The 72,089-nt window shown below is 41.0% G+C and overlaps 5 protein-coding genes across 5 annotated transcripts; all 5 read left to right on the top strand.

Moving 5' to 3' along the window:
- Nucleotides 1-1,982: 1,982 nt before the first annotated feature.
- On the top strand, nt 1,983-2,933 carry LOC112911266 (olfactory receptor 9S13-like). Its single transcript, XM_025987722.2, has one exon. It carries the CDS (start codon nt 1,983-1,985, stop codon nt 2,931-2,933), a length of 951 nt encoding a protein of 316 aa, XP_025843507.2.
- An 8,732-nt stretch (nt 2,934-11,665) lies between these two features.
- LOC112911265 (olfactory receptor 9S13-like) lies at nt 11,666-12,660 on the top strand. Its single transcript, XM_025987721.2, has one exon. It carries the CDS (start codon nt 11,666-11,668, stop codon nt 12,614-12,616), a length of 951 nt encoding a protein of 316 aa, XP_025843506.2. The 3' UTR covers nt 12,617-12,660.
- A 17,509-nt stretch (nt 12,661-30,169) lies between these two features.
- On the top strand, nt 30,170-31,120 carry LOC112911264 (olfactory receptor 9S13-like). The gene has a single exon (XM_025987720.2). The coding sequence runs from the start codon at nt 30,170-30,172 to the stop codon at nt 31,118-31,120; it is 951 nt and encodes a 316-aa protein (XP_025843505.2).
- An 18,105-nt stretch (nt 31,121-49,225) lies between these two features.
- Nucleotides 49,226-50,176, top strand: LOC112911263 (olfactory receptor 9S13-like). The gene has a single exon (XM_072722415.1). It carries the CDS (start codon nt 49,226-49,228, stop codon nt 50,174-50,176), a length of 951 nt encoding a protein of 316 aa, XP_072578516.1.
- A 14,311-nt stretch (nt 50,177-64,487) lies between these two features.
- Nucleotides 64,488-65,438, top strand: LOC112911222 (olfactory receptor 9S13-like). The gene has a single exon (XM_025987664.2). It carries the CDS (start codon nt 64,488-64,490, stop codon nt 65,436-65,438), a length of 951 nt encoding a protein of 316 aa, XP_025843449.2.
- The last annotated feature ends 6,651 nt before the right edge of the window (nt 65,439-72,089 follow it).

Here is a 72,089-nt window from a genome sequence, read left to right as displayed (position 1 = left end):
GGCAGGCACCCAACCGCTGAGCCACCCAGGCGTCCTGATTTCTGATTTTAGATATTTAAGTCTTCTGGCATTTTTTGTCAATCTAGTTGAAAGTTTCTCAAGTTGATTAAACTTTTCAGAGAACTTTTAGTGTCATTGATTTTCTGCCTTATTTTACTCCTCCAATTCATTTATCTCTTCTCTAACCTTTGTTGTTTCATTAGTTCTCTTTGCTTTGAGCTTAGTTTTGTATTCTTTTTCTGCTTTCTTTCCTAAGCTGGAAAGTTAAATTATTGATTTGAAATCTTTTTTTTTAATGTTGGTGTTCAAGATACAAATTTCTGAGTCCTTCTTTCATTGTATCTCCTAAATCTTGGTGTGTTTGCATTCTGATTTTCATTAATCTCATAATACTTTGTAATTTCCACTGTGATTTCTTCTATGAACCCACGGTAATTTAAAAATGTGTTGTTTAGGGGCAGCCCCAGTGGCCCAGTATTTTAGTGCCGCCTTTGGCCCGGGCTCGATCTTGGAGACCTGGGATCGAGTCCTGTGTCGGGCTCCCTGCATGGAGCCTGCTTCTCTCTCTCTCTCTCTCTCTCTGCTTCTCATGAATAAATAAAATAAAATCCTAAAAAAATGTGTTGTTTAGCTTCCATACGTCTGTAAATTTTCCAAATGGCCTTATGTTGTTGCTTTGTGATTTCATTTCATTTTGTTTGGGGAACATACTTCATGTACTTTAAATCTTCTAACATTTATTGAGACTTGGTTTGTGAACTAGCATACGTCTATCCTGGATAATGTTCCACGTGTACTGGAGATGAGTGTATTCTGCTACTGATGGATACAGTGTGTTCTTCTAAGCCCTCTATGATCATTGGGTTTATAATGTTGTTCAAATCTATTATTTTCTTGCTGATACTTAGATTTGCTGTAGTATCATTATTGAAAGAGAAGTATTGAAGTTTTAAATTATTATTGTTAATTACACTTTGAGTCCTGAAGGATATTTTTGGGTAGATGTAGAATTCTAGTTGGTAATTAAGTTCTTTGAACAAAGGAAAATAAAATTCATTTTAATTTGACTTCCATTATTTTTATTTTTATTCTTATTTTTTTATTTTTTTGGCTTTTTATTTTTTTAATAATAAATTTATTTTTTATTGGTGTTCAATTTGCCAACATACAGAATAACACCCAGTGCTCATCCCGTCAAGTGCCCCCCTCAGGGCCCGTCACCCATTCACCACCACCCCCCACTCTCCTCCCCTTCCATCACCCCTAGTTCGTTTCCCAGAGTTAGGAGTCTTTATGTTATGTTTCCCTTTCTGATATTTCCTACCCATTTCTTCTCCCTTGCCTTCTATTCCCTTTCACTATTATTTATATTCCCCAAATGAATGAGAACATATAATGTTTGTCCTTCTCCGATTGACTTATTTCACTCAGCATAATACCCTCCAATTCTATCCACGTTGAAGCAAATGGTGGGTATTTGTCATTTCTAATGGCTGAGTAATATTCCATTGTATACATAAACCACATCTTCTTTATCCATTCATCTTTCGATGGACACCGAGGCTCCTTCACATTTTAATACACTTACAGTGATAGAAAAGGTCAGAAGCTGAGCTGCATACCAACTCCTGATGTAACTCTTCCCATGGTGCATCCTGTCCGGTCCCTGGTAAACAACCACTGTCAGCATTAGCTCTGAAAGACAGGCAAAACCTCCATGAACAGCCACCTGGCCTCTCAGTTTCCTCTTCAAAATGGGCTTATGTCTCAGGAGAAAAGAGGCTCTCAAATGAAATCCCTGGGCCTCTGTTTTTCTTGAATTTTATTTGTAACTTTTACTAAACCTTAAGTCTCTTATACATTCAATCAGATTTTGTTTTTGCTGTTATTTATCTTGTAAGTAGTCTTCAGCAAGAAGTTTAGCTTGACCAACTTAATCTGCCCACGCTGGAGGTGTAATTCCCTGGTGAGGACTGAAGCTCATGCCACCCAAAAGAAATGGAAACCTCTCCATGGTCTACTTTCAAGACTTTGTGCTGGAGGGATTTGAAGGTGGCCTGGACACCCAGGCCCTGCTCTTTGCTGTGTTCCTGGCCCTGTATATGGTGACTGTCCTGGGCAACCTCCTCATGATCATTGTTATCACCCTGGATGCCCGCCTGCACTCCCCAATGTACTTCTTCCTCAAGAACCTCTCCTTCGTGGACTTGTGCTACTCATCTGTCATTGCCCCGAAAGCACTGGCCAACTTCTTCTCCTCATCCAAGGTCATCACCTTTGCAGGATGTGCCATGCAGTTTTTCTTTTTGTCCTTGCTGGGCACAACTGAAGCTTTCCTCCTGGGTGTCATGGCCTATGACCGCTTCATGGCCATCTGTAACCCCTTGCGTTACCCCATCACCATGTGCCAGTCTGCCTGCACTCGCCTGGTGCTGGGTGCCTACTGTGGAGGCTGCTTCAACTCTATTGTCCAGACCAGCTTCACATTCCACCTCTCATTCTGCAGCTCCAACCGCATCAACCACTTCTTCTGTGATGTGGTCCCCTTGCTCAAACTCTCCTGTGGCAACACGGCCATCAATGAACTTCTCTTGTTTGGCATCTGTGGGCTCATCATTGTGGGTTTGGCATTTATGGTTCTCATATCCTATGGCTATATCATAGTGACCATCCTGAGGATGGGATCAGGAGCTAGGAGACGCAAAGTCTTCTCTACCTGTGGCTCCCACATGACTGCAGTGACTCTCTTTTTTGGGACTGTCTTTGTCATGTATGCCCAGCCAGGAGCAATTGAGTCCATGGAGCAGGGCAAGGTGGTCTCTGTCTTCTACACGCTGGTCATCCCAATGCTCAATCCCCTCATCTACAGTCTGCGAAACAAGGATGTGAAGGAGGCCCTGTGGAGGCTGGGCCAGAAACACATGGCCTTGTGAAGGATGTGCTAAAGGGAGTCAGATGTCCTGCAGGTTAGATGGAGGCATCGTGGTTGCCAGACTTTGAGCAGTGTACTAATTAATTAACAGTCATAAATTTCACTCAAAGAAGAGGTATGGGCTTTAGAGATATACTATATACTGTATGTAAAATAAATAATATATTGTGCCCTTAAAAATGTGTTAAATGACAAATTCAGGGTAACTGCTGTTTCCGAATAAAATTTTAAAAAATCACTCTTCAGTATAGGAACAAAATTATGGTTGTTGTATGGGAGGGGGGTTGGAAATGAGACAATTGGGGGATGGCCATTAAGTTGGGCACATGGTATGTTGAGCAGTGATTGTTATTGCAACTGATGAATCATTGAAAACTACTTTGGAAAAAAGATATAATATATATTGGTTAATTGAATTTAAATTAAAGAAATGTTCAACACTAAATATTCATTCACATAGTTAAATGAGGAAACCCTGGTCCCCCACACAATGGAACACTGGAGACACAGAAGGTGATTGTTGCTATCATAGAAAACTAACCACTGCACTGTATTGGATAAAGCGATTAAAAATACAGATCTATTGTGGCATGTGATCATATTCTTGTAAGAGAAAAAAACAAACTAATTAAAACACATGTACTTGAGGCCACCTTTACTCCAACAGTGGAAGTGGTGGAAACCCCAGACTCTCACAGAGTAGGGGCAGTGTTTGGGATAAGCAGAGAAGCATGAGCATCCTCGTGGCAGGCTAAACACTTTCGACTTGCTTGAGACTTTCAAACACATTTCCGTTTTTTTTTTTTAAAACAACCTCCAACAGATCTTCATCCAGAGACAGAAATGTATTCAGAGTGATCTTTCCCCACTTGTGGATCAGTCTCTGCTGCTCGGAGATGAACGACAAGCAGGGATGGACGCAGAGAAGAGTGTTTCCTGACAATTTGGGTTCACAGAAGAATGGTACACCTAAGGTGATGGGGGGAAGGGCTGATGAAATGACTTTGGGCTCAGGAATTCACACCTGCCACTCCTGGGAGGACAGTACACTCCGGTCATAGGGTCTGCTCTCTGGGTCTATGCTCCTCTTCTGTTCACCCTCTGGGGCCCAGAGAGAATTCTGGGCTTTGTTGTCTGGGCTTGTAGGAGAGGGCGGGTCACACAAGGCTTGGTGACAGGGATACCCAGGAGATCCAGGATTCCCAGTGCACTGCAAAGGCCAGAACACAAACAAGCTCACCTAATTGGCTATTCAAGACTCCAAGTCCCAGCCGTGCAGTAGGAGAGATCTTCCCAGCACAGTGACCCCAAGATGCAGGTCCTTGTTCTGCTGCCTGGATGAAGCAACAACACATGAAGCTGAGGTGAGTCGAGATCATTTCACCCCATCTTCCACTATGATCAAGGAGCTTCCTGTACTCAAACATGGAGCACTCAGGCAAACTCTCCCTGAGACCCTGAGGGTGCTCCCTTTCTCCCTCTCAACTCTCTTCATTATTTGGGAAGCCAGAGCTGGAGGAGGAGGGGCGAGAGTGCTCCATGCTCACCTGTTTCTCAACAGTACAGATGTGGGGCAGACTGGGGAGACCCTGGGAGAGCAGGTGCTGGCTGTGTGATAATGAGCAGTCATGACTCTCACCTGGAAGAGTTGAGGGTCAAGGCAGCCATCCATAGGGGTCCCAGGGTATGAAGGACACCGTGTGTGTAAGGGAGGCATCAGAACTATAGTGGACAGTAAGCACTCAGGGCTTGCCTCAGCAGCTGAAGGGGTGACCCCACTCCTTCCCTGGCCAGCACTGGCTTGGGCTTCAGGGTCATACCATTCAAAAGGACAGGTTTTCATTATAATCAGAGGATCACAACACTGGGCTCCCTCATGACCTGAAGTGCATTTCTCAGGCTCAAATCAGTAGCTCAAAAAGAAAATCAGTAGCTCACCAGAGTAATGAGCACACACTTCTAAGGGACATGGTCCCGAGGAAGGGGATGCAGAAATAGGGGAGACCAAGGCCAGCCCTGGGGAGCTCGTGGTTCTGCAGGAAAGCAGACATGACAACAAACACCTGCAATATGATGGGACACAGGCAGCAAAGGGGTGTGACTAGGCTGCTGATGGCACAAAGGAGGAAACAGTCACATCAGAGAAGTGATGGAGAGCCATGGAGAGACAGGAGAGCTCGTCACACTGACACAGTGGATGGAAGTAGACAGACTTGGAGGCAGAACAGGAGAATCAGAGAATCACCGAGTATATGTGCCCAAATGGAGCCGAGGTGCTCACCAAGACTCTTCTGGGCTCCTCTCCAGGATTCCTCAGCTGGTGGGGAAGCTGTCACTCATTTGCATTAGGGAGCAACATGACCTGAGGGAGGATTTGGTGACTCTGTTCAGGGAGCTCTGTGTGGGACACAAAGCACAGAATGGACAGGCTGGAGCTCATTATGAAAGCATGGTGGCCATTCAGATGGAGATTAGAAAGGTCTGAAGTTGACAAGTGAGAAGGCAGGAGGCAAGGACAGTGAATGCACTTAGAATGTCAGGTGACAGCCCAGGATGGGCAAGGGAGAGCGTGGACAGTGTCCCGGCTGGCTCCTGGTGGTGACCTCCTCCACCTGGAACCGAGCAAACAGATTTGAACAGGATGACTTGGGTCCTTGGGGACCAACTGCCCTAGAAATCCAGGCTCTGAGAGTGAGTGACCTGAGCCTGACCTGTGATGAGCAGCTGTTCTCAGGCTGTGGTCCATGGTCAGCATCATGCTGCTTCCTGTTTACCATTTTCTAGTTCTCTGCCAGACAACATACCACTACTCACTAGTGCAGCCATGGTACTAATGCTGCTGAGAACAGTCTCCCTGCGGTCTCCCTGTGCACCTGTGCCCACTTCCAGAGGGAAAGTGAAGTGTGTGTAAGGGAGGCATAGGTGAGGACGGGGATCTTCCACATCAGTAGTGAAAGGGAATATAAGGGAAGGGAGAAGAAATGTGTGGGAAATATCAGGAAGGGAGACAGAACATAAAGACTCCTAACTCTGGGAAACGAACTAGGGGTGGTGGAAGGGGAGGAGGGCAGGGGGTGGGGGGGAATGGGTGACGGGCACTGAGGGGGACACTTGACGGGATGAGCACTGGGTGTTTTCTGTATGTTGGTAAATTGAACACCAATAAAAATTAATTTATTAAAGAAAAGAAAATGAGAAACTGGGTGTTATTCTATATGCTGGCAAATTGAACACCAATAAAAAATAAATTTATATAAAAAAATAAATAAAAAGGAAATGAGAAATGCGTCCTGATTTACACTCCCTTCCAGTGGCTCCTGTCCTCAACACATGGTTACTGCCCCTCTGCTTTGTTTGAGACATTTGGGCAGGTGTGCAGGAAGACGTTTCTAACATGAGAACTTGCTTTCTCCTGATGATTAGCAGGATAGTGCACATTTTCAAATGTGTCAGCACATTTGGCTCCTCCCCTCTGCTGGTCACATCTAGGAGTCTCTCACCTGTATTTCTATGGGGTTGTCTTATTCTTGCGGGTCAAGGATTATTTATATATTGTGCAGACGAGTCGGTTTCCCATCATGTATTGCAGTGTGCCTTCCCAAGCTGTGCTCTGCCTTTACGCACCGCAGACTGTCTCAATTTTCATGTAGTTCCATCTACAAGGTGTTTCCTTTATGCTTTATTCCTTTTTGCTCCCTGCACAGGACATTTGGGAGGTGCTTTCCTGTGCTGGGGTCATGAGGGTCTTCTCTATTGTCTTCACTCTTTTGCTTTTAAATCTAGATGTGTGTTCAGTCTGGACAGTTTTGTGTATCTACAATGAGGAAAGAACCAAATCTCACTGTTTATACTATGACCCATCAACTGTCCCAGGTGTTCTGACTTTTCCATAGACTACCTACCTGTTGGGTAAACAGGGTGTCTAGACAAGCATAGGGTTGACGTCTAGGCTCTCTGTTGTGTTCCATCCTCAGATGGTCGAACCTCTGCTAACATCATTGTTTCATTACACCTTCCATGAGTCCATGTCTGATATGCAAATCCCCACACAGTTTCCCTTCTCAAGAGCATGAGACTCCTATAGCTGGGAAACAAACAAGTGGTAGTGGAAGGGGAGGCGGGAGGGATGGGGTGACTGGGTGATGGGCACTGAGTGGGGCACTTGATGGGATGAGCACTGGCTGTTACACAATATGTTGGCAAGTCAAACATATATGTATATATATGTTTATATATATGTATATAATGTCTTGCACATATTTGGGTTTTTTTTTTTGCACATTTCACTCTGCATTTAAGATCAGATTTTCACATTCTGCAAATAAAAATCACTGTGATCACATTGACTCAGTTCAGTGTGGGGAGAACTGGCATCCATACAATAATGAGCGTGCAGGTTTGGGAACCTAGAATCCCACTATGTTATTTAATCTACTTTGGTTTCTTTCAACAGTTTTACACATTCCTGGATTACAGACAACTTGGTGTTGGACATAGTATAATTTTTATATGTTACTTAATTAGATTTTGTTTGGTAAATTTGCCTATATGCCTGTGATCGAGTTAGCGTAATTTAAAAAAATTCTTACAATATCCTTGTTAGATTTAGGCATTAAGATTACATGGGCCTCATAAGATAACATGGAAAGTTGTCCCTCTTATAATGTTTTGAAGATCTTGTATAAGATTAGTATTTCTGTAGATTTGGTCATCTTTTGTAGAAGTATTTACTTTCACAATAAAGCCATCTGGTCCTGGAATTTTTTGCATAGAAAGAAGGGGAAAGGAGAAAAAATGAGTGGGAAATATCAGAAAGGGAGACAGAATATGAAAGACTCCTAACTCTGGGAAACGAACTAGGGGCGGTGGAAGGGGAGGTGGGTAGGGGGTGGGGTGACTGGGTGACGGGCACTGAGGTGGGCACTTACAGGATGAGCACTGGGTATTATTCTATATGTTGGCAAATTGAACACCAATAAAAAATAAATTTGTATAAAAAAATAAAAATTGTGATACTCAACAAGAAAAAAAAAAAGGAAGGAGATAGGTTCTCTGTCATGAGTCTGATGTGGGACTTGATCCTGGGATCCTGGGATGACAACCTGAGCTGAAGGCAGAGGCTCAACCACTGAGCCACCCAGGGGTCCCACTTTGTCCTTTTTTTTTTTTTTTTTTTTTACTGCAGTTCAATTTGCCAACACATAGTATAACACCCAGTGCTCATCCCGTCAAGTGCCCCCCTCAGTGCCACTTTCTTCTTTTTAAATATTGTTTTGGCTATTCAGAGTTGATTTCTGCAAAAAAAAAAAAAAAGGAATGGAATTTTGATAGTATTAAATTGAATATGTACATAAATATGGGAAGTACTACATCTTGTCAGTAGCAAATCTTCCAGTCCATGAACATGGGATATCTTTACATTTCTGTAGTAGGCCTTCTTTCATTTCGTTGAGTGATGTTTTGTAGTTTTTCTATATCTACTGAGATGATCATGTGGTTATTTTCCCTGAATTCTATGAGAATGGTGTATTATATTGAGTGATTTTTGCATATTGATCCACTCTTGCATTACTGGGATAGCTCTCACTTGGTTATGCTACATAATCCCGTTAAAGTTCTTCTAGGGCAGCCCGGGTGGCTCAGTGGTTTAGCGCCTGCCTTCGGCCTGGAGCGTGATCCTGGAGACCCGGGATCGAGTCCCACCTCAGGCTCCCAGGATGGAGCCTGCTTCTCCCTCTGCCTGTGTCTGTGACTCTCTCTCAAGAATAAATAAATAAAATCTTAAAAAAAAGTTCTCCTAGATTTAGTTTGCTAGTATTTTGTTAAGTAAATTGTATCCATATTCATGAGAGATATTGATCTGTAGCTTAGTTTTCTTGCAATATCTTTCTCACAGTTTAATGTTGAAACAATACAGGCCTTATGGAATGAATTAGGAAATGTTTTCTCCTCTCTACATTGTTAGACTTTGAGTGTACTAGTGTTAATTCCTGTTCACTGGTAAAAGTCACCACTGAAACCTTCTGGTCCTGAACCTTTATTTCTTAGAAATGGTTTTTGACTACTAACTTAATCTGTTTGTTATAGGTCTTCTCAGATTTTCTATTTTTCCTTGAGTCCTTTATGTTAGTTTATGTGTTTCCAGGAATTGGTTCATTTCATATAGGTTAGCTAATGTGTTAGCATATGAGTGTTCCAATATATTCTTTTGATACTTTGATTTCTGTAAGGTCTGAAGTCATGTGTTTGCTTTCATTTCTGATTTTATATATTAAGTCTTCTGACATTTTCTGTCAATCTAGCTGAAGGTTTCACAAGTTGATTAAGCTTTTCAGAAAACTTTTAGTGTCATTGATTTTCTGCCTTATTTTACTCTCCTCCAATTCATTTATCTCTTCTCTAACCTTTATTGTTTCCTTAATTCTCTTTGCTTTGAGCTTAGTTTTGTATTCTTTTTCTGCTTTCTTCCTAAGCTGGAAAGTTAAATTATTGATTTGAAATCTTTTTTTTAATGTTGGTGTTCAAGATACAAATTTCTGAGTCCTTCTTTTTTTTTATTTTTAATTAATTTTTATTGGTGTTCAATTTACCAACATACAGAAAAACACCCAGTGCTCATCCCGTCAAGTGTCCACCTCAGTGCCCGTCACCCATTCCCCTCCAACACCCGCCTTTCATTGTGTCTCCTAAGTCTTGGGGTATTTGTGTTCTGATTTTCATTAATCTCATAATACTTTGTAATTTCCACTGTGATTTCTTCTTTGAACCCACGGTGATTTAAAAATGTGTTGATTAGCTTCCACATGTCTGTAAGTTTTCCAAAAGGCCTTATATTGTTGCTTTGTGATTTCATTTCATTTTGTTTGGGGAACATACTTCATGTACTTCAAATCTTCTAACATTTATTGAGACCTGCTTTGTGAACTAACATATGTCTATCCTGGATAATGTTCCACGTGCACTGGAGATGAATGTATTCTGCTATTGATGGATACAGTGTGTTCTGCATATGCCTTCTATGACTTTTGGTTTATAATGCTGCTCAAATCTATTATTTCCTTGCTGATACTTAGATTTGCTGTACTGTTATTTATCGAAAGAGGAGTATTGGAGTCTTAAATTATTATTGTTAATTTCACTTTGAGTCCTGAAGGATATTTTTGGGTAGATGTAGAATTCTAGTTGGTGCTTAAGTTCTTTGAACAAGGGAAAATACAATTCATTTTAATTTGACTTCCATTATTTTTAATCTGGTAAGATAATTGTCTGTCTTACTTCTAAAGTTGATCTTTGAAGCAACTATGTCACTTCAAAAAAATTACTTATTTATGTAATTAGGGGGGAGGGAGTGGCAGAGGGAGAGAGTGTCTCAAGCAGACTCTGTGCTGAGTGTGCACCTTCCAGGGGGCCCAATCTCACAAATGTAAAATTAAAATCTTAACAAAAGCAGGGGTCAGAGTTGGAACTGCTGTGCCACCCAGGCATCCCTGAAGTGTCTGCTTTTTTTTTTTCTCTTTATTTGGTTCTAAATATTATTACTATGATATGTCCATGTGTGGAATTCTTTTTTATGAATTTATTTTTTATTGGTGTTCAATTTGCCAACATACAGAATAACACCCAGTGCTCATCTCATCAAGTGCCCCCCTTAGTGCCCATCACCCTAGTCACCCCCATGTGTGGTGTTCTTTTATAAATCCTGCTTTGATTTTGTAGGGTTAATGAATCTGCAGAATAACGTTCATTGGTTTGAGATAATACATGGCCATTATCTCTTCAAGCACTGATTCAGCCTGTTTATCTCTTTCCCCTTATTTAGGAACTCATGTATGTGTGTTTCTATATACTTGGTCTCTAATCCTCATTTCTGATTTTTCTATGGTTTTGACTCTAACTGCTTCATTCTGAATATTTTTCTACTGACCTGTATTCTAGTTCACAAGTTTTCTCTTTAGCTATTTCTAATCTCTAAAATTATTCATTGAGTTCCTAATTTTAGCCAATGTACTTATACAAATTATATATTATTATTTTGATTGATTCTGCACTTCTGGTAAGGATCTTAGTCTCATCTTTTATCCTTTAAAAATAATAACTTTATATAAAGCTTATGTGTTTCACCCAAAATCTGAAACCTCTTTGTGTTCTTCTATGGTTTCATAATTTTTATTCATATTGTAGGACCTCTCAAATTTTAAATTCTGTCTAGTAGTAGTTACACAAAATTTTTACAGATAACACTTGCAGTCTAGGATAACTCATCTTCCTCTTGAGATATGTTTATTCTTGCAGGATTTCAGAGGCAGTAGCACTCAGAACACATTTTAATACACTTACAGTGATTGAAAAGGTCAGAAGCTGAGCTGCATACCAACTCCTGATGTAACTCTTCCCTTGGTGCATCCTGTCTGGTCCCTGGTAAACAACCACTGTCAGCATTAGCTCTGAAAGACAGGCAAAACCTCCATGAACAGCCACCTGGCCTCTCAGTTTCCTCTTCAAAATGGGCTTATGTCTCAGGAGAAAAGGGGCTCTCACTAATGAAATCCCTGGGCCTCTGTTTTTCTTGAATTTTATTTGTAACTTTTACTAAATCTTAAGTTTCTTATACATTCAATCAGATTTTGTTTTTGCTCTTATTTATCTTGTAAGTAGTCTTCAGCAAGAAGTTTAGCTTGACCAACTTAAACTGCCCACGCTGGAGGTGTAATTCCCTGGTGAGGACTGAAGCTCATGCCACCCAAAAGAAATGGAAACCTCTCCATGGTCTACTTTCAAGACTTTGTGCTGGAGGGATTTGAAGGTGGCCTGGACACCCAGGCCCTGCTCTTTGCTGTGTTCCTGGCTCTATACATGGTGACTGTCCTGGGCAACCTCCTCATGATCATTGTTATCACCCTGGATGCCCGCCTGCACTCCCCAATGTACTTCTTCCTCAAGAACCTCTCCTTTGTGGACTTGTGCTACTCATCTGTCATTGCCCCGAAAGCACTGGCCAACTTCTTCTCCTCATCCAAGGTCATCACCTTTGCAGGATGTGCCATGCAGTTTTTCTTTTTGTCCTTGCTGGGCACAACTGAAGCTTTCCTCCTGGGTGTCATGGCCTATGACCGCTTCATGGCCATCTGTAACCCCTTGCGTTACCCCATCACCATGTGCCAGTCTGCCTGCACTCGCCTGGTGCTGGGCGCCTACTGTGGAGGCTGCCTCAACTCTATTGTGCAGACCAGCTTCACATTCCACCTCCCATTCTGCAGCTCCAACCGCATCAACCACTTCTTCTGTGATGTGGTCCCCTTGCTCAAACTCTCCTGTGGCAACACGGCCATCAATGAACTTCTCTTGTTTGGCATCTGTGGGCTCATCATTGTGAGCGTGACATTTGTGATCCTCATCTCCTATGGCTACATCATAGCGACCATCCTGAGGATGGGATCAGGAGCTGGGAGAAGCAAGATCTTCTCCACCTGTGGCTCCCACATGACTGCAGTGACTCTTTTTTTTGGGACTGCCTTTTTCATGTATGCCCAGCCACGAGCAATTGAGTCCATGGAGCAGGGCAAGGTGGTCTCTGTCTTCTACACGCTGGTCATCCCAATGCTCAATCCCCTCATCTACAGTGTGCGAAACAAGGATGTGAAGGAGGCCCTGCGGAGGCTGGGCCAGAAACACACGGCCATGTGAAAGATGTGCTGAAGGGAGTCAGTGTCCTGCAGGTTAGATGGAGGCATCATGGTTGCCAGGCTTTGCATGGTGGACTAGTTAATTTACATTCATAATTTTGACTCACACAGGAGGAATAAGCTTTAGAGATATAGTCAACATTGTGCCTACAATCAATAATATATTGTGCCTTAAAATGTATTAAGTGGTAGATCTTACTGTAAGCGCTCTTTCAGAATAATATTTTTAAAAATGACTCTTCACTATAGGAACAAACTGATGGTTGTTTGATTGTAGGGTGGGAAATGAGACTATTGGGGGATGGGCATTAAGTTGGGCACATGATATGTTGAGCAGTGATTGTTATATGCAGCTTATGACTCATTGAAAACTATATCAGAAACGAGATATTATATTGGCTAATTAAATTTAAATTAAAGAAATGTTTAACACTGAATATCTATTCACATAGTTAAATTAGGATACTCTGGTCCCCCACACAGTGGAACTCTGGAGACTTAGAAGGAGAATATTGCTGTCATTGAAAGCTAACCATTGCACTGTATTAAATAAAAAGATTGAAAATACAGAACTGTTGCAGGATGTGATCATATTCTTGTAAGAGAAAAAAAAAATTAACTGAAAGACACATTACTCCCAGGCCACATTTCCCCAACAGTTGAAGTGGTGGAAACCCCAGACTTCCCACAGAGTAGGGGCAGTGTTTGGGATAAGCAGAGAAGCATGAGCATCCTCGTTGCAGGCCAAACACTTTCTACTTGTTTGAATTTTTCAAACACATTTCAGTTTTTTGATTTGAAAAGCAACTTCCAACAGATCCTCATCCAGGAACAGAAATGTATTCACAGTGATCTTCTCCGACTTGTGTATCAGTTTCTGATGCTCGGAGATGAACGACAAGCAGGATGGACCCAGAGAGGAGTGTTTCCTGACAATTTGGGCTCACAGAAGAATGGTACACCTAAGGTGATGGGGGAAGGGCTGATGAAATGACTTTGGGCTCAGGAATTCACACCTGCCACTCCTGGGAGGACAGTACACTCCGGTCACAGGGCCTGCTCTCTGAGTCTATGCTCCTCTTCTGTTCACCCTCTGGGGCCCAGAGAGAATTCTGGGCTTTGTTGTCTGGGCTTGTAGGAGAGGGCGGGTCACACAAGGCTTGGTGACAGGGATACCCAGGAGATCCAGGATTCCCAGTGCACTGCAAAGGCCAGAACACAAACAAGCTCACCTAATTGGCTATTCAAGGCCCAAATCCCAGCAGTGCAGGAGGAGAGACCTTCCCAGCACAGTGACCCCATGATGCAGGTCCTTGTTCTGCTGCCTGGATGAAGCAACAACACGTGAAGCTGAGGTGAGTTGAGAACATTTCACCCCATCTTCCACTACAATCAAGGATATTCCTGTATCTCAAACATGGAGCACTTAGGCAAACTCTCCCTGAGACCCTGAGGGTGCCCCCTCTCCCCCTCTCAACTCTTTTCATTATTTGGGAAGCCAAAGCTGGAGGAGGAGGGGCGAGAGTGCTCCATGCTCGCCTGTTTTTCATCAGCACAGACGTGGGCGAGAAGCTGAGGAGACCCTGGGAGAGCAGGTACTGGCTGTGTGATATTGAGCTGTTACGACTCACCGGAAGAGGTGAGGGTCAAGACAGCCATCCCTCAGGGGTACCAGGGTATGAAGGACACCGTGTCTGCAAGGGAGGCATCAGAGCTATGGTAGACAGTAAGCACTCAGGGCTTGCCTCAGCAGCTGAAGGGGTGACCTCACTCCTTCCCTGGCCATCACTGACTTGGGCTTCAGGATCATACCATCTAAAGGGCAGGTTTTCACTGTAATCAGAAGATCACAACACCAGGCTCCCTCATGACCTGAAGTGCATTTCTCAGGCTCAAATCAGTAGCTCCAGAAAAAAAAATCAGTAGCTCACCAGACTACTGAGCACACACTTCTAAGGGACATGGCCCGGCATAGGGGATGCATAAATAGGGTAGACCGGTAGACCAAGGCCAACCCTGGGGAGCTCATGGCTCTGCAAAGCAGACATGACAACAAACACCTGCAATATGATGGGGCACAAGCAGTGAAGGGGTGTGACTAGGCTGCTGATGGCACAAAGGAGGAAACAGTCACATCAGAGAGGTGATGGAGAGCCCTTGGGGAGACAGGAGAGCTCGTCACACTGACACAGTGGATGGAAGTAGACAGCCTTGGAAGCAGAACAAGAGAACCAGAGAATCACCGAGTATATGTGCCCAAATGGAGCTGAGGTGCCCACCAAGACCCTTCAGGGGCTCGTCTCCAGGATCCCTCAGCTGGTGGGGAAGCTGTCACTCATTTGCATTAGGGAGCAACATGACCTGAGGGAGGATTTGGTGACTCTGCCAGGGAGCTCTGTGTGGGACACAAAGCAGGGAATGGACAGGCTGGAGCTCATTATGAAAGCATGGTGGCCATTCAGATGGAGATTAGAAAGGTCTGGAGTTGACAAGTGAGAAGGCAGGAGGCAAGGACAGTGAATGCACTTAGAATGTCAGGTGACAGCCCAGGATGGGCAAGGGAGAGGGTGGACAGTGTCCCGGCTGGCTCCTGGTGGTGACCTCCTCCACCTGGAGCTGAGCAAGCAGTTTTGAACAGGATGACTCAGGTCTTTAGGTACCAACTGCCCTTGAAAATCCGGGCTCTGAGAGTGAGTGACCTGAGCCTGACCTGCGATGAGCAGCTGTTCTCAGGCTGCGGTCCATGGTCAGCATCATGCTGCTTCCTGTTTACCATTGTCTAGTTTCCACCAGACAACACACCACAACTCACTAGTGCAGCTATCGTACTAATGCTGCTGAGCGCAGCCTCCCCGCCGTCCCCCTGTGCACCTGTGCCCACTTCCAGAGGGACAGTGAAGTGTGTGTAAGGGAGGCACAGGTGAGGACGGGGATTTTCTACATCAGTAGAAAATTACAAACGTGTCCTGATTTACACTCCCTTCCAGTGGCTCCCGTCCTCGACACTGCTGGTTACTGCCCCTCTGCGTAGTTTGAGACATTTGGGCATGTGTGCAGGAGGACGTCTCTAAGGTGGGAACTTGCTTTCCCCTGATGATTAGCAGGATTGTGCACATTTTCAAACGTGTGTGGTACATCTGGCTCCTCTCCTCTGCAGGTCACTTTTACTAGTCTCTCACCTGTATTTCATTGCGGTTGTCTTATTCTTGTGTGTCAACGATTATTTATATGTGGTACAGACAAGTCGGTTTCCAGTCACGTATTGCAGTGTGCCTTCCCAAGCTGTGCTCTGCCCTTACACACCGCAGACTGTCTCAATTTTCATGTAGCTCCATCCACAAGGTATTTCCTTAATGCTTTAGTCCTTTTTGCTCCCTGCACAGGATGTCTGGGAGGTGCTTTCCTGTGCTGGGATCATGAGGGTCTTTTGTATGATATCACAATTATCCTTTTAAATTAGATCTGTGTTCAGCCTAAGACTCTTCTGTGTGTGTATTATGAGGTAAGAGCCAAAACTCATGTTTAGCATATGACTTTTTAAAATAAATTTATTTTTTAATAATAAGTTTATTTTTTATCTGTGTTTAATTTGCCAACATACAGAATAACACCCAGTGCTCATCCCGTCAAGTGCCCCGTCACCCGTTCACCCCCACCCCTCGCCCTCCTCCCCTTCCACCACCTCTAGTTCGTTTCCCAGAGTTAGGAGTCTTTATGTTCTGTCTCCCTTTCTGATATTTCCTGCCCATTTCTTCTCCCTTCTCTTTTGTTCCCTTTCACTATTATTTATATTCCCCAAATGAATGAGAACGAATGGATAAAGATGTGGTTTATGTATACAATGGAATATTCCTCAGCCATTAGAAATGACAAATACCCACCATTTGCTTCAACGTGGATGGAACTGGAGGGTATTATGCTGAGTGAAATGAGTCAATCAGAGAAGGACAAATAAATTTATTTTTATTGGTGTTCAATTTGCCAACATATAGAATAACACCCAGTGTTCATCCCATCAAGTGCCCCCCTCAATGGGCAGTCACCCCCACACCCTGCCCACCTCCCCTTCCACCTGTTTAGCATATGACTATCAACTGTCCCAGGTGTTAATACCTTTGCATAGACTCCACCTATTTAATAAATGGGGTGTATAGACAAGCATGGGGTTAACTTCCAGGCTCTCTATTCTGTTCCATCCTCAATTGGTCAAACCTCTACTTCCCTCATTGTCTCATTACACCTACTATGAGTCTCTGATAGTGTAAACCCCACCTCGCTGTTTCTCTTTTCAACAATGTCTTGGATACACTTGGTATTGCAGATTTCAATATGTGCTTTAGAATCAGCTTTTCCAATTCCACAAATGAAAAACACTGGGATCACACTGACTCAATTCAGTGTTGGGGGAACTGCATGTATGCAATACTGAGTGTGCCAGTTTGAGACCATGGAATCCTGCCATGTTACTTAATCTGCTTTGGTATCTCTCAACAGTTTTATGCATTCCTGGATTACAGACAACTTGGAGTTGGGGATAATGTAATTTTTATATATTGCTTAATTAGACTTGTTTGAGAAAATACCTTGTTTGCTTATGATTGAGATAGAATATTTTAAAAATTTTCTTCAAACGTCCTTGTCAGATTTTGGCATTAAGATTACACGGGCCTCATAAAACAAAATGGAAAGTTGTCCTTCTATTGTTTTGAATATTTTGTGTAAGATCGAGTATTTTTGTAGGTTTGGTCATAGTTCCTAGAGGTATTTACTTTCACAAGTAAAGCCATCTGATCCTGAAATCTTTTGCATGGAAAGATTTTAAAGTGCATATTACAGTTCTCAATAACTATGAAATTCAGAGATGTTCTACTTGATTGGGGGGTCAGTTGTGGTGGGTGATATCTTTCTAGTAGTTTGCCAATTTCATCAACATATCAAGTTTATGAACACATTCTGTCATGATCCACTCCAATTCTAGGGTCTAGTGGTAGTATTCCAGGGTCTAGTGGTATTCTAGTGGTATCCTCCTTTCACTCCTGACATCAGTAATTTCGCCTTTTCATCTTCATCCCTCAAAACTCTTGTCATTTGATAGGTCTTCTCAAACAATCACCTTTTGGAATAACATCTTTCTGTTTTCTACTTAATACATTTTATTCTTTATTTGTTCCCTTGTATTTTCTTGGGATTTCATTCACTAATCTTTTTATAATATTTTCAGATGAATACTGATTTCCTGTTTTTCTTATTTTCTAAGTTACAGAGGAAGCCTATAAATATCCCATTATTTTATTATTTTTTATTTTTTTATTGGTGTTCAATTTGCCAACATATAGAATAACACCCAGTGCTCATCCCATCATCCCATCAGAGATACTCCCTTTTTTTTTGTTTTTTCATTAAATTTCCTTTTAAACACAGACTTAAATTAATCCCAGGCACTATTTTTGTTACTCCTCTTACACAGTTTTTAAATTTCAAAATTTTTGTTTAGACCCATTGGTTACTTAGAATTACTTAGTAAATTAAAAGTTACATGGGGATTTTTTTTAAATAAATTTATTTTTATTGGTGTTCAATTTGTCAACATACAGATTAACACCCAGTGCTCATCCTGTCAAGTGCCCACCTCAGTGCCCGCCACCCAGTCACCCCAACCCCCCGCCCACCTCCCCCTCCACCACCCCTAGTTCGTTTCCCAAAGTTAGGAGTCTCTCATGTTTTGTCTCCCTTTCTGATATTTCCCACTTATTTTTTCTCCTTTCCCCCTTATTCCCTTTCAATATTTTTTATATTCCCAAAATGAATGAGAACATATGTTTGTCCTTCTCCGATTGACTTACTTCACTCAGCATAATACCCTCCAGGTCCATCCACGTTGAAGCAAATGGTGGGTATTTGTCATTTCTAATGGCTGAGTAATATCCCATTGTATACATAAACCACATCTTCTCTATCCATCATCTTTCGATGGACACCGAGGCTCCTTCCACAGTTTGGCTATTGTGGACATTGCTGCTAGAAACATCGGGGTGCAGGTGTCCCGGCGTTTCATTGCATCTGTATCTTTGGGGTAAATCCCCAACAGTGCAATTGCTGGGTCGTAGGGCAGGTCTATTTTTAACTCTTTGAGGAACCTCCACACACTTTTCCAGAGTGGCTGCACCAGGTCACATTCCCACCAACAGTGCAGGAGGGTTCCCCTTTCTCCACATCCTCATCAACATTTGTGGTTTCCTGCCTTGTTAATTTTGCCCATTCTTACTGGTGTGAGGTGGTATCTCATTGTGGTTTTGATTTGTATTTCCCTGATGGCAAGTGATGCGGAGCATTTTCTCATGTGCATGTTGGCCATGTCTATGTCTTCCTCTGTGAGATTTATGTTCATGTCTTTTGCCCATTTCATGATTGGATTGTTTGTTTCTTTGGTGTTGAGTTTAATAAGTTCTTTATAGATCTTGGAAACTAGCCCTTTATCTGATATGTCATTTGCAAATATCTTCTCCCATCTGTAGGTTGTCTTTGAGTTTTGTTGACTGTATCCTTTGCTATGCAAAAGCTTCTTATCTGGAATAAGTCCCAATAGTTCATTTTTGCTTTTGTTTCTTTTTCCTTCGTGGATGTATCTTGCAAGAAGTTACTGTGGCCGAGTTAAAAAGGGTGTTGCCTGTGTTCTCCTCTAGGATTTTGATGGAATCTTGTCTCACATTTAGATCTTTCATCCATTTTGAGTTTATCTTTGTGTATGGTGCAAGAGAGTGGTCCAGTTTCATTCTTCTGCATGTGGATGTCCAATTTTCCCAGCACCATTTATTGAAGAGACTGTCTTTTTTCCAGTGGATAGTCTTTCCTCCTTTATCGAATATTAGTTGACCACTAAGATCAGGAACAAGACAGGGATGTCCACTCTCACCACTGCTATTCAACATAGTTTGGAAGTCCTAGCCTCAGCAATCAGAAAACAAAAAGACATTAAAGGCATTCAAATTGGCAAAGAAGAAGTCAAACTCTCCCTCTTCGCCAATGACATGATACTCTACATAGAAAACCCAAAAGCCTCCACCCCAAGATTGCTAGAACTCATACAGCAATTCGGCAGCGTGGCAGGATACAAAATCAATGCCCAGAAATCAGTGGCATTTCTATACACTAACAATGAGACTGAAGAAAGAGAAATTAAGGAGTCAATCCCATTTACAATTGCACCCAAAAGCACAAGATACCTAGGAATAAACCTAACCAAAGAGGTAAAGGATCTATACCCTAAAAACTATAGAACACTTCTGAAAGAAATTGAGGAAGACACAAAGAGATGGAAAAATATTCCATGCTCATGGATTGGCAGAATTAATATTGTGAAAATGTCAATGTTACCCAGGGCAATATACACGTTTAATGCAATCCCTATCAAAATACTATGGCCTTTCTTCAGATATTTAGAACAAATTATTTTAAGATTTGTGTGGAATCAGAAAAGATCCCGAATAGCCAGGGGAATTTTAAAAAAGAAAACCATAGCTGGGGGGCATCACAATGCCAGATTTCAGGTTGTACTACAAAGCTGTGGTCAGCAAGACAGTGTGGTACTGGCACAAAAACAGACACATAGATCAATGGAACAGAATAGAGAATCCAGAAGTGGACCCTGAACTTTATGGTCAACTATTTTATACACTTTAAATGTTTTGAAGTTTGTTGCTTGGTGTCCAGAATATAGCCAATGTATGAATGTGTTCTTTGTAAACTTGAAAATAATATACATCCTCTGATGAATGGATAAGAAGAGTTGGTACATACATGCAATGGAATATTAGCCATAAAAACCCATGAAATCTTGCCATTTACAACAACATGGATGGATGTAGAGGGTCCTATGCCAAGTGAAAGAAGTCAGAGAAACACAATTATATGATCTCACTCACGTGTGGAATTTCAGAAACAAAACAAATGAACATAGGGGAAGAAAGGAGAGAGGCAAACCAGAAAACAGACTCTGAACTACAGAGAACACACTGAGGGTAAGAGAGGGGCGGTGGGGGGGGAACGGGGGAACGAGGTGATGAGAATGAAGGAGCGCACCTGTCATGATGAGCACCAGGTGCTGTATGGAAGTGCTGAATCACTATACTGTACACCTGAAACCAATAGTATACTCTGTTAACTATACTGGACTTTAAATAAAACGTTTTTAGAAATATTTTATTTATTTCTTTATGAGACACACACACACACACACACACACACACGAGAGAGAGAGAGAGAGAGAGAGAGAGTCAGTCATAGACTTAGGCTTTGGGAGAAGCAGGCTCCCTGGAAAGATCCCAATTCGAGACTCAATCCTGGACCCCAGGTTCTCGCCCTGAGACAAAGGCACTCAACCACTAATCCACCCAGGCGACCCTAAATAAAAATGTCTTTAAAAAAGTAAAAGAAAATATACATCCTGCTGTTGGATGCCGTGCTCCATTAGGTTATGGTCACTGATGTTACTGCCTAAACGTTCCGTATCCAGGTTGGCACCTTGTGTGATTGTTCTATCAGTTCCAAGGGAAGGGGTTAAAATCTCTCACATAGTTGTGGATTTGTACTTTTCTCCCATAAGTGTCCAGTTTTGCTTTGTACATCCTGAGGCTCTTCTGGCAGGTGCTCACACGTTTAACACGGTTTCCCGTCTCGGGGGAACCAAATGTTTCTGGTCACTGTGAAGTGTCCTCTTCTCAGCTGGTGCTTCCATCCTGAAGTGGGCTTTGGGGTTCGTATAGCAACTGTGGTGTCGTGTGGTTGTTTGGTGGAATGTTAGTTTGCTGTGTATGTTTCCATCACTTTGTTTTCAACACTTTATGTTTGCTTTTTTATGTATGGTTAAGTTTTGTTTCTTCAACCTGCCTACTGGCACATCTTTTCATTGGAAACTTATATTGTACAAGACATTTAGTCCTTACATAATACTGACATAAATAGGCTTTATGTCAGTTTCCTGCTACCTGTAAGTCATGCTCTGCCTTTCCTCCTGTGTCAAATTCTCTCCATTTATTTTTATTTTATTTATTTAATATTTTTAAACGATTCTATTTATTTATTTATTTTAAGAGACACACACACAGAGAAAGGCAGAGACATAGGCACAAGGAGAAGCAGGCTCCACGCAGGGATCCTGATATGGGACTCAACCCCAGGACCCTAGGATCACTCCCTGGGCTGATGGCAGGCGCTAAACCATTGAGCCACCCAGGCGTCCCTTATTTTATTTATTTTTAGATGCAGTCCTCTCTTTATTATGGATGTTCTCAAACACACGGGCATGAAACTTAGAGCACTAATGGATTACCTATTCACACCGACCAACTTCAATAATTACCAACCTGGAGCCAATCATATCTAATCTCTCTACAGTGAGGACTTTAAGGAAAGACAACTCCTATGTTACTATTTATTATAAAACAATTAACATTTACTTCTGAATGTCATAAAATTTCCATTTACTGTTTTCATTTTTTGATTGGCTCATTTGTCCTTTATAGTTTGTTTTGGAACAGGATTCAACAACATCTTTACACCATGTTCTCTTGATGCCTCTTGAATCTCTAATTCACTGGCTGCCTGTCCCTCTATTTTCATTTCGAAATTATTACTTCACCTTATTTATTGAATAGGTTTTTATATCCTGCAAAGCTTCTCATATCACAGATTTTGCTGATCATGTCCCTGTAGGGTTGATTAGCATATTCTTTTGCTCTTTATATTTCCAGTAACTGATAGGTCCTAGAGACTGTCTCACAATTGATATTTGGCAGGAATATTTCATAAGTGTTGTGTGTACTTTCACTGAGAGGTCCGTCCCCCTGGCTGCACCTCTTGTTCTTGTTAATATTAGTGGCCATCGGTAATATTACCTAGACTCACTATTTCATTAGGGGTTTATAAGATGACAATATTCAAATTTTGTAATTCAATCTTCATTTACTAGTTGCAATATTATATAAATGGAAAATTCCTCTAAATAATTATTTCCTCACTGTGAGGGTCACTGTATGGATTCCCTCTTCATCAACCTCCAAAGAAGCCAACGAAGTGGGATTTTTCACTATTATATGCTCAAAGTTATATTTTTAGTGTAATTGATGTGCTTCAATTAAATTATCTAGTTTAAAATGCTAGTGAATGTTTTTATTTCACCTTGATTATATTTTATTTTTAATATTTAAAATTGAGGAACAATTCTCACATGATAATAAATCACAATTCAACCAGTTCAAAGTGTTAATCAAGTCTGGTGTTTTTCTTTCTTTTTTTTAAATTTTTATTTATTTATGATAGTCACACAGAGAGAGAGAGAGAGAGAGGCAGAGACACAGGCAGAGGGAGAAGCAGGCTCCATGCGCTGGGAGCCCGATGTGGGATTCGATCCCGGGTCTCCAGGATTGCGCCCTGGGCCAAAGGCAGGCGCCAAACCGCTGCGCCACCCAGGGATCCCCTCTTTCTTCTTTTTCTTTCTTTCTTTCTTTCTTTCTTTCTTTCTTTCTTTCTTTCTTTCTTTCTTTCTTTCTTCTTCCTTTCTTCTTTCTTTCCTTTCCTTCTTCTTTCTTCTTTCTTTCTTTCTTTCTCTTTCTTTCTTTCTTTCTTTCTTTCTTTCTTTCTTTCTTTCTTCTTTCTTTCTTTCTTCTTCCTTTCTTCTTTCTTTCCTTTCCTTCTTCTTTCTTCTTTCTTTCTTTCTTTCTCTTTCTTTCTTTCTTTCTTTCTTTCTTTCTTTCTTTCTTTCTTTCTTTCTTTCTTTCTAAAAAGATTTTATTTATTTATTCACGAGACACCCAGAGAGAGAGAGAGGCAGACACACAGGCAGAGGGAGAAGCAGGTTCCATGCAGGGAGACCAACGTGGGACTCAATCCCAGGTCTCTAGGACCTCGCCTTGGGCCAGAGGCAGATGCTCAACTGCTGAGCCATCCAGGGATCCCCCTGGTGTTTCATTTCTAATTATATCCACAGTGTTCAACTCTCTGGTTCCAGAATAGTTTCATTATACAAAGCAAGCACGCCCCTTCTCTCTCTCCCAACCATATTTTGGCAAATACAAATGTACTTCTGTCCCTATTATGCACATTTTATATAGATTGACCTATAGAATGTTTAGCCTTTGGTGTCAAGCTTCATTAACTCAGCATAATGTTTTCAAGGCTCATCTGTGTTCTGTCTTGTAGTAGATCATTATTCCTTTTGAGGCTCCAGGTGGATCACCTAGCTCAGCATCGGACTCTTGATTTGGGCTCAGGTCATTATCTCAGGGTTGGGAGTCAAGCCCCATATTGGACTTCATGCTGGGAATGGATCCTACTTAAGATTCTCCCTCTCCCCTTCTCTCCCTATGACCCTCCCCCTGCTCACCCATATACTTCCTTCCCCCGCCCCCCACTACCAATGAAGAGGCTGAATTTTTTTTAATGGCTAAATAATGTTTCACTGTATGAATATTTCACATTTTATCTCTTCACCATTTGATGGGCGTTTGGTTTGCATTTACTTTTAGCTATTATGATTATTGCTATTATGCACATTTGTGAACAGGCTTTTTTTTATAAATTTATTTTTTATTGGTGTTCAATTTGCCAACATTTAGAATAACACCCAGTGCTCATCCCATCAAGTGCCCCCCTCAGTGCCCATCACCCAGTGACCCCCACCCCCCGCCCACCTCCCTTTCTACCACCCCTAATGAACAGGCTTTTATGTGAACATATATTGTCATTTCTCTTGGGCACATCCCTATATGTGGATTAGGGTGGGTCATAGGGAAACTGTATCTAACTTTCTGAGGTATGGCAAGACTCTTTTCTACAGAGGCTGTACCACTCTTAGATTTGTACCTGCTGTATATGAACGTTATGGGTTTTCCAAATTCCCACCAACATTTGTTCTTCTCTATTGTTAAAAAAATAGGCATTTTATTTTATTTTATTTCGCATTCTAATTCATTTTTTATTTTTTTTATTTTTTTTTAAATTAATTTTTATTGGTGTTCAATTTACCAACATACAGAAAAACACCCAGTGCTCATCCCGTCAAGTGTCCACCTCAGTGCCCGTCACCCATTCCCCTCCAACACCCGCCCTCCTCCCCCCTTCCACCACCCCTAGTTCGTTTCCCCGAGTTAGGAGTCTTTATGTTCTGTCTCCCTTCCTGATATTTCCCAACATTTCTTCTCCCTTCCTTTATATTCCCTTTCACTATTATTTATATTCCCCAAATGAATGAGAACATACACTGCTTGTCCTTCTCCGATTGACTTATTCAGGACACCTGCACCCCGATGTTCCTATCAGCAATGGCCACAATAGCCAAACTGTGGAAGGAGCCTCGGTGTCCATCGAAAGATGAATGGATAAAGAAGATGTGGTTCTAATTCATTTTTTAAATAAATTTATTTTTTATTGGTGTTCAATTTACCAACATACAGAAAAACACCCAGTGCTCATCCCGTCAAGTGTCCCCCTCAGTGCCCATCACCCAGTCACCCCACCCCTCGCCCACCTCCCCTTCCACCACCCCTAGTTCATTTCCCAGAGTTAGGAGTCTGTCATGTTCTGTCTCCCTTTCTGATATAAAATATAGTGAAAGGGAATAAAGGGGAAAGGAGAAAAAATGAGTGGGAAATATCAGAAAAATAGGCATTTTAATCAGAAAAGTGGAATCTCACAGTAGTTTTGTTCCACATTTCTCACTTGACCAATGATATTGAACATATTCTCTTGTACTTATTGGCCAGTTGTACCTTTTATTTGGAGAAATGTCCATGCAAGTTCTTTTCCCAATTTAAAATTTGATTGCGTTTTTGTTGCTGAGTTGGAGAAGTTCAGTCTATTTCATGGATACTAGATCCTTATTAAATATGTGTAATTCGTCAAAAGTGTCTACCTTCATATAGGTTTTGTCTTCATCTTCTTGAGACTGTCCATGATTTTAATTTTGATGAAGTTCAGTTTGTCTATTTTATTTTAGTTTTAAATTAGTATTTTGTTGTTTGTACTTTGATGTCACATTTTAGAAACTGCTAATTCCAAGTCACAATAATTGACACTGATGTCTCTTTCACCTCTGATAGTTTTATTGCTTTAGCACTTGCATTTAGGACTCTGTCCATTTTGAGTTTTTCTTTATGTGGTGTGAAGTAAAGCTCTTAATTCATTCTTTTGCATGTGGATATCAGGTTTCCCATCACCATTTTGGGAAAGGACTATTTTCACTGTTAGATAGTGCCCTTGGGCCACCTTGTGAAAATCGCAGGTGTGTGAGTTTATTTCTGTATTCTTGATTCCATTGCTTTGGTCTATGTCTATTCTTGTGCAAGCACAACACTGTTCTGCTTCAAAGTCAGTTTTGCCTCTTGCACTCACCCCAATGTTCACCATGTGAACAGCAGCAATGTCCACAGTAATCAAACTGTGGAAGGAGCCATGATGTCCATCCATACATGAATGGATAAAAGAGATGTGGTCTATATATAAAATGGAATATTACTCAGCCTTCAGAATGCATGAATACCCACCATTTGCTTCAATGTGGTTGGAACTGGAAGGCACTATGCTGAGTGAAATAAGTCAATTGGAGAAGGACAATCATCATATGGTCTCACTCATATGGGGAATATAGGAAATAGTGAAAGGGATTATAAGGGAAAGAAGGGGAACTGAGTGGGAAAAATTAGAGACAGAGACAAACTACAAGAGATTCCTAACCCTGGGAAATGCACAAAGGGTTGTGGAAGGGGAGGTGGGCAGGGGAATAGAGTGATTGGGTGACGGGCACTGAGGGGGCGCTTGATGGGGTGAGCACTGGGTGTTATACTATATGTTGGCCAAATGAACTTTAAAAACCCACAAAGTTAGTTTTGAAATGAAGAAATGTTAGTCTTCTACTTTGTTCTTTTAAAGGCGGGCACTGAGGTGGGCACCTGACAGAATGAGCACTGGGTGTTATTCTGTATGTTGACAAATTGAACACCAATAAAAATAAATTTATTTTAAAAATTGCTAAGAAACAAAATAAAAATAAATAAATATTGGTTTTGGCTATCTAGGGTCGATATCTACCAAAAAATAAAAACACCCAGTCATTGGAATTTTGATAGGATTACATTGATTCTTTATGTAAACCTGGGGATTACTACATCTTGACATTGGTAAGTCTTCCAGTCCATGATCATGGGATATCTTTACATTTATGTAGACCTTCTTTCATTTTGTTCAGCAATGTTTTGTAGTTTTTCTGTATCTACTGAGATGAAAATGTGGGTTTTTTCCCCTAAATTCCATATGTACGGTGTATTAAATTGAGTGATCTTCATATATTAACTACTCTTGCTTTCCTGGGATAACTCTCACTTGGTTATGCTCTATAATCCCTGTGAAGTTCTCCTTCTTTAGCTTGCTCATATTTGGATAAGGATTTTCGTATCTATATTCCTAAGACATATGGATTTTAGCTTCATTTTCTTGCAATATCTTTGTCTCAATTTAGTGTGAAAACAATACAGGCCTTATGGAATGAATTAGGAAGTGTTTTGTCCTATTTTTAAAAAAATAATTTTTAGAATTTGAGACCTACTAGTGTTAATTTTGTACTCACTGGTAAAAGTCACCACTAAAACCATCTGGTTCTGAACCTTTCTTCATCAGAAAAGCTTTTTGACTATTGACTCAATTTATTTGTTATATGTATGCTCAGATTTTCTATTTCTTCTTGAGTCAGTTATGTTAGTTTGTTTCCAGGAATTTGTTCATTTCACCTAGTTTAGCTCATGTGTTAGCATACAATTGTTCCAATATATTCTTATACTTTTTATTTCTCTAAGGTCAGAAGTCATGTGTCTGCTTTTATTTCTGATTTTAGAAATGTAAGTCTTCTGACTTTCATTGGTCAATCTAGCTGAAGGTTTGTCAAGTTGGTTAAATTTACAAAGAACTAACTTTTAGTATCATTGATTATCTGTGTTATTTTACTCTCTTCTAATTTATATTTGTCTTCTCTAGCCTTTATTATTTCATTCTTTCTATTTGCTTTGAGCTTAGCTTTCTTTGTATTGTTATTCTACTTTCTTTCCTACCATAGAATGTTAAATTATTGATTAGAAATATTTTTTAAAATGTTGTTGTTTATAGCTATAAATTTACTTTTTTAAAGATTTTATTTGTTTATTCATGAGAGACACACACAGAGAGAGACACAGAGATACAGGCAGAGGGAGAAGCCCACTCCATGCAGGATGCCTGATGTGGGACTCAATCCTGGGACTCCAGGATCACACCCTGACCAAAAGCACGCGCTAAACTGCTGAGCTACCCATGGATCCCTAATATAGCTATTAATTTCTGACTCCTTTCATTGAATCTCCTAAGTTTTTGGGTGTTGTGTCCCAATTTTCATTAATCTCAAAATACTTTATATTTTCTATTGTGATTTCTTTCTTGACCCATTGGAGATATAGAAATGTGTTGTTTAGCTTCCACATGTTTGTAAGTTTTCCAAATTGTCTTATGTTGTTGCTCTGTGATTTCATTCCATTTTGTTTGGAAAACATACTTCCTGTACTATAAATCTTCTAACATTTGTTGAGACTTGCTTTGTGAACTAACATATGGTCTATCCTGGATAATGTTCCACATGCACTGGAGATGAATGTATTCTGCTATTGTTGGATACAGTGTTATCCATATATGCTTGTTAGGTCTATTTGGTTTATATGCTGTTCAAATCTATTATTTCCTTGTTTATACTAGGATTTGTTGTCTATTTATTATTGAAATTGGGGTATTGAAATCTTTTTTTTTTTTGGAGTACTGAAATCTTAAACTATTATTGCTAAATTAACTTTGAGTTTCAAAGGATATATTTGGGTAGATGTAGAATTCTAGTGTAATTATTTTCTTTGAACAAAGAAAAATATACTTCCTTTTAATTTGACTTCTTTTTTTTTTATCTGGTAAGACAATTGTCAGTCTTCCTTCTAAAACTGATACTTTGAAGTGACTATGTCTTCCTTTTTAAGATTTATTTTTTTATTTTGGGGGGCTGGAGTTGTGGCAGAGGAAGAGAGTGTCTCAGGCAGACTCTGTGCTGAATGTGCACGGATGGGGCCTAAACTCACATCTCTGAGATCACAACCTGAGCAGAAGTCAGGAGTCGGAGGCCAAACTGACTGCCTCCACCCAGTCCCTCCTAAAGTGATTATGTCTTCTTTCTCAGGCTGCTTTTAATATTTTTCTTTTTATTTTGGTTCTAAATATTTTTAGTATGATATGTCCAAGTGTGGTGTTCTTTATAAAAATGCTGCTTGATTTTGTAGGGTTAATGTATATTTAGAATAATATCTTTCATTAGTTTGAGATAATACGTGGCCATTATCTTTTCAAGCTGTGATTCAGCCTATTTATCTCTTTCCCCTTCTTTAGGAACTGAAGTATATATGTCTCTATATACTTGGTCTCTAATCCTCATTTCTAATTTTTCTACGGTTTTGAGTCTCACTGCTTCACTCTGAATATTTTGTACTGATCTGTATTCTAGTTCACAAATTTTCTCTTTAGCTATTTCTAATCTGTAAAATTCATTCATTGAGTCCTAATTTTAGCCATTGTACTTCTAAAAAGTTACATATTATTCTCTTGGTTGCTTCCATATTTTGACTAAGTTTCTTAGTCTCATCTTTCAGCCTTGGATAATAATAGCTTTATATAAAGTTTATGCGTGTTACTCCAAATTCTGAAACCACTTTGGGTTTTTCTATGGTTTCATAATTTTAATTTTTATTGCAGGAACTCCTCTATTTTTAAATTCTATCTGGTAGTAGTTACACAAACTTTTTAAAAAATATTTATTTATTCATGAGAGACACACAGAGAGAGAGAGAGAGAGAGAGAGGCAGAGACACAGGCAGAGGGAGAAGTAGGCTCCATGTAGGGACCCCGATGTGGGACTTGATCCTGGGTCTCCAGGATCACGCTCTAGGCTGAAGGCAGTGCTAAACCCCTGAACCACCCAGGCTGCCCCACAAACTTTTATAGATAACACCTGCAGTCTAGGATAACATGTCTTCCTCTTGAAATATGTTTATTTTTGCAAGGTGTCAGAGGCACTAGCACTCAGATCACATCTTAATACACTTTCAGTGATTGAAATGGTCAGAAGCTAAGCTGAATACCTATTCCTGATGTAACTCACTCCCATGGTGCATCCCAGCTGGTCCCTAGTAACCAACCACTGTCAGCATTAGCTCTGCAAGACAAGCAAACCCTCACTGCCCATCCACCTGGCCTCTGAGATGCCCCTTCAAAATTGGCTCATGTCTCAAGGGAAAAAAGCAGCTCTGAGTAATGAAATCCCTGGGCCTCTGTGTTTATCTTGAATTTTTGTATGTAACTCTTAACCATTACTTTCTTGTATGTTCAATGAGATTTTCTCTTTGTTGTTATTTATCTTCTAAATAGTCTTCAGCCGAAAGTTTAGCTTGACCCACTTAATCTGCCAATATTGGGGGTGAAATTCCCCTTGGAAGGACTGAGGCTCATGCCATCCCACAGAAATGGAAACCTCTCCATGGTCTACTTTCAAGATTTTGTTCTGGAGGGATTTGAAAGTGGCCTGGAAACCCAGGCCCTGCTCTTTGCTGTGTTCCTGGCCCTGTATATGGTGACTGTACTGGGCAACTTCCTCATGATCATCGTTATCACCCTGGATGCCCGCCTGCACTCCCCAATGTACTTCTTCCTCAAGAACCTCTCCTTCGTGGACTTGTGCTACTCATCTGTGATCGCCCCCAATGCACTGGCCAACTACTTCTCCTCATCCAAGGTCATCACCTTTGCAGGATGTGCCACCCAGTTATTCTTTTTCTCTTTGCTGGGAACGACTGAATGCTTCCTCCTGGGTGTCATGGCGTACGACCGCTTCATGGCCATCTGTAGCCCCTTGCGCTACCCCAGCACCATGTGCCAGTCTGCCTGCACTCGCCTGGTGCTGGGCGCCTACTGTGGAGGCTGCTTCAACTCTGTTGTGCAGACCAGCTTCACATTCCACCTCCCATTCTGCAGCTCCAACCGCATCAACCACTTCTTCTGTGATGTGCCCCCTCTGCTCCAGATCGCCTGTGGCAACACGGCCATCAATGAACTTCTCTTGTTTGGCATCTGTGGGCTCATCATTGTGGGTGTGACGTTTGTGATCCTCATCTCTTATGGCTACATCACAGTGACCATCCTGAGGATGCGCTCAGGAGCTGGGAGACGCAAGGTCTTCTCCACCTGTGGCTCCCACATGACTGCAGTGACCCTCTTTTTTGGGACTGCCTTTGTCATGTATGCTGAGCCAGGAGCAATTGAGTCCATGGAGCAGGGCAAGGTGGTCTCTGTCTTCTACACGCTGGTCATCCCAATGCTCAATCCCCTCATCTACAGTCTGCGAAACAAGGATGTGAAGGAGGCTGTGAGGAGGCTGGGCCAGAAACACATGGTCATATGAAGGATGTGCGGCCAGGAGTCTGTGGTCCTACAGGTAGATGGAGGTGATTGGGGTTGCCAGGCTTTGTGTGATGAATTAATTAATTAACAGTCATAAATTTTATTCACAGACATAGAATAAGCTTTAGGGATATGTTATATGTTATACCTACAAACAGTAATATATTGTGTCCTTAAAAATGTAGCTTAAGTGCTCTCATCAGAATACAATTTTTAAAAATGACCCTTCACTATAGGAACAAACTGTTGTTTGTTGGATGGGAGGGGGGTGGGGAATGAGATAACTGAGGGATGGGCATTATGTTGGGTACATGATATGATGAGCAGTGGCTGTTATACGCAACTGGTGAATCATTGAAAACTACATCTGAAAGAAGATATATATTGACTAATTGAATTTAAATTTTTAAAATGTTCAACACTAAATAGCCATTCACACAGTTAAATGAGGAAACCCTGGTCTCACATGCAATGGGACACTGGAGACTCAGAAGGAGAATGTTGCTGTCATAGAAAGCTAACCATTGTACTGCATTCGATAAAAAGATTAAAAATACAGATCAGTTGTGGGATATAATCATATTCTTGTAAGAGAAAAAAAATAATTAAAACACATGTGCCCCTGAGTCCACCTTTACCCCAACAGTTAAAGTGGTGGAAACTCCAGACCTCCCACAGAGTAGGGGCAGTGTTTGGGGTAAGCAGAGAAGCACGAGCATCCTCGTCACAGGCCAAACACTTTTGATTTCTTTGAATTTTTCAAACACATTTCAGTTTTTTTATTTGAAAAGCAACCTCCAAATATCCTTTTCCAGGAATAGGAATGAGGTCAAGGTAGTTGTCTTCCACTTGTGGATCAGGCTTTGCTGCAAGGAGACCAACAGCAAGCAGAGATGGACCCAGAGAGGAGTGTTTCCCGACAGACAATTTGGGCTCACAGAAGAATGGTACACCTAAGGTGATGGGGAGAAGGGCTGATGAAATGACTTTGGGCTCAAAGTGGCTCACCTGCCACTCCTGGGAGGACAGTACACTCTGGTCACAGGGTCTGCTCTCTGAGCCTATGCTCCTCTCTGCACACCCTCTGGGGCCAAAAGAGAATTCTGGGCCTTGTTGTCTGGCCTTGTAGGAGAGGGCAGGTCACACAAGGCTTGGTAACAGGGGTACCCAGGAGATCCAGGATTCCCAGTGCACTGCAAAGGCCAGAACACAAACAAGCTCACCTAATTGGCTATTCAAGGCCCAAGTCCCAGCCGTGCAGGAGGAGAGACCTTCCCAGCACAGTGACCCCAAGGTGCAGGACGTTGTTCTGCTGCCTGGATGAAGAAACAACACGTGGAAGCTGAGGTGAGTTGAGAACATTTCACCCCATCTTCCACCAGGATCAAGAACCTTCCTGTAGCTCAAACATGGAGCACTCAGGCAAACTCTCCCTGAGACCCTGAGGGTGCTCCCTTTCCCCCTCTCAACTCTCTTCATTATTTGGGAAGCCAGAGCTGAAAAAGGAGGGGTGAGAGTGCTCCATGCTCACCTGTTTTTCATCAACATAGATGTGGGCCAGGAGTGGGGGAGTCACTGGGAGAGAGGGTACTGGCTGTGTGATATTGAGCAGTCATGACTCTCACCTGGAAGAGGTGAGGGTCAAGGCAGCCATCCCTCAGGGCTCCCAGGGTATGAAGGACACCGTGTGTGTAAGGGAGGCATCAGAGCTTTGGTAGACAGTAAGCATTCAGGGCTTGCCTCAGCAGCTGAAGGGGTGACCCCACTCCTGTCCCGGCCAGCACTGGCTTGGGCTTCAGGGTCATTCCATCTAGAGGGACATGTTTTCATTATAATCAGAGAATCATAGCACCAGGCTCCCTCACGACCTGAAGTGTATTTCTCAGGTTCAAATCAGTAGCTCAAAAAGAAAATCAGTAGCTCACCAGAGTATTGAGCACACACTTCTAAGGGACATGGTCCCGAGGAGGGGGATGCAGAAATAGGGGAGACCAAGGCTAGCCCTGGGGAGCTCGTGGCTCTGCAGGAAGGCAGACATGACAACAAACACCTGCAATATGATGGGGCACAGGCAGTGAAGGGGTGTGACCAGGCTGCTGATGGCACAAAGGAGGAAACAGTCACATCAGAGAGGTGAGTGCCCATGGGGAAACAGGAGAGCTTGTCACACTGACTCAGTGGATGGAGATAGACAAACTTTGAGGCAGACCAAGAGAATCAGAGAATTACAGAGTATATGTGCCCAATGGAGCTGAGGTGCCCACCAAGACCCTTCAGGGGCTCCTCTCCAGGATTCCTCAGCTGGTGGGGAAGCTGTAACTCATTTGCATTAGGGAGCAATATGACCTGAGGGAGGATTTGGTGACTCTGATCAGGGAGCTCTGTGTGGGACACAAAGCAGGGAATGGACAGGCTGGAGCTCATTATGAAACCATGGTGGCTTTTCAGATGGAGATTAGAAAGGTCTAGAGTTGAGAAGTGAGAAGGCAGGAGGCAAGGACAGTGAATGCACTTAGAATGTCAGGTGACAGCCCAGGATGGGCAAGGGAGAGGGTGGACAGTGTCCCGGCTGGCTCCTGGTGTGACCTCCTCCACCTGGACCTGAGCAAGGAGTTTTGAACAGGATGACTCGGGTCCTCAGGGACCAACTGCCCTTGAGAATCCGGGCTCTGAGAGTGAGTGACCTGATCCTGACCTGTGATGAGCAGCTGTTCTCAGGCTGTGGTCCACAGTCAGCATCATGCTGCTTCCTGTTTACGGTTGTCTAGTTCTCCACCAGACAACACACCACAATTCACTAGTGCAGCCATGGTACTAGCACTGCTTAGAACAGCCTCCCTGCGGTCTCCCTGTGCACCTGTGCCCACTTCCAGAGGGAAAGTGAAGACACAGGTGAGGACAAGCATCTTCCACATCATTAGAAAATGAGAAACGTGTCCTGATTTACACTCCCTTCCAGTGGCTCCCATCCTCGACACTGCTGGTTACTGTCCCTCTACTTCGTTTGAGACATTTGGGCAGGTGCGCAGGACAACATCTCTAACGCAGGAACTTGCTTTCTCCTGATGATTAGCAGGATTGTGCACAGTTTTAAACATGTGCGGCACATTTGGCTTCTCTCCTCTGTGCGTCACTTCTATGAGTCTCTCGCCTGTATTTCTACAGGGTTGTCTTATTCTTGTGTGTCAAGGATTATTTACAAGTCGGTTTCCCTTCAGAAAGGCAGCTGTCTGATGTCGGAGTGAAAGGAAGATATCACTGGGATCCTAGAGTTAGAGTGGATCAAGGCAGCTGTGCTCTGCCTTGACACACTGCATACTGTCTTGATTTTCATGTAGTTACATCCACAAGGTATTTCCTTTATGTTTTAGTCCTTTTTTCTCCCTGCACAGGACATTTGGGAGGTGCTTTCCTGTGCTGGGGTCATGAGGGTCTTTTGTATGATCTTCACAATTATCCTTTTAAATTAGATCTGTGTTCAGCCTAAGACTGTTTTGTGTGTGTAGTAGGAGGTAAGTGCCAAATCTCACTGTTTAGCATATGACTATCAACTGTCCCAGGTGTAAAGACCTTTGCATAGACTCCACCTATTTAATAAATGGGATGTGTAGACAAGAATAGGGTTGACTTCCTGACTCTCTGTTCTGTTTCATCCTCAGATGGTCAAATCTCTGCTTCCATCATTGTTTTATTACACCTAGTATGAGTCACTGTCTGATAGTGCAAAACCCCCTTTGCTGTTTCTCTTCTCAACAATGTCTTGGAAATACTTGGTTTTGCACATTTCAATACATGGTTTAGGATCAACTTTTCAGATTCCACCAATGAAATCACTGGGATCCAACTGACTCTGTTCAGTGTGGGGAGAATTGACATCTATGCAATATTGAGTGTGCCGGTTTGGCCACCTGGGATCCCGTCATGGTACTTAAATCTATTTTGGTTTCTCTCAACATTTTTATGTATTATTGGATTCCAGACAACTTGATGTTGGACATACTACAATTTTTATTTATTAGTCATATGGTTGGTTTGGTAAATTAGGTTATTCGCTTATTGAGATAGCATAATTTTAAATTTTCTTAGACATCCTTGTCAGATTTTGGCATTAAAATTGCACGAGCCTCATAAAATAACATGGAAAGTTGTCCCTCTTCTACTGTTTTGGTGATTTTGTGTAAGATCAAGTATTTTGTAAATTTGTTCATATTTGTTCATCATAAAGTATTTACTTTCACAAGTAAAGCCATCTAACCATGGAATCTTTTGCACGGAATGATTTTAAGTACATATTACATTTCTCACTAACTATGGAACTAGCATATATTCTCTTTGGTTGGGGGTCAGTTGAGTTGGGTGATAATTTTTTAGTACTTCACCATTTTTATCAACACTTCAAGTTTATGAAAACATTCTGTCACGATCCACTCTAACTCTAGGATCCCAGTGATATCTTCCTTTCACTCCGACATCAGAAATTTTTGCCTTTTCTCCTTCAGCCCCCCAAATTTCTGTTATTTGATCAGTCTTCTCATATAATCACTTTTTGGTATAATGTCTTCTGGTGCATGTGTTTTCTATTATAAATTTTCTTCTTTTTCACGTTCTATATCCTTGGGATATCATTCACTAATGTTTTATAGTATTTTCAGACAAATACTGATTTTCTGTTTTTCTTCTTTTCTAATGTATGGGTATAAGCCTGTTAATTTCCCTATAAAAACAGACTTGAATGCATCCCAGGCACTATATTTTTACTCATTATGAAATTTTTAAATATCGAAATTTTAATTTAGACCTGTGGCTTATTTAAGTATCTCTTTTTAAAAAAAGATTTCATTTACTTATTCATGAGAAACACAGAAAGAGAGGCAGAGACATAGGCAGAGAGAGAATCAGGCTCTATGCAGGGACCTTGATGTGGGACTCGATCCAGGACTCCAGGATCAGGCCCTGGGCCAAAGGCAGTCGTTCAATGGCTGAGCCACACAGGCATCCCTTACTTAAGTACTTTTGATGTAAAAAAATACGCAAGACTTTTAAAATGCTCTATTTGTGATTTACTCTTGGCTTAATTTAAATTGTGCACAAATATATTTTTTACACCTTCAGTCATTTGAAATTTGTTGAATGATACTCTGTGTCCAGAATACAGTCACTGTGTAAATATGTTATTTATAAGATTGAAAATAATGTACATCCTCTGATGAATGGATAAGAAGAATTGGTATATTCATGCAATGGAATATTACTCAGCCACAAGAGACCATGAAGTCTTGCCATTTACAACAACATGGATGGATAGAGAGGGTCCTATGGCAAGTGAAAGAAGTCAGAGAAAGACAATTATCGTATGATCTCACTCACGTGTGGAATTTCAGAAATAAAACAAAAGAACATAGGGGAAGAAAGGGGAGAGGCAAACCAGAAAACAGACATGAGAGACTCCTAACTCTGGGAAACGAACTAGGGGTGATGGAAGGGGAGGTGGGTGGGGGGTGGGGGTGACTGGGTGATGGGCACTGAGGGGGCACTTGGGACGAGCACTGATGTTATTCTATATGTTGGCTAATTGAACACCAATAAAAAATAAATTTATGAAAAAATGTAAAAACAAAACCAGTGCTTCTTAAAAAAAAAAAAGAGAAAAAGAAAACGGACTCTGAACTACAGAGAACACACTGAGGGTGAGAGAGGAGAGGTGGGGGGGATGGGGAACGAGGTGATGGGGATGAAGGAGCGCACCTGTCGTGATGAGCACCAGGTGTTGAATGGAAGTTCTGAGTCATTATATTTACACCTGAAACTGATATTATACTCTGTTGACTATACAGGACTTTAAACAAAAACTTAAAAAAAAAAGAAAACAAAGGATATACATCCTGCTGTTGGGTGACGTGCTCCATTAGGTTATGGTCTCTATGTTACTGCCTACACGTTCCGTATCCAGGTTGATATTTTGTTGATTGTTCTATCAGTTCCAAGGGAGGGGGTTAAAATCTCTCACATAGTTGTGGATTTGTACTTTTGTCCTGTAAGTGCCCGGTTTTGCTTTGTGTATCCTGAGGCTCTTCTGGCAGGTGCTCACACGTTTAACACGGTTGCCCGTCTCGGGGGAACCAGATGTTTCTGGGCACTGTGAAGTGTCCTTTTCTCAGCTGGTGCTTCCATCCTGAAGTCAACTTTGGGGTTCGTATAGCAACTGTGGTGTCGTGTGGTTGTTTGGGGGAATGTTAGTTTGCTGTGTATGTTTCCATCACTTTGTTTTCAACACTTTATGTTTGCTTTTTTATCTCTTACATAGCATATGGTCAACTTTTGTTTCTTCAACCTGCCTACTGGCACATCTTTTCATTGGAAACTTATGTTGTACAAGATACTTTAGTCCTTCACATAATACTCATACAAATAGGCTTTATGTCCGTTTCCTGCTACCTAAAGGTCGCGTCTGCTTTTCCTCCTGTGTGAGGACAAATTCTCTCCACTTGGTTTTATTTTACTTATTTTTAGATGCTTGCCTCTTTATTGTGGATGTTCTCAAACACACCGACATAAAACTAGAGCAGTAATGGATTACCTATTCACACAAACCAACCTCAATATTATCATCCTAGAGCCGATCATATCTAATCCTTCTAAAACGTGAGGACTTTAAAGAAAGACAACTCTGATGTTACTATTATTCAGAAAACAATATTTACTTATTAATATAAATTTCCATTTAGTGTTTTCATTTTTCTGATTGAGTAATTTTTCCTTTATTGTTTGTTTATTTTATTTTTTAATTTTTTATTGGAGTTCAATTTGCCAACATATAGAATAGCACTCAGTGCTCATCCCGTGAAGGGCCACCCTTAGTGCCCATCATCCAGTCACCCCAACCCCCCCCCCCCACTTCCCCTTCTACTACCCCTTGTTCATTTCCCAGAGTTAGGTGTCTCTCATGTTTTGTCTCCCTCACTGATATTTTCGCTCATTTTCTCTCCTTTTCCTTTATTGTCTTTCATTAATTTTTATATTCCCCAAATGAATGAGACCATATAATGTTTGTTTTAGAAGAGGATTCAATAACATCCAGAATACACCGTGTTCTCTTGGTGCCTCTTGAATCTCTAATTCATTGGCTGCCTGTCCCTCTATTTTCATTTCAAAATTATTATTTCACCTTATTTATTGTCAAACAGACTTTTTACTCTGCAAAGCTTCTCATATCACAGATTTTGCTGGTCATGTCAACATATTCTGTTGCTCCTTATAGTTTCAGGAACTGGTAGGTCCTAGAGGCTCAGTCTGGTTTACAATTGATTTTCTGGCAGGAATATTTCATAACTGTTGTATGTACTTCCACTGAGAGGTCACCCTGGCAGCATCTCTTGTTTTGTAATATTAGTGGCCATCAGTAATCTTACCTAGACTCATATTTCGTTAGGGGTTTATAAGATGATAATATTCAAATTCCATAATTCAATATTCATTTATTAGTTGCAATATTCTATAAAGGGAAAATTCCTCTAAACAATTCTTTCCTCACTGTGAGGGTCACTGTGTGGATTCCCTCTGCATCAACCTCCAAAGGTAACCAATGAAGCGGTGTTTATTTTTGATATTATATACTCAAGAGGATATTTTAAGCATAATTAATGTGCTTCAATTAAATTCTCTCGGTTTAAAATGCTGGTGAGTGTTCTTGTTTCACCATTATTTTTTAGTTTTAACATTTTAAATTGAGGAATAATTCTCATTGACATAAAGGTCATAATTTTACCAGCTCAAAGTGTTATTCAAGTGTGGTACTTCAATTCTTATTATATCCAGTGTCCTACTCTGGTTCCAGAATAGTTTCATCACAAAAAAACACCCCTATACTCCTTTCCCTCTACCCGACCATATTTTAGCAAATATAAGTGTACTTCTGTCCCCATTCTGCACATTTTATATAACTAGACTTACAGAATAATATTTTTAAAAGATTTTATTTATTTATTTATGAGAAACAGAGAGAGAAGCAGAGACACAGGCAGAGGGAGAAGCAGGTTCCATGCAGGGAGCCTGACGTGGGACTCAATCCCAGGTCTCCAGGATCATGCCCTGGGCCGAAGGCAGTGCTAAACCACTGAGCCACCTTGGCTGCCCAACTTATAGAATTTTAGCCTTTGGTGTCAAGCTTCATTTAGTCAGCATAATGTTTTCAAATCTCATCCTTGTTCTGTCTTGTAGTAGATCATTATTCCCTTTGGGGCTCCAGGTGGATCACCTAGCTCAGCGTCCGACTCTTGATTTGGGCTCAGGTCATGATCTCAGGGTTGTGAGTCAAGCCCCATATTGGACTCCATGCTGGGCATGGATCCTACTTAAGATTCTCCTTCTCCCTTTCTCTCCCTCTGCCCCTCCCCCTGCTCACCTGTATGCTTCCTTCCAGACCTGGTCCCACAAGAAATTTATTTCTTTAATGTCTGAGGACTGTTTCAGTATATGAATATTTAACATTTTATCACTTCACCATTTGATGGATATTTGACTTCCATTAGCCTTTAGTTATTATGAATATTGCTATTATGCACATTTGTGAACAGGCTTTTATGTGAACATATATTGTCATTTCTCTTGGGCACATCCCTACATGTGGATTAGGGTGGTCATAGGGAAACTCTGCATCTAACTTTCTGAGGGATGGCAAGACTATTTTCTACAGAGGGTATACCACTCTTATATATGTATCTGCAGTATATGAGAGTTATGATTTTTCCAAATTATCACCAACATTTGTTCTTCTCTATTGTTAAAAACAATTGTTTCTATTCTAATGAGGAAAGTGGAATCTCATAATAGTTTTGTTTCATATTGCCCTCTTGACTAAAGATATTGAACATCTTCTACTTATTGTCCAGTTGTGCATTTTTTTTGAAGAAATGTCCATGCAAGTCCTTTGCCCATTTTAAAATTTGACTGTGTTTTGTTTGTTTGTTTGTTTTGCTGAGTTGGAAGAGTTCTGTATATTCCATGGATACTAGATCTTTATTAGATATGTGTAGTTTGTCAAAAGTATATACCTTCATATAGGTTTTTTCTTCATCTTCTTGAGAGTGTCCTTTGATGCACAAGAATTTAATTTTGATAAACTTCAATTTATCTATTTTCTTATTTTAGTTTAATTCTCCTCTTTTGTAGTCTGTACTTTGATGTCATACTTAAGAAATTGCTGACTAATTCCAAGTCACAATAATTGACACGGATCTCTCTTTCACCTTTAATAGTTTCATAGTTTTAGCACTTGCATTTAGGTCTCTGTCCATTTTGAGTTAATTTTGTATGTAGTTTGAGGTAAAGCTCTTAATTCATTCTTTTGCATATGGATATTAATTTTTCCCATCAACATTTGTGGCAAAGACTCTTTTTTCACTGTTGGATAGTGCCTGTATCCCCCTTGTGGAAACTGCAGGTGTTTGAGTTTATTTCTGTATTAATGATTCTATTTCTTTGACCTGTATCTATCCTTGTGCAAGCACAATACTGTTTTCCTTCACAGTCAGTTTTGAAATCAGGAAGTGTTACTCCTCCTACTTTGTTGTTTTGATTATTGTTTTGGCTTTTTAGGATCAATATCTGCCAAAAAAAAACAGTAATTGGAATTTTGATGGGATTATGTTGAATCTGTATGTAAATGTGGGAAGTACTACATCTTGACATTAGTAAGTTTTCCAGTCCACGAATATGGGATATCTTTACATCTATGTCAGTTGTCTTTCATTCTTTAGCAATGTTTGAGGTTTTTCTATATCTACTGAGATGAAAATGTGGGTTTTTTTCTCTTAATTCCATTTTTATGGTGTGTTATTGAGTGATTTTCATACATTATCCACTCTTGCATTCCTTGGATAACTCTCATTTGGTTACGCTGTATATTCCCTGTGAAGTTCTGCTGGATTTAGCTTGCTAGTATTTTGATAAGAATTTTTGTATCTATAATCATAAGACATGTTGATCTTTAGCTTCATTTTCTTGCAATATCTTTGCACCAATTTAGTGTTAAAACAATACAGTCCTTTGGAATAAATTAGGAAGTGTTTTGTCCTATTTAATTTTTAGAATTTGAGACCTACTAGTGTTAAATTTTGTACTCACTGGTAAAAGTCACCACTGAAAACATCAGGTCCTGAACCTTTCTCTTTTAGAAAATCTTTTTGACTATTGACTCAATTTATTTGTTCTGTGTCTGCTCAGATTTTCCATTTCTTCTTGAGTCAGTTATGTTCGTTTGAGTGTTCCCAGGAATTTATTCATTTCATCTAGTTTATCTAATGTGTTAACATGCAATTGTTCCAATATGTCCTTATAATATTATTTTTTATTTCTATAAAGAAGAAGTCATGTGTCTGCTCTCATTTCTGATTTTAGAAATTTAAGTCTTCTGACTTTTTTTTGGTCAATTTAGCTGAAGGTTTGTCAAGTTGATTACAGATAACTACATTTTAGTGTCATTGATTTTCTGCCTTATTTTACTCTCCTCCAATTCACTTTTGTTGTCTCTAACATTTATTATTTCATTTTTTTCCAAACGCTTTGAGCTTAGTTTTGTATTATTATACTTTCTTTCCTACCGTAGAATGTTAAATTATTGAGTAGAAATCTTCTTTTTATTTATTCATGAGAGACACACAGAGAGAGAGGGAGAGAGGCAGAGACACATACAGAGGAAGAAGCAGGCTCCATGCAGGGAGCCTGACGTGGGACTCGATCCCGGGTCTTCAGGATCATGCCCTGGTGCAGTCACTCTGGAAAACTGTGTGGAGGTTCCTCAAAGAGTTAAAAATAGATCTGCCCTGACCCAGCAATTGCACTGCTGGGGGTTTACCGCAAAGATACAGATGCAGTGATGTGCCGGGACACCTGCACCCCAATGTTTACAGCAGCAATGTCCACAATAGCCAAATTTGGAAGGAGCCTTGGTGTCCATCGAAAGATGAATGGATTAAGAAGATGTGGTATATGTATACAATGGGATATTCCTCAGCCATTAGAAACGACAAATACCCACCATTTGCTTCGACATGGGTGGAACTGGAGGGTATTATGCTGAATGAAGTAAGCCAATCGGAGAAGGACAAGCTTATATGGTCTCATTCATTTGGGAAATATAAAAAAATAGTGAAAGGGAATAAAGGGGAAAGGAGAAAAATGAGTGGGAAATATCAGAAAGGGGGACAAAACATGAAAGACTCCTAACTCTGGGAAACGAACTAAGGGTGGTGGGCAGGGAGGTGGGCGGGGGGGGTGACTGGGTGATGGGCACTGAAGTGGGCACTTGGCGGGATGAGCACTGGGTGTTATTCTGTAAGATGGCAAATTGAACACCAATAAAAAATATATTTATAAAAAAATAGAAGATCATGAAGAAAGGTTAAGGGAAATAAATGACAGCCTTTGAAGGAAAAATCTATGTTTAATCGGGATTCCAGAGGGTGCTGACAGAGACAGAGGACCAGAAAGTGTATTTGAACAAATCATAATTGAGAACTTCCCTAACTTGGGAAGGGAAACAGGCATTCAGATCCATGAGATAGAGAGATCCCCCCTTAAAATCCATAAAAACCGCTCAACACTTCGACATTTAAAAGTGAAACTTGCAAATTCCAAAGATAAAGAGAAGATCCTTAAAGCAGCAAGAGACAAGAGATCCTTAACCTTTATGGAGAGAAGTATTAGGTTAGCAGCATCTCTCTCCACAGAGACCTGGCAGGCCATAAAGGGCTGGCAGGATATATAAAGGGTCCTAAATGAGAAGAACATGCAGCCAAGAATACTTTATCCAGCAAGGCTGTCATTCAGAATAGAAGGAGAGATAAAGAGCTTCCAAGATAGGCAGAAACTGAAAGAATATGTGACTACCAAACCAGCTCTGCAAGAAATATTAAGGGGGATGCTGTAAAAGAAAGAGGAAGTCCAAGGAAACAATCCACAAAAACAGGGACTGAATAGGTATCATGATGACACTAAATTCATATCTTTCAATAGTAACTCTGAATGTGAATGGGCTTAATGACCCCATCAAAAGGCACAAGGTTTCAGACTGGATAAAAAAGCAAGACCCATCTATTTGCTCTCTACAAGAGATTCATTTTAAACGTAAGGATACCTACAGCCTGAAAAATAAAAGGTTGGGGAACCATTTACCATTCAAATGGTTCTCAAAAGAAACCAGGGGTAGCCTCCTTATATGAGATAAATTAAAGTTTATCCCAAAGACTGTAGTAAAAGAAGAAGAGGGACACTATATCATACTTAAAGGATCTATCCAACAAGAGGACCTAACAATCATGAATATTAATGCCCCGAAGGTGGGAGCTGCCAAATATATCAATCAATTAATAACCAAAGTTAAGACATACTTAGATAATAATACACTTATACTTGGCAACTTAAACACAGTGCTTTCTATAATCGACAGATCTTCTAAGCACAACATCTCCAAAGAAACAAGAGCTTTAAATGATACACTGGACCAGATGGATTTCACAGATATTTACAGAACTTTACATCCAAACACAACTGAATAGACATTCTTCTCAAATGCACATGGAACTTTCTCCAGAATAGACCACATACTGGGTCACAAATCAGGTCTTAACTGATAACAAAAGATTGGGATTGTACCCTGCATATTTTCAGACCATAATTATTTGAAACTAGAACTCGATCACAAGAAGAAGTTTGGAATGATTTCAAACACGTGGAGGTTAAGGACCATCCCACTAAAAGATGAAAGGGTCAACCAGGAAATTAGGGAAGAATTAAAAAGATTCATGGAAACTAATGAGAATGAAGATACAACCATTCAAAATCCTTGGGATAGGGATCCCTGGGTGGCGCAGCGGTTTGGCGCCTGCCTTTGGCCCAGGGCGCGATCCTGGAGACCTGGGATCGAATCCCACATCAGGCTCCCAGCGCATGGAGCCTGCTTCTCCCTCTGCCTGTGTCTCTGCCTCTCTCTTTCTCTCTGTATGACTATCATAAATAAATAAAATTAAAAAAAAAAACAAAAACAAAAACAAAAACAAAATCCTTGGGATAAAGCAAAAGCACTCCTGAGGGGGAAATACATCCCAATACAAGCATCCATCCAAAACTGGAAAGAACTCAAATACAAAAGCTAACCTTGCACCTAAAGGGGCTGGAGAAAAAACAGCAAAAAGATCCTTCACCGAGAAGAAGAGAATTAATAAAGATTTGAGCAGAGCTCAATGAAATAGAGACCAGAAGAACTGTGGAACAGATCAACAAAACCAGGAGTTGTTCTTTGAAAGAATTAATAAGATATATAAACCATTAGCCAGACTTATTAAAAAGAAGAGAGAAAAGACTCAAACTAATAAAATAATGAAGGATAAAGGAGAGATCACCACCAATACCAAGGAAATACAAATTATTTTAAAAACTCATTATGAGCAGCTATACGACAATAAATTAGGCAATCTAGAAGAAACTACCAAAACTGGAACAGGAAGAAATAGAAAACTGGAACAGGCCAATAACCAGAGAGGAAATTGAAGCAGTCATCAAAAACTTCCCAAGACACAAAAGTCCAGGGCCAGATGGCTTCCCAGGGGAATTCTATCAAACGTTTAAAGAAGAAACCATACCTATTCTACTAAAGCTGTTCGGAAAGATAGAAAGGGACAAAGTACTTCAAAACTTGTTCTATGAGGCCAGCATCACCTTAATTCCAAAACCAGACAAAGACCCCACCAAAAAGAATTATACGCCAATATCCCTGATGAACACAGATGCAAAAATTCTCAACATGATACTAGACAATAGGATCCAATAGTACATTAAGAAGATTATCCACAATGACCAAGTGGGATTTATCCCTGGGATGCAAGGCTGGTTCAACAGTGATAAAGCAATCAATGTGATTGATCATGTCAGCAAGAGAAAAAACAAGAATAATATGATCCTCTCAATAGATGCAGAGAAAGCATTTGACAAAATACAGCATCCATTCCTGTTCAAAACTCTTCAGAGTGTTGGGATAGAGGGAACATTCCTCAGCATCTTAAAAGCCATTTACGAAAAGCCCACAGCAAATGTCATTCTCAATGGGGAAGCACTGGGAGCCTTTCCCCTAAGATCGGGAACAAGACAGGGATGTCCACTCTCACCACTGCTATTCAACTTAGTACTGGAAGTCCTAGCCTCAGCAATCAGACAACAAAAAGAAATAAAAGGCATTCAAATTGGCAAAGAAGTAGTCAAACTCTCCCTCTTCCCAGATGACATGATACTGTACATAGAAAACCCAAAAGCCTCCACCCCAAGATTGCTAGAACTCATACAGCAATTTGGTAGCGTGGCAGGATACAAAATCAATGCCCAGAAATCAGTGGCATTTCTATACACTAACAATGAAACTGTAGAAATAGAAATTAAGGAGTCAATCCCATTTACAATTGCACCCAAAAGCATAAGATACCTAGGAATAAACCTAGCAAAAGAGGTAAAGGATCTATACCCTAAAACTATAGAACACTTCTGAAAGAAATTGAGGAAGACACAAAGAGATGGAAAAATATTCCATGCTCATGGATTGGCAGAATTAATATTGTGAAAATGTCAATGTTACCCAGGGCAATGTACACGTTTAATGCAATCCCTATCAAAATACCATGGACTTTCTTCAGAGAGTTGGAACAAATTATTTTAAGATTTGTGTGGAATCAGAAAAGACCCCAAATAGCCAGGGGAATTTTAAAAAAGAAAACCATAGCTGGGGGCATCACATGCCAGATTTCAGGTTGTACTACAAAGCTGTGGTCATCAAGACAGTGTGGTCCTGGCATACAAACAGACACAGAGATCAATGGAACAGATTAGAGAATCCAGAAGTGGACCCTCAACTTTATGGTCAACTAATATTCAACAAAGCAGGAAAGACTATCCACTGGAAAAAAAGACAGTCGCTTCAATAAATGGTGCTGGGAAAATTGGAGAGCCACATGCAGAAGAATGAAACTAGACCACTCCCTTGCACCAGACACAAAGATAAACTCAAAATGGATGAAAGATCTAAATGTGAGACAAGATTCCATCAAAATCCTAGAGGAGAACACAGAAAACACCCTTTTTGAATTTAGCCACAGTAACTTCTTGCAAGAAACATCCATGAAGGCAAAAGAAACAAAAACAAAAATGAACTATTGGGACTTCATCAAGATAAGTTTTTGCACAGCAAAGGATACAGTCAACAAAAGTAAAAGACAACCTACAGAATGGGAGAAGATATTTGCAAATGACGTATCAGATAAAGGGCTAGTTTCCAAGATCTATAAAGAACTTATTAAACTCAACAGCAAAGAAACAAACAACCCAATTATGAAATGGGCAAAAGACATGATCAGAAATCTCACAGAGGAAGACATGGACATGGCCAACACAGACATGAGAAAATGCTCTGCATCACTTGCCATCAGGGAAATACAAATCAAAACCACAAGGAGATCCCACCTCACACCAGTGAAAATAGGGAAAGTTAACAAGACAGGAAACCACACATGTTGGAGAGGATGCAGAGAAAGAGGAACCCTCTTACACTGTTGGTGGGAATGTGAACTGGTGCAGCCACTCTGGAAAAGTGTGTGGAGGTTCCTCAAAGAGTTAAAAATAGACCTGCCCTACGACCCAGCAATTGCACTGCTGGGGATTTACACCAAAGATTCAGATGCAATGAAACGCCGGGACACCTGCACCCGGATGTTTCTAGCAGCAATGTCCACAATAGCCAAACTGTGGAAGGAGCCTCGGTGTCCATCGAAAGATGATGGATAGAGAAGATGTGGTTTATGTATACAATGGAATATTCCTCAGCCATTAGAAACGACAAATACTCACCATTTGCTTCGACGTGGATGGAACTGGAGGGTATTATGCTGAGTGAAGTAAGTCAATCGGAAAAGGACAAACATGATATGATCTCTTTCATTTGAAATATAAAAATTAGTGAAAGGGACTAAAGGGGAAAGGAGAGAAAATTAGTGAAAATATCAGTGAGGTTAGGTGTCTCAAACATGAGAGACACCTAACTTTAGGAAACGAACTAGGGGTGGTGGAAGGGGAGGAGGGCGGGGGGTAGGGGTGAATGGGTGATGGGCACTGAGGGGGACACTTGATGGAATGAGCACTGAGTGTTATGCTATATGTTGGCAAATTGAACTCCAATACAAAAAATGGAAAAAAAATAATAAAATAAAAATAAAATTGTGTTGTTTAGCTTCCACATGATTGTAAGTTTTCCAAATTGCCTTAGGTTTTGAATTGTAATTTCGTTCCATTTTGTTTGGAGAACATACTTTGTATACTTTAAATCTAACATTTATTGATACTTGCTTTGTGAACTAAAATATGGTCTATCGTGGATAATGATCCACATGAACTGGAGATGAATGTATTCTGCTGTTGATGGATACAGTGTTCTCCATATATGCCTGTTAGGTCTATTTGATGTATAATGCTGTTCAAATCTATTATTTGCTTGTGATACCTAGTTTTGTTATTCTTTTTTTTTGTTATTCTATTCATTATTGAAAGTAGAGTATGAAGTCTTAAACTATTATTGTCATATTCACTTTGAGTCTTGAAGGATATATTTGGGTAGATGTCGAACTCTAGTTGTTAATTATTTTCTTTGAGCAAAGGAAAATACAATTCCTTTTATTTTGGCTTCCATTATTTTTAATCTGGTAAGACAACTGTCAGTCTTATAAGTTAAGTTGATACTTTGATGTGAATGTCTTCTTTTAAAAAATGTATTTATTTTAGGGGAAGAGCAGTGGGAGAGAGAGAGGGGGCCTCAAGCAGACTCTGTGCTGAATGTGCACCTAAATTGGGGCCCAATCTCACAACTCTGAGATCTCAACCTGAGCAGAAGCCAGGAGTCAGAGGCCTGACTGCCCCCCTCAGGCACCCGTGAAGTGATGATGTCTTCTTTCTCAGACTGCTTTTAATATTTTTCTTTTTCCTTTTGTTCTAAATACATTTACTATGATATGTCCAAGTGTGGGTCTTTATATAAATCCTGCTTTTATTTGGTAGGGTTAATGTATCTTTAGAATAATATCTTTCATTTGTTTGAAATAATACATGGCCATTATCTCTTCAAGCTGTGATTCAGTCTATTTATCTCTTTCCCCTTATTTAGTAACTCACAGTGTGCATGTCTTTATATACTTGGTCTCCAATCCTCATTTCTAATTTTTCTATGGCTTTGAGTCTCACTGCTTTACTCTGAATATTTTCTACTGATCTGTATTCTAGTTCACAAATTTTCTCTTTAGCTATTTCCAATATCTAAATTTCATTCACTGAGTTCCTGATTTTAGCTACTGAGTCTCTAAAAAGCTATATATTCTACCTTTATTGCTTCCACACTTTGACTAAGATTCTTAGTCTCACATTTATCCTTTAAAAATAACTTTAAATAAAATTTTTTTAAAATTTTTTATTTATGATAGTCACAGAGAGAGAGAGAGAGAGGCAGAGACACAGGCAGAGGGAGAAGCAGGCTCCATGCACCGGGAGCCCGATGTGGGATTCGATCCTGGGTCTCCAGGATCGCGCCCTGGGCCAAAGGCAGGCGCCAAACCGCTGCGCCACCCAGGGATCCCACTTTAAATAAAATTTATAAGTGTGTTGCTCCAATATCTGAACCTTCTTGGGGTTTTCTTATGGTTCCAAATTTCAATTTTAATTGCAGTAACTACTCAATTTTTATTTTTTTCATTAATTTGTATATTTTTTATAGGAGTTCTATTTGCCAATATAGAGTAAAACAGCCTTTGCTCATCCTGTCAGGTGCCCCCCTCGGTGGCCATCATCCAGTCAGGTCATATCTTAATACACTTTTGGTGATTGAAATGGTCAGAAACTGACCATTTGTGTTTATCCTGAATTTTGCTTTGTAACTCTTTACTAAACCATTAACACTCTTATACATTCAATGAGATTTTGTTTTTGTTGTTATTTATCTTCTAAATATTCTCAGCAGGAAGTTTAGCTTGACCGACTTAATCTGCCCAACGTGGAGGTATAATTCCCCTGGGGAGGACTGAGACTCATGCCATCCCACAGTAGTGAAAACCTCTCCATGGTCTACTTTGAAGATTTTGTGCTGGAGGGATTTGAGGGTGGCCTGGAAACCCAGGCCCTGCTCTTTGCTGTGTTCCTGGCCCTGTACATGGTGACTCTGCTGGGCAACTTCCTCCTGATCATCATTATCACTCTGGATGCCCGCCTGCACTCCCCAATGTACTTTTTTCTCAAGAACCTCTCCTTTGTGGACTTGTGCTACTCATCTTTCATTGCCCCCAATGCACTGGCCAACTTCTTTTCCTCGTCCAAGGTCATCACCTTTGCAGGATGTGCCACCCAGTTATTATTTTTCTCCTTGCTGGGAACAACTGAATGCTTCCTCCTGGGTGTCATGGCCTATGACCGCTTCATGGCCATCTGTAACCCCTTGCGCTACCCCATCACCATGTGCCAGTCTGCCTGCACTCGCCTGGTGCTGGGCGCCTACTGTGGAGGCTGCTTCAACTCTATTGTGCAGACCAGCTTCACATTCCACCTCCCATTCTGCAGCTCCAACCGCATCAACCACTTCTTCTGTGATGTGCCTCCCTTGCTCAAACTCTCCTGTGGCAACACGGCCATCAATGAACTTCTCATGTTTGGCATCTGTGGGCTCATCATTGTGGGTGTAACAATTGTGATCCTTATCTCCTATGGCTACATCACAGTGACCATCCTGAGGATGCGCTCAGGAACTGGGAGACGCAAGATCTTCTCCACCTGTGGCTCCCACATGACTACAGTGACTCTCTTTTTTGGGACTCTCTTTGTCATGTATGCCCAACCAGGAGCAATTGAGTCCATGGAGCAGGGCAAGGTGGTCTCTGTCTTCTACACGCTGGTCATCCCAATGCTCAATCCTCTCATCTACAGTCTGCGAAACAAGGATGTGAAGGAGGCTGTGAGGAGGCTGGGCCAGAAACACATGGCCTTATGAAGGATGTGCTAAAGGGAGTCAGAGTGTCCTTCAGGTTAGATGGAGGCATCACGATTGCCAGGCTTTGAGTTGTAGACTAATTAATTAACAGTCATAAATTTCACTCACACAAGAGAAACAGACTTTAGAGATATACTATATACTGCATGTACAATAAATAATATATTGTGCCCTTAAAAATGTGTTGAGGGGTAAACTTAGGGTAACTGTTCTTTTCCCAATAAAATTTTTAAAAATCACTCTTCACTTTAGGAACAAAATGATTGCAGTTGGATGGGAAAGGGTGGGGAATGAGATAACTGGTGGTTGAGCATTAAATAGGAACATGATGTGATGAGCAGTGGGTGTTATATGCCACTGATGAATCATTGAAAACTACATCTGAAACAAGATATATGTTGACTAATTGAATTTAAACTTAAAAATGTTCAACACTAAATAGCCATCACATAATTAAATGAGGAAATCTGGCTCCCCCACAAAATGGAATACTGGAGACTCGGAAAGAGAATGTCACTGTCATAAAAAGGTGATGATTACACAGTATTGGGTAAAAAGACAAAAAATGCAGACATAGTGTGGGGTGTGATCACATTCTTGTAAGATAAAAAAATTAATTAAAATACACCACATGTGCCTGAGGCCACCTTTCCCCCAACAGTTGAAGTGGTGGAAACCCCAGACCACCCACAGAGTAGGGGCAGTGTTTGGGGTATATGGAGGAGCATGAGCATCCTCACTGCATGGCAAACACTTTTGATTTGCTTGAATTTTTCTAACACATTTTGGTTTTTTGATTTGAAAAGCAATTTCCAACTGATCCTCGTCCAGGAATAGAAATGTATTCAGGGTGGTCTTCTCCTACTTGTGAATCAGGCTCTGCTGCTCGCAGACCAACAGCAAACAGACATGGACTAAGTGAGGATTGTTTCATGTCAGATCGTTTGGGCTCACAGGAGAAATGTACACCTAAGGTGAGGGAGGGAAGGGTTGATGAAATGACTTGGGTTCAGAAGTTCACATCTACCACTCCTGGGAGGACAGTACACTCTAGACCACAGCGTCTGCTCTTAGATTCTATGCTTCTCTCTGATCACCCTCTGGGGCCCAAAGAAACTTCTGGGCTTTGTTGTCTGGCCTTGTAGGAGAGGGCAGGTCACACAGCTGGGTGACAGGGAAACCCAGGAGAACTGGGAGTCCCAGTGCACTGCAGAGGCCAGAACACAAACAAGCTCACCTAATGGGTTACTCAGAGCTCCAAGCCCCAGCTGTGCAGGTGGATACACATTCCCAGCACAGTGACCCCAAAGTGCAAGTCTTTTCTCTGCTGCCTGGATGAAGCAATAACATGTGGAATCTGAGGTGAGCTGAGACCCTTCCATTCACTGCTTCTACCCAGATCTAGGAGCTTCCTGAAACCTGAACTTGGGGTACCCAGCCAGAGTCTCCCCATGATGTGAGAGTATTTTCCTGCCCCCCTCACTCTCTCTTCATTGAGTGGGAAGCCAAGGCTGAAAGAGAAGGGGTGACAGTATTGGTGCTCACCTGTTTATCATCAGAACAGACCTAAGCCAGTAGTAGTCAGGAGACACTGGGAGAGCAGGTGCTGGCTTTGTGTGTTGAATGAGTCATGACTTTCACCTAGGAATGGTTAGAGTCAAGACAGCCATCCCCCAGGTTTGCCAGTTCTTGAAGGACACCATGGGTTTAGGTGAGGCATAGGCAGTAGGTAGACAGTAAGCACTCAGAGTTTGCCTCAGCAGCTAAAGGGGTGACCACACTCCTGACCTTGCCAGTGCTGTCTTCAGCTACAGAGTCATTACAAATTAGGATTGTATTTTCATTATAATCAGAGGATCACAGCAGCAGGCTCCCTCATGACCTGAGGTACACTTCTCAGGCTCAATTCCATAGTTCACCAGAGTACTGAGCACACACTTCTAAGGGACATGGCCATGGAGTGGGGATGCAGAAATAGTGTAGACCAAGTCTGGCCGTGGGGAGCTCATGGCTCTGCAGGAAGGCAGACATGACAAACACCTGCAATATGATGGGACAATAGCTGCGAGGGGGGTGTGACCAGGTTGTTGATGGCAAACTGATGACCAGTTCAGTCATGTCATAAAGGAGATGGAGTACCCAAGGGGAGACGGGAGAACTGGTCACACCCACACGTGGATAGGGAGAGATAGACATTCACCGCAGAACAAGAGAATCAGAGAATCACTGAGCATGATGTCCCCAGATGGAGCTGAGGTCACTGGATAAGACCCTTATGGGTTCCTCTCCAGGTCCCTCAGCTGGTGGGGAAGCTGTCACTCATTTGATTAGGGGGCACTATGACCTGAGGGAGGATTTGGTGACTCTGCCCAGGGATCTCTGTGTGGGACACAAAGCAGGGAATGGACAGGCTGGAGCTCATTATGAAACCACGGTGGCCATTCATATGAGATGTGAGAAGGGTCTTGAGTTGACAGGTGTGGTGGAGGCTGGGAGGGTCAATGTAGATTGTCAGGTCACAGCCCAGAATGGGCAGGGGAGGGGGTGGTTGGATCTGGGGTGGTTCCTGGAGGTGACCTCCTCCACCTGGACCTGAGCAAGCAATTTTGAACAGGATGACTTGGGTCCTTGAGACCAACTGTCCTTGGAATTCCAGGCTCTGAGAGTGAGTGACCTGAGCCTGACCTGTGATGAGCAGCTGTTCTCAGGCTGCGGTCCACGGTCAGCATCATGCTGCTTCCTGTTTACCGTTGTCTAGTTCTCCGCCAGACAACACACCACAACTCACTAGTGCAGCCATGGCACTAACACTGCCGAGAACAGCCTCCCTGTGGTCTCCCTGTGCACCTGTGCGCACTTCCAGAGGGAAAGTGAAGACACAGGTGAGGACGGGGATCCTCCACATCAGCAGAAAATGACAAACGTGTCCTGATTTACACTCCCTTCCAGTGGCTCCTGTCCTCGACACTGCTGGTTACTGCCCCTCTGCTTAGTTTGAGACATTTGGGCAGGTGTGCAGGAAGACGTCTCTAATGCAGGAACTTTCTCCTGATGATTAGCAGGATTGTGCACATTTTCAAACATGTATGGCACATCTCGCTCCTCTCCTCTGTGTGTCGCTTCTACAAGTCTCTCCCCTGTATTTCTACGGGGTTGTCTTATTCTTGCAGGTCAAGGATTATGTATATATTGTGCAGACAAGTCGGTTTCCCGTCATGTATTGCAGTGTGCCTTCCCAAGCTGTGCTCTGCCTTGACACACTCTGCAGACTGTCTCAATTTTCATGTAGCTCCATCCACAAGTTATTTCTTTTATGCTTTATTCCTTTTTGCTCCCTGCACAGGACATTTGGGAGGTGCTTTCCTGTGCTGGGGTCATGAGGGTCTTCTCTATTGTCTTCACTATTTTGCTTTCAAATCTATATCTGTGTTCAGCCTGGACTGTTTTGTGTGTCTAGTATGAGGAAAGAGCCAAATCTCAGTGTTTAGACTATGACTATCAGTTGTCCTAGGTGTTATGACTTTTCCATAGACTACCCACCTGCTTGGTAAATGGGATTTCTAGAAAATCATGGGGTTGACTTCCAGACTCTCTGTTGTGTTCCGTCCTCAGATGGTCTATCCTCTGCCACAACCTTGTTTCATTACTGTGAGCTATGAGTCGTTGTCCAATAGGGCAAATCCCCCTATGCTGTTTCTCTTCTCAACAATGTCTTGGAAACACTTGGTTTTGCATATTTCTATACACAATTTAGGATGAGATTCCCACATTCTGCAAATAAAAATCACTGGGGTATCACTGACTCAGTTCGCTGTGGGGAGAACTGGCATTTATGCAATACTGAGTGTGCCGGTTTGGGAACCTGGTATCCCGCCATATTACTTAAATCTACTTCAGTTTCTTTCAACAGTTCATGCATTCCTGGATTCCAGACAACTTGGTGTTGGACATACTATAATTTTTATATATTACTTCATTAGATTTGGTTTGGTAAATTAGCTTCTTTGCTAATGATTTAGATAGTGTGTTTTTTTAAAACTTTCTTAAAATATCCTTATCAGATTTTGGCATTAAGATTTCACAGGACTCATAAAATAGCATGGAAAGTTGTTGTTCTTCTATTGCTTTGATGATCTTATGTAAGATTAAGTATTTTGGTACATTTGTTCACATTTATTCATTATGAAGTATTTACTTTCACAATAAAGCCATCTGGCCCTAGAATCTTTTGCATGGAAAGATATTAAAGTGCATATGCATTTCTCAATAATTATGGAACTCACATATCTTCTGTTTTGTTGGGGACTCAGTTCAGGTGGGTGATATCTCTATAGTAGTTTGCCAATTTTATCAATGTTTCAAGTTTTTGAAAACATTCTGTCACGATCCACTCCAACTCTAGAATCTCTGTGTATCCTCCTTTCATGTCAGACATCAGTAATTTCTGTCTTTTCAACTTCATCCCTCAAAACACTTGTCATTTGATATATCTTCTCAAATAATCACCTTTTATTATAACACCGTATGTTTTCTATTTAATAAATTTTAGTCTTTATTTTGTTCCCTTCCATTTTCTTGGGATTTTGTTCATTAATCTTTTATGATTTTTTTCAGATGAATACTCATTTCCTGTTTTCCTTTTCTAATATATGGATTAAAGCCTGTAAATTTCCCTTTAAAAACAGACTTAAAAAAAAAAAACAGACTTAAGTGTATCCGAGGCACTACTTTTGTTACTCCTCTTATGCAATTTTTAAATTTCAAAATTATTGTTTAGACCCGTGGCTTACTTAGAAATACTTTTTAAATTAACAATTACATTTGGATTATTAAAATGTTTTTTAAAGATTTTATTTATTTAATCAAGAGTGACACAGAATGAGAGAGAGAGAGGCAGAGACACAGGCAGAGGGAGGAGCAGGCTCCATGCAGGGACCCCGACGTGGGATTCAATCCCAGGCCTCTAGGATCAGGCCCTGGGCCAAAGGCAGCACTAAACTGCTGGGCCACCTGGGCTGCCCTGGATTATGAAAATGTTTTTATTTGTGATTTACTTTTAGTTTAATTTAAATTGTGTACAAATATATTTTATACACTATTTTTTAGAGTTTTTACTGAAAAGTATTTTTATTTATTTATTTATTTTTACTGGAGTTCAATTTGCCAACATATAGCATAACACCCAGTGCTCATCCCTCCAAGTGCCCTTTGAAGTGTGTTGAAAGTTGCTCTGTGTCCAGAATATAGTCTATGTGTGAACATATTCGTTATAAACTAAAATTAATGTACATCCTCTGATGAATGGATAAAGAGTTGGTATATACAAGCAATGAAATATTACTCAGCCATAAAAACCCATGAAGTCTTGCCATTTACAACAACATGGATGGATATAGAGGGTATTATACTAAGTGAAAGAAGTCAGAGAAATACAATTATCATATGATCTCACTCATGAGTGGAATTTCAGAAACAAAACAAAGGAACATAGGGGAGGAAAGGAGAGAGGCAAACCAGAAAACAGACTGAACTACCTACGGAGAGCACACTGAGGGTAAGAGAGGGTAGGTAGAGGGGGACGGGAGAACGAGGTGATGGGGATGAAGGAGCGCACCTGTCGTGATGAGCACCAGGTGCTGTATGGAAGGGTTGAATCACCATACTGTACACCTGAAACCAGTAGTATACTGTGTTAACTATACTGGACTTTAAACAAAACCTTAAAAAAAAGAAAAAGAAAACAAAGAATATACATCCTGCTGTTGGGTGCCATGCTCCATTAGGTTATGGTCACTAATGTTACTACCTAAACGTTCCGTATCCAGGTTGGAATCTTGTGTGATTGTTCTATCAGTTCCAAGGGAGGGGGTTAAAATCTCTCACATAGTTGTGGATTTGTACTTTTGTCCCATAAGTGCCCAGTTTTGCTTTGTATATCCTGAGGCTCTTCTGGCAGGTGCTCACACGTTTAACACGGTTGCCCGTCTTGGGGGAACCAAATGTTTCTGGTCACTGTGAAGTGTCCTCTTCTCAGCTGGTGCTTCCATCCTGAAGTGGGCTTTGGGGTTCGTATAGCAACTGTGGTGTCGTGTGGTTGTTTGGTGGAATGTTAGTTTGCTGTGTATGTTTCCATCACTTTGTTTTCAACACTTTATGTTTGCTTTTTTATGTATGGTTAAGTTTTGTTTCTTCAACCTGCCTACTGGCACATCTTTTCATTGGAAATTTATTCCATTTATATTGTTCAAAACAATTTAGTCCTTCACATAATATAGACGTATTTAGGCTTTATGTCAGTTTCCTGCTACTGAAGGTCATGCTCTGCTTTTCCTCCCGTGTGTGGACAAATTCTCCACATAATTTCATTTCATTTATTTTTAGATGTATGCCTGTCTCTATTATGGATGTTCTCAAACACACCAACATGAAATTAAAGCATTAATGGGTTACCTATCGCTCCCACCAACTTCAGTTTTATCAAACTAGAGCCGATCATATCTAATCCCTCTAAATGGTGAGGACTTTAAAGAAAGACAACTCTGATGTTACTATTTTCATAAAACAATGAATAATTACTTCTTAATATTATTAAATTTCCATTTGCTTTTTTCATTTTTCTGATTGAGTCATTTTTCCTTTATCATTTGTTTTGGAACAGGATTCAATAACATCCTTACACTGTGTTCTCTTGATGACTCTTGAATCTCTAATTCACTGACTGGCATTCCCACTGTTTTCATTTCAAAATTATTACTTCAACTTATTTATTGTAGAAATAGGTGTTTAACCTGCAAAGCTTCTAATATGACAGATTTTGCTGATCATGTCCCTATAGGGTGATTAGCATATTCTTTTGCTCCTTATATTTCCAGTAATTGGTACATCCTAGAGGCTCAGTCTGACTCACGATTGATATTTGGCAGGAATATTTCATAAGCATTGTTTCTATTTCCACTGAGAGGACCACTTGGCTGCACCTCTTCTTTTTTAATATTAGCAGATATTGGTAATACTATCTAAACGCATTATTTCATTAGGGGTTTTTAAGATGGTAATATTAAAATTCTGTATTTCAGTCTTCATTTATTAGTAGCCTTATTCTATATAGGGAAATTCACTCAAGACAAATATTTCCTCACTGTGAGAGTCACTGTGTAGATTCCCTCAGCATCATCCTCCAAAGGAAGAAAATAAAGAGGTTTTTATTTTTGATATTATGAACTCAAGGGGATTTTTTGGCATAATTGATGTGCTTCAATTAAATTCTATCAGTTGAAAATGCTAGTGAATGTTCTTTTATATATATATATATATTTATATTTAATTATAAATTTATTTCTTATTGGTGTTCAATTTGCCAACATATAGAATAACACCCAGTGCTCATCCCATCAAGTACCTCCTAAGTGCCCATCACCCAGTCACCCCATGTCCCCACCTACCTCCCCTTCCACTTCCCCTTGTTTGTTTCCCAGAGTTAGGAGTCCCTCATGTTTTGTCACCCTTTCTAATATTTCCCATTCAGTTCCCCTCTTTTCCCCTATAATCCCTTTCACTATTTCTTATATTCCCCATGAGTGAAACCATATAATGATTGTCCTTCTCCGACTGACTTACTTCACTCAGCTTAATACCCTCCAGTTCCATCCACATAGAAGCAAATCGTGGGTATTCATCCTTTCCACTAGCTAATACCCCATTGTATACATAGACCACGTCTTCTCTATCCATCATCTGTCAATGGACACCGAGGCTCCTTCCACAGTTTGACTATTGTGGACATTGCTGCTATGAACATCTGGGTGCAGGTGTCCTGGTGTTTTGCATCTGTCTATTTCACCTTTGTTATTTTTTAGTTTTAACATTTTAAACTGAGGAACAATTCTCACTGACATAAAGTGATAATTTTACCCCTTCAAAGTATTAATAAAGTGTGATGTTTCATTTCTAAATATATCCACAATGTTCAACTCTCTGGTTCCAGAATAGTTTCATCACACACAAAAAAAAACCCTATTCCGATCAGCATGCTCCCTTCCCTCTCACCCAGCCATATTTTGGATTTTGATAAATACAAAGGCACTTCTGGTTCCTATTCTGCACATTTTATATAACTGGACTTATAGGATATTTAGTCTTTGGTGTCAAGCTTCATTTACTTAGCATGTTTTCAAGGCTCATCCATGTTCTATCTTGTAGAAGATCATTATTCCTTTTGGGGCTCTAGGTGGATGACCTAGCTCAGCATCTGACTCTTGATTTGGGCTCAGCTCATGATATTAGGGTTGGGAGTCAAGCCCCATATTGGACTCCATGCTGGGCATGGATCTTAGTTAAGATTCCCCCTCTCCCCTTCTCTCCCTCTGCCCCTCCTCCTGCTCACTTGTGTGCTCCCTCCCTAACCTCCCACTAAAAAATTTTACTTCTTTAATGGCTGCATACTGATTGTTCCACTGTATGAATATTTCACATTTTGTTTATCTCTTCACCATTTGATGGACATTTGGCTTGCATTTACTTCTATTCATTATGAATATTGCTTTTATGAACATTTGTGAACAAGCTTTTATGTGAATATAGTCATTTCTCTTGGGCACATCTCTAAATGTGGATTAGGGTGGGTCATAGGGAAACTCTACATCTAACTTTCTGAGGGATGGCAAGACTATTTTCTACAGAGGCTGTATCACTCTTATATTAGTACCTGCAGTATATGAGGGTTATGATTTTTTCAAATTCTCACCAACTCTACTCTATCATTAAAAAAAAATGTAGCCATTCTAATAAATGAGGTGAAATCTCATAGGAGTTTTGTTCCACATTTCCCTAATGACTGTGATGAGCATCTTCTCTTTTTGGCCAGTTATACATTTTTTTTGAAAATGCCCATGCACTACCAACACCAAGGAAATACAAACGATTTTAAAAACATATTATGAACAGCTATACTCCAATAAATTAGGCAATCTAGAAGAAATGGACACGTTTCTGGAAAACTACAAACTACCAAAACTGAAACAAGAAGAAATAGAAAACCAGAACAGGACAATAACCAGGGAGGAAATTGAAGCAGTCATCAAAAACCTCCCAAGACACAAAGGCCAGGGTCAGATGGCTTCCCTGCGGAATTCTATACAACGTTTAAAGAAGAAATCATACCTATTCTACTAAAGCTGTTCGGAAAGATAGAAAGAGATGGAGCACTTCCAAACTCGTTCTATGAGGCCAGCATCACCTTAATTCCAAAACCAGACAAAGACCCCACCAAAAAGAATTATACACCAATATCTCTGATGAACATGGATGCACAAATTCTCAACAAGATACTAGCCAATAGGATCCAACAGTATATTAAGAAAATTATTCACCATAACCAAGTAGGATTTATCCCCAGGACACAAGGCTGGTTCAACACTCGTAAAACAATCAATGTGATTCATCATATCAGCAAGAGAAAAAAACAAGAACCATATGATCCTGTCAATAGATGCAGAGAAATCATTTGACAAAATACAGCATCCATTCCTGATCAAAACTCTTCAGAGTGTAGGGATAGAGGGAAATTTCCTCGACATCTTAAAAGCTATCTACAAAAAGCCCACAGCAAATATCATTCTCAGTGGGGAAGCACTGGGAGCCTTTCCCCTAAGATCAGGAACAAGACAGGGATGTCCACTCTCACCACTGCTATTCAACATAGTACTAGAAATCCTTGCCTCATCAATCAGACAACAAAAAGAAATAAAAGGCATTCAAATTGGCAAAGAAGAAGTCAAACTCTGCCTCTTCACCGATGACATGATACTCTACATAGAGAACCCAAAAGACTCCACCCCAAGATTGCTAGAACTCATAGCAATTTGGCAGTGTGTCAGGATACAAAATCAATGCCCAGAAGTCAGTGGCATTTCTATACACTAACAATGAGACTGAAGAAAGAGAAATTAAGGAGTCAATCCCATTTACAATTGCACCCAAAAGCATAAGATACCTAGGAATAAACCTAACAAAGAGGTAAAGGATCTATACCCTAAAAACTATAGAACACTTCTGAAAGAAATTGAGGAAGACACAAAGAGATGGAAAAATATTCCATGCTCATGGATTGGCAGAATTAATATTGTGAAAATGTCAATGTTACCCAGGGCAATGTACACGTTTAATGCAATCCCTATCAAAATACCATGGACTTTCTTCAGAGAGTTGGAACAAATTATTTTAAGATTTGTGTGGAATCAGAAAAGACCACGAATAGCCAGGGGAATATTAAAAAAGAAAACCATAGCTGGGGGGCATCACAATGCCAGATCTCAGGTTGTACTACAAAGCTGTGGTCATCAAGACAGTGTGGTACTGGCATAAAAACAGACACATAGATCAATGGAACAGAACAGAGAACCCAGAAGTGGACCCTGAACTTTATGGTCAACTAATATTTGATAAAGGAGGAAAGACTATCCACTGGAAAAAAGACAGTCTCTTCAATAAATGGTGCTGGGAAAATTGGACATCCACATGCAGAAGAATGAAACTGGACCACTCTCTTGCACCAGACACAAAGATAAACTCAAAATGGATGAGAGATCTAAATGTGAGACAAGATTCCATCAAAATCCTAGAGGAGAACACAGGCAACACCCATTTTGAACTTGGCCACAGTAACTTCTTGCAAGATACATCCACAAAGGCTAAAGAAACAAAAGCAAAAATGAACTGTTGGGGCTTCATCAAGATAAGAAGCTTTTGCGCAGCAAAAGATACAGTCAACAAAACTAAAAGACAACCTACAGAATGGGACAAGATATTTGCAAATGACGTATCAAATAAAGAGCTAGTTTCCAAAATCTATAAAGAACTTATTAACCTCAACAGCAAAGAAACAATCCAATCATGAAATGGGCAAAAGACATGAACAGAAATCTCACAGAGGAAGACAGACATAGCCAACATGCACATGAGAAAATGCTCTGCATCACTGGTCATCAGGGAAATACAAATCAAAACCACAATGAGATACCACCTCACACCAGTGAGAATGGGGAACATTAACAAGGCAGGAAACCACAAATGTTGGAGAGGATGTGAGAAAGGGAACCCTGTGCACTGTTGGTGGGAATGTGAACTGGTGCAGCCACTCTGGAAAACTGGGTGGAGGTTCCTCAAAGAGTGAAAAATAGACCTGCCCTACGACCCAGCAATTGCACTGTTGGGGATTTACCCCAAAGATACAGATGCAATGAAATGCCAGGACACCTGCACCCCGATGTTTCTAGCAGCAATGTCCACAATAGCCAAACTGTGGAAGGAGCCTCAGTGTCCATCGAAAGATGATGGATAAAGAAGATGTGGTCCATGTATACAATGGAATATTACTCAGCCACTAGAAACAACAAATACCCACTATTTGCTTCGACGTGGATGGAACTGGAGGGTATTATGCTGAGTGAAATAACTCAATCAGAGAAGGGCAAACATTATATGTTCTCATTCATTTGGGGAATATAAAAAATAGTGAAAGGGAATAAAGGGGAAAGGAGAAAAAATAAGTGGGAAATATCAGAAAGGGAGGCAGAACATGAAATACTCCTAACTCTGGGAAATGAACTGGGGGTGGTGGAAGGGGAGGTGGCGGGGGTGACTGGGTGGCGGGCACTTGGTGGGCACTTGTCGGGATGAGCACTGGGTGTTATTCTATATGTTGACAAATTGAACACCAATAAAAAATAAATTTATTAAGAAAAAAAAGAAAAATGCCCATGCAAGCCCTTGGCCCATTTTATATTTGAATGTGTTTCTGTGGCTGAGTTGGAAGTGTTCTGCATATTCCATGGACACTAGATCTTTATTAGATATATGTAATTTGTCGAAAGTACTACCTTAATATAGGTTTTGTCTTTATCTTCTTGAAAGTGTTCTTTGATGCATTAGATTTTAATTTTGATGAAGTTGTTTATTTTATTTATTTTTAATTTTCTTAATTTGTTATTTGTACTTTGATGTTATATCTAAGAAATTGCTGACTAATCCCATGTCACAATAATTGACACTGATGTCTCTTTCACCTCTAATATTTTATAATTTAACACGTGCATTTATGTCTCTGTCCATTTTGGTTACTTTGTATGTGGTGTGATGTAAAGCTCTTGATGCATTCTTTTTCATGTGGATATTCAGTTTTCCCATCAATATTTGAAAAAAGACTCTTTTTTCACCGTTGGATAGTACCCTTGGGGCCCCCTTGTGAAAATCGCAGGTGTTTGAGTGTATTTCTGTTTTCTTGATTCCATTCTTTTGCTCTATGTCTATCCTTGTGCAAGCACAACAGTGGTCTGGTTCAAAGACAGTTTTGAAATCAGGAAGTGTTAGTCCTCCTACTTTGTTCTTTTTAATATTGTTTTGGCTATTTAAGGTCGATATCTTAAAAAAAAACGTAATTGGAATTTCCATAGGATTACATTGAATCTGTACATAAATGTGGAGATTACTACATCTTGACATTAGTAAATCTTCTAGTCCATGATCATGGGATATCTTTACGTTTATGTAGGTCTTCTTTCATTTCTTTCAGCATTTTTTTCTGTATCTACTGAAATAATTGTGTGGGTTTTTTCCCCTAAATTCCATTTGTATGGTGTACTAAATTCAATGATTTTTCTATATTAATCCAGTATTGCTACCCTGAGATAACTCTCACTTGTTTATGCTGTATAATCCCTGTGAAGTTCTGCTGGGTTTGGCTTGCTTCAATTTTGATAAGGATTTTTGTATCTATATTCATAAGACATATTGATCTTTAGCTTCATTTTCCTGCAATATCTTTGACCCCATTTAGTATGAAAACAATACAGGCCTTATGAAATGCATTAGGAAGTGGTTTCTCCTATCTACATTTTAGACTTTGAGTTGTGCGTCTGTTAATTCTTGTATTCACTGGTAAAAGTCACTACTGAAACCCTCTGGTCCTGAACTTCTCTGTGTTAGAAAAGCGTTTTGACTATTGACTCCATCTGTTTGTTGTATGTCTGCTCAGATTTTCTATTTCTCCTTGAGTCAGTTATGTTACACTGTTTCCAGGAATTGGCTCATTTCGTCTAGGTTAGCTCACTTGTTGGAATACGATTGCTCCAATATATTTATGATAATTTTTATTTCTGAAGATCAAAAGTCATGTGTCTCCTTTCATTTCTGATTTTAGAAATTTAAGTTTTCTAACTTTCTCGGTCAACCTAGCCAAAGTTTGTCTAGTTTGGTCAAAATTTTCAGAGAACTAGCTTTTTTTTTTTTTTTAAAAAAAAAAAGATTTTATTTATTAATCATGAGAGACACTGAAAGAGGGAGAGGCAGAGACATAGGCAGGGGGAGAAACAGGTTCCATCCACACAGGGAGCCCGATTTGGGACTTGATCCCAGGACACCAGAATCACACCCTGGGCCGAAGGCAGGCGCCACACCACTGAGCCACCCAGGCATCCTGAGAACTAGCTTTTAGTGTCTTTGATTGTAGTGTTTTATTTTACTGTCCTCTAATTCACTTATCTCTTCTCTAATTTTCATTATTCCATTCCATTCTATTTTCTTTTTTTTTATGTGTTGGTTTCCCATTCTTCTTTTATTTTATTTATTTTTTAAAATACTTTATTTTTTATAATAAATTTATTTTTTATTGGTGTTCAATTTGCCAACATACAGAATAACAGCCAGTGCTCATCCTGTCAAGTGCCCCCTCAGTGCCCGTCACCCAGTCACCCCCACCCCCCGCCCACTTCCTCTTCCACCATGCATTTGGGGAATATAAAAAATAGTGAAAGGGAATAAAGGGGAAAGGAGAAAAAAATGAGTGGTAAATGTCAGAGAGGGAGACAGAACATGAGAGACTCCAATTATCTTTTTTTTTTATAAATTTATTTTGTATTGGTGTTCAATTTGCCAACATATAGAATAACACCCAGTGCTCACCCATCAAGTGCCCACCCCCCGGTGCCTGTCACCCTCGTTCTATTTTCTTTGAGTTTAGTTTTTATTCCTTTCTACTCTCTTACATAATATAGAAAGTTAATGATGCAATATAAATCTTTTTTTAATATTGGTGCTTATAGCTATAAATTTCTGAGTCCTTCTTTCATTGTATCACCTGAGTCTTGGGGTGTACTGTTTCCATTTTCATTAATCTCATAATACTTTGTAATTTCCATTCTGATTTTTTCTTGGACCCCCTGGTGATTTAAAGTGTTGTTGAGCTTCCACTTCAGCAGAAGTTCTGCTTAATCTGCTAATACTGGAGGAGTAATTCCCCTGTTGAGGACTGAGGCTCATGCCATCCCACAGTAATGAAAACCTCTCCAAGCTCTACTTTCAAGATTTTGTGCTGGAGGGATTTGGGGGTGGTCTGGAGACCCAGGCCATGCTCTTCACTGTGTTCCTGGCCCTGTATATGGTGACTGTGCTGGGGAACATCCTCATGATCATCGTTATCACCCTGGATTCCCGCCTGCACTCCCCAATGTACTTCTTCCTCAAGAACCTCTCCTTCCTGGACTTGTGCTACTCATCTGTCATCGCCCCCAATGCACTGGCCAACTTCTACTCATCATCAAAGATCATCAGCTTTGCAGGATGTACCACCCAGTTATTCTTTTTCTCCCTGCTGGCTACAACTGAAGCCTTCCTCCTGGGTGTCATGGCCTATGACCGCTTCATGGCCATCTGTAGCCCCTTGCGCTACCCCATCACCATGTGCCAGTCTGCCTGCACTCGCCTGGTGCTGGGCGCCTACTGTGGAGGCTGCCTCAACTCTGTTGTGCAGACCAGCTTCACATTCCACCTCCCATTCTGCAGCTCCAACCGCATCAACCACTTCTTCTGTGATGTGCCCCCTCTGCTCCAGATCGCCTGTGGCAACACGGCCATCAATGAACTTCTCTTGTTTGGCATCTGTGGGCTCATCATTGTGGGAGTGACATTTGTGATCCTCATCTCCTATGGCTACATCATAGTGACCATCCTGAGGATGAGCTCAGGAGCTGGGAGACGCAAGGTCTTCTCCACCTGTGGCTCCCACATGACTGCAGTGACCCTCTTTTTTGGGACTGTCTTTGTCATGTATGCCCAGCCAGGAGCAATTGAGTCCATGGAGCAGGGCAAGGTGGTCTCTGTCTTCTACACGCTGGTCATCCCAATGCTCAATCCCCTCATCTATAGTCTGCGAAACAAGGATGTGAAGGAGGCCTTGTGGAGGCTGGGCCAGAAACACATGGCTATGTGAAGGATGTGGTGAAGGGAGTCTGAGGTTTTGCAGGTTAGACAGAGGGGATGGTGTTTGCCAGGACTCGGGTGTTTGAATTCTTAATTAACAGGAAGCAATTTCATTCATGCAAGAGGAATAAACTTCAGAGGGAGCTATATGCTGTACCTACAATCAACAATAATATATTGTGCCTTAGAAATTTATTAAATTGTACATGTTAGGATAAGTGACCCCATCTGAGTACAATTTTAAAAGTGAGTTTTCAGGGATCCCTGGGTGGCGTAGCAGTTTAGCGCCTGCCTTTGGCCCAGGGCGTGATCCTGGAGACCCGGGATCGAATCCCACGTCGGGCTCCCGGTGCATGGAGCCTGCTTCTCCCTCTGCCTGTGTCTCGGCCTCTCTAGCTCTCTCTGTGTGACTATCATAAATAAATAAAAAAATTTTTTTTAAAAAAAGTGAGTTTTCAGTTAGGAAACGACCTGAGGGTTACAGGACAGAAGGTCATTGGTGCATGGGATAACTGGGATATGGTCATTAAAATATGGGTGTGATGTGATGAGCAAGGGTGGTTATATGCAACTGATTAATTACTGAACACCACGTCTGAAACAAGATATAGTATATGTTGGCTAATGAAACATGTTTAAAAAAATGTGCATTCCTAAATAGGCATTCATATAGTTAAATGAGGAAGTCGTAATCCCCTTCAACAGAACACTGAAGACATGGAATGAGAATCACTACTTACTCCTAATTCTGGGAAACGAACTAGGGGTGGTAGAAGGGGAGGTGGGTGGGGGTTGGGTGTGACTGGGTCACGGGCACTGAGGTGGGCACTTGATGAGATGAGCACTGGGTGTTATTCTATATGTTGGCAAATTGAACACCAATAACAAATAAATTTATTTAAAAAAGAATCACTTCTTACAAATATGACAATTGCACAATATACGGTAAAAAGATAAAAAATGCAGACCTGATGTTGGGTGTGATCATATTTATGTAAAAGACAAGAACAATTTGGAAACCTGGGTAGCTCAGTGGTTGAGCATCATGCTCTTTCCCTGGTGTCCAGGGATAGTAGCCCACGTGGGGGCTCCTGGAGGAGCCTGCTTCTCCCTCTGCCTCTATCTCTGCCTCTATCTCTGTGTCTTTCGTGAATAATAAAATACAACTTAAAAAAATAAAAAACAAATTAAGTAAAAGACACAAGTGCCCCCAGGGCAACATCTCCCCAACAAGTGACATGATGGAAACCCCAGAACTGCCACAGGGCTGGGACAGTGATTGAGGTAAACAGAGAGGCATCCTCACTGTATGTCAACACATTCTAAGTGCTTGAATTTCTCAAACATATTTTGGTTCCATGATTTAGAAAAGCAACCTCTTCCTGACCCCCCGGCAGGAACAGAAATGTATTCAGGGTGGTCTTCTTCTACTTCTCAGTCAGGCTCTGCTGAGGAGCTGCAGGGAGACCAACGGAGATGATCCCAGAGAGGATTGTTTTTCCTGACAGATCATTTCAGCTTGCAGATAATGGTATGAGTAAGGTGATGGGGAAAGGGGTTATTAAATGGCTTTGGGCTCAGGAGTTCACACCTGCCACCCCTGGGAGGACAGTCAACTCAGGGCCACAGCGAGGCTATTAGAGTTTATCCTCATCTTCTGCTCACCTCCTGGGGACCACAGAAGCTTCCGGATTTGGGTGCACGGACATGTAGGGGAGGGCAGGTCAGACAAAGCTTGGTGACAAGAGAACCCAGGAGAACCAGGAGTCCCAGAGCACTCCAGAGGCCAGAACACAAACAAGCTCACCTAATTGGCCATTCAAGGCTCCAAGTCCCAGCCTTGCAGAAGGAGAGACCTTCCCAGCACAGTGACCCCAATGTGCAGGTCCTTGCCCTGCTGCCGGCTGATGCAACAAGACGTGGAAACTGAGGTGAGCTGAGACCCTTCCCTCCCATGAGCCTACCAAGATCAAGGAGTGTCCTGAAGCCTGAACCTCTGGTACCCGCCAGACTACCTGGGTCCCTGAGGGTCCTCCCCTGCCACCTCCCCACTCTCTCTTCATTGCATGGGAGACATTAATGAAGGATGAAGGGTGAGAGTCCTCCTGCTAACCTCGTCATCATCAGCACAGATGTGGGCCAGGAGGTTGGGAGACCCTGGGAGAGCCGGTGTGGCTGTGTGATCTTGAACAGTCATGACCCACACCTGGAAGAAGTAAGGGTCAAGGCAGCCATCCCTCAGGGCTGCCAGGTATGAAGGACACCATGTGTGTAAGGGAGTCAATAGAGCTAAGGTAGACAGTAAGCACTCAGGGTTTGCCTCAGAAGCTGAAGGGGTGACCCCACTCCTGCCCTGGCCAGCACTGTCTTGGACTTCAGGGTCATTCCAGCTAAAGAGACCGGTTTTCATTGTAAGCAGAGATCATAGCACCAGTCTCCCTCGTGACCTGAAGTGCATTTCTCAGGCTCAAATCAGTAGCTCACCAGAGTACTGAGCACACACTTCTAAGGGACATGGCCACAGGGTGGGGGATGCAGAAATAAGGTAGACCAGGGCCAGCCCTGGGAGGTCATGGCTCTGTAAAAAACCCACTTTACAACAAACAGTTGAAATTTGACGGGACACAGGCAGTGAGGGGGCATGACCAGGCTGCTGATGGCACAAACAGGAAATTGTCACATCAGAGAGGTGACAGAGAGCCCACAGGGAGATGAGAGCTGGTCACACACTAAAGTTGGATGGGGTTATCAGACATTCATGACACATGGAGAGAATCAGAGAATCTCTGAGCATAATGTCCCTGTCTGGAGCTGAGAGTTCCAGACCCCTCTGGGTTCCTCTCCAGGTGCCTCAGCTGGTGTGGGGAAGCTGTCACTCATTTGCATTAGGGAGCAATATGACATGAGGGAGGATTTGGTGATTCTGCACAAGGAGCTCTTTGCGGGACACAAAGTAGGGAATGGGCAGGCTAGAGCTCATTATGAAACCATTGCGACCATTCACATGAGACATGAGAAGGGTCTTGAGTTGACAAGTGTGGTGGAGGCAGGGGGTGTCAATGCAGATTGTCAGGACAGCCCAGGATGATCAGGGGAGAGGCAGATGGGTGTAGTGTGGCTCCTGGTGGTGACCTCCTCCACCTGGACCTGAGCAAGCAGTTTTGAACAGGATGACTTGGGTCCTTGGAGACCAGCTGCCCTTGGAAATCCAGGCTCTGAGAGTGAGTGACCTGAGCCTGACCTGTGATGAGCAGCTGTTCTCTGGCTGTGGTCCACGGTCAGCATCATGCTGCTTCCTGTTTGCTGTTGTCTAGTCCTCCGCCAGGCAACACACCACAACTCACTAGTGCAGCCATGGTACTAACGCTGCCGGGAACAGCCTCCCCATGGTCTCCCTGTGCACCTGTGCACATTTCCAGAGGGAAAGTGAAGACATAGGTGAGGACGGGGATCCTCCACATCAGTAGAAAATGACAAACGTGTCCTGATTTACACTCCCTTCCAGTGGCTCCCGTCCTCAACACCGCTGGTTACTGCCCCTCTGCTTAGTTTGAGACATTTGGGCGGGTGTGCAGGAGGACGTGTTTAACATGGGAACTTGCTTTCTCCTGATGATTAGCAGGATTGTGCACATTTTCAAATGTGTACAGCACATCTGGCTCCTCTCCTCTGTGTGTCATTTCCTTGACTCTCTTTATTATGGATGTTCTCAAACACTCAGACATGGAACTAGAGTAATAATGGATTACCCATTTGCACCAACCAACTTCAATAATTATCAATCTACAGTCAATCATATCTAATCCCTCTCAACAGTGACTTTAAAGACAACTTCAATTTAACTATTCTCCACAAAGAAATTAATATTACCCTTAATATTATAAAAGTTCCATTTAGTGCTTTAATTGTCCAGATTGGCTCATTTTTACTTTATACTTTGTTTTGGAACAGGATTCAATAACATCCATCCACTGTTCTCTGATGCCTCTAAAGTCTCTCATTCACTGGCTGCCTGTCCCTCTATTTTCGTTTCAATATTATTACTTCAACTTTTTTATTGAATAAAATCGGTTTTTTATCCTGCAAAGCTTGTCCCACACATCACAGGTTTGGCTGATCATGTCCCTGTAGGGTTGATTAGCATATTCTGTTATATTGTGTTGCTTTTTATATTCTGGGAAACTGGTAGGTCCTAGAGGCTCAGTCTGACATACAATTGATTTTTGGTAAGAATATTTCATAACTATTGTGTGTACTTCCACTCTGAGGTCCACCTGGCTGCATCTCTTGATTTGTATAAATGTGGTCATTAATCTTACCTAAACTGGATGTTTCATTAGGGGTTTATAAGATGAGAATACTCAAATTCCGTATTTCAATCTTCATTTATTAGTTGCGATATTCTAAGGGAAAATCCCTTAAACAACTATTTCCAGGCAGCCTGGGTGGCTCAGCAGTTTAGCAACACCTTCAGCCTAGGGTGTGATCCTAGAGACCCATGATCAAGTCCCACATCGGGGTCCCTGCATGGAGCCTGCTTCTCCTTCTGCCTGTGTCTCTGCCTCTCTGTCTCTCATGAATAAATAAATAAAATCTTTTAAAATAAGAATTAAGAAATTGGTGGGAAATATCAGAAAGGGAGATAGAACATGAGAGACTCCAAACTCTGGGAAATGAACTAGGAGTGGTGGAAGGGGAGGAGGGCAGGAGGTGGGGGTGACTGGGTGGTGGGCACTGAGGGGGGCACTTGATGGGATGAGCACTGGGTGTTATTCTGTATGTTGGCAAATTGAACACCAATAAAAATATTTTTATTATTAAAAAAAGAAGAATTAAAAAACAAACAATTATTTCCCCACCGTGAGGGTCATTCTGTGGATTCCCTCAGCATCATCCTCCAAAGGAAGACAATGAAGCGGGTTTCTTCTTCAATTTTATGAACTCATGTATTTTTAGAATGGTTGATGTGCTTCAATTAAATTCTCTCAGTTTAAAATGCTGGTGAATATTCTAGAGTCTTGTTCATTATTTATTATTTTTAATATTTTTAATAATATTATAAATAATAATATGATGGCCAGTGATGCAGAGCATTTTCTCATGTGCATGTTGCCCATGTCCATGTCTTCCTCTGTGAGATTTCTCTTCATGTCTTTTGCCCATTTCATGATTGGACTGTTTGTTTTATTTGGTGTTGAGTTTAATAAGTTCTTTATAGATCTTGGAAACTAGCCCTTTATCTGATACGTCATTTACCAATATCTTCTCCCATCTGTAGGTTGTCTTTTAGTTTTGTTGACTGTATCCTTTGCTGTACAAAAGCTGCTTATCTGATGAAGTCCCAATAGTTCATCTTTGCTTTTGTTTCTTTAGCCTTCGTGGATGTATCTTGCAAGAAGTTGCTGTGGCCAAGTTCAAAAAGAGTGTTGCCTGTGTTCTCCTCTAGGATTTTGATGGAATCTTGTCTCACATTTAGATCTTTCATCCATTTTGAGTTTATCTTTGTGTCTGGTGCAAGGGAGTGGTCTAGTTTCATTCTTCTGCATGTGGATGTCCAATGTTCCCAGCACCATTTATTGAAGAGACTGTCTTTCTTCCAGTGGATAGTCTTTCCTGCTTTGTCGAATATTAGTTGACCATAAAGTTGATTTTTAATATTTCTAATTGAGGAACAATGCTCACATGACACAAAAGTCACAATTTTACCTGTTCAATGTGTACAAACAAGTGTGCTATTTCATTTTTTATTGTATCCACAGTGTTCAGCTCTCTGGTTCCAGAAGAGTTTCATCACCCAAAGAAACCCTATTCCCATCAGCACTCTTCCTTCCCTCTCCCTCAACCATATTTTGACAAATACAAATGCACTTCTGTCCTTCTTCTGCATATTTTATAAAATGAATTTACAGAATATTCAGGCTTTTGTGCCAAGCTTCATTTATTTAGCATAATGTTTTCAAGTGTCATCCATGGTGTATCTTGTACTAGAACTTTTTTTTTTTTTTCAGGGAACCTGGGTGGTTCAGGCAGTTCAGCGTCCGACTCTTGACTTCGGCGCAGGTCATGATCTCAGGGTTGTGAGTCAAGCCCCATATTGGGCTCCATGCTGGGCATGGATCCTGCTTAAGATTCCCCCTCTCCCCTTCTCTCTCTCTCTGCCCCTCCTCCTGCTCACTTGTGTGCTCCCTCCCTAACCCCCCACAAAAGAATTTGACTTCTTTAATGGCTGCATACTGATTGTTCCACTGTATGAATATTTCACATTTTGTTTATCTCTTCACTACTTGATGGGCATTTGGCTTGCATTAGCTTTTTAGCTATTGTGAATATTGCTACAATGAACATTTGTGTACAGGCTTTTATGTGAATGTATGTTGTCAATTCTCTTGGGCACATCCCTACATGTGGATAAGGGTGGGTCATAGGGAAACTCTATGTCTAACTTTCTGAGAGGTGGGAAGACTATTTTCTACAGAGGCTGTACCACCATTATGAGGGTTATGATTTTTCCATATTCTCATCAGCATTTGTTCTTCTCTATCATTAAAAAATTGTAGCCCATCTAATGAACAAAGTGGGATCTCATTATAGTTTTGACCCACATTTCCCTAATGACTAATGTTGTTGAACATCTTCTCTTATACTTACTGGCCACTTGTAT

This window comes from Vulpes vulpes, chromosome 9, assembly GCF_048418805.1.
Source record: "Vulpes vulpes isolate BD-2025 chromosome 9, VulVul3, whole genome shotgun sequence".
Lineage (NCBI taxonomy): Eukaryota > Metazoa > Chordata > Mammalia > Carnivora > Canidae > Vulpes > Vulpes vulpes.
The sequence above is the reverse complement of the archived record's forward strand: the minus strand, read 5'-3'. Positions and strand labels throughout refer to the sequence as shown.

Excerpts from the sequence above, each read along its gene's own strand:
- LOC112911265 (XM_025987721.2), top strand. The coding sequence starts at position 11,666 with ATGCCACCCAAAAGAAATGGAAACCTCTCCATGGTCTACTTTCAAGAC.
- LOC112911222 (XM_025987664.2), top strand. The coding sequence starts at position 64,488 with ATGCCATCCCACAGTAATGAAAACCTCTCCAAGCTCTACTTTCAAGAT.
- LOC112911266 (XM_025987722.2), top strand. The coding sequence starts at position 1,983 with ATGCCACCCAAAAGAAATGGAAACCTCTCCATGGTCTACTTTCAAGAC.
- LOC112911263 (XM_072722415.1), top strand. The coding sequence starts at position 49,226 with ATGCCATCCCACAGTAGTGAAAACCTCTCCATGGTCTACTTTGAAGAT.
- LOC112911264 (XM_025987720.2), top strand. The coding sequence starts at position 30,170 with ATGCCATCCCACAGAAATGGAAACCTCTCCATGGTCTACTTTCAAGAT.